The following is a 72089-nucleotide window of genomic DNA, read 5'->3' on the forward strand; positions in this document are numbered from 1 at the left end:
ACAGTGGTACTCAAAGACTGTACATTTGATGGAATTTAGTGGTCAAGAACCTAGGGTCTTGGCTTCAAGTGGTCAAAGTTTATGTATTGGCTCCTCCATTTTCTCACTGTGTGGGTGTCTTGGGGGTCATGGCAGTTCTCCCTTCATGGGATTGTTGTAAGTATTTAATGAGAGGGTTAGCACAGTGCCTGGCACATAGCCAGTGCTTAACAAATTATAGGTGTGTTATTTTGTATCCATCACGAATGGCTCTTCATTTCATTAAACCTTCTTCTTGGATGTTATTTTTAATACTTACATAATATTTCATCTCATGACTGTACCAAGAGTTACTCAATCATTTCTCTAGTATTTGAGATTTAGGATGGTCACACTTTTCTTTGTTATAAAACATGCCACCTTTATTTGGCTATAAAACCATTGTAGCCACATTTTTGCATATCCATGACTTTTTAAAGAGACATTTCTATAGTTTTAATTTCTTAGCCCAAAATTTAAAGTAAAACAATTACATGAGGCCCAGACTTACCGGTGAAGTCTTCTGAATTAGGTATTTCCTAGTCTAACAATGAAGAGTAAACATTCTTGAAGCTTTGCCCAGCTTTCCCTTGAATGTCTCAAAAGGATTTGACCTTTGTCTGTGAACTTCCTTGGTTTAGCTGAGGTTTCACACTTGATAAGTGGTTCAGGAACTCGGAGATGAAGAAAACATGTGCCCTCCAGTTCATTTTAAGTACAACTGGTGTTCCCTAGGCTCAGAAGTTCACACAGAATGGTGCATTGTGGGGACTATGATGCATCATGGGGCTTGACCTCCCAGGGTCCCATTCAGGACTGTTCATGGTCACCTTGTTCCTTGCTGGAGATGAATGCCCCATTTCTTGGTGTGGTTTCAACTGCCTGAAGCAGGCATTTCCTTGGGTTACAGTGATCTTCCTGTGCACCTCTCTCAATAAGGACAATCTCTCACATCAAGCCAAGGCTTCTTTTCTAGACATTGCTATGCCTGGTCTGCAGTGGCCTAGAAAATCCCTGCATTCCTCCCCGTTCCGTCCATTCCCATGTGGCAAGATTGCTCAGCTTCCCCATCTTATTTGAACCTATGCCCTACTATGCAGAAGCATTTTTACTCAGGAGTAAGCAGTCTTAGAAGAGTTTTAGAGTTTGCAATCCCAAGTACACTTCTATTTCTGACTCTCGCTTAAATTGCTCCCGAATCCTCTAGCTGCTAGCTCGTGAGATGTCAGAGAAAAGACTGCTTTCTCCCCGCCACTTGCATCTGTGGAATCTGGCTTTCCTAAGCAACAATGCATTTGTGAACAGAGAGTCCTTTGTACTTGGTCTGGTCCCACTGCCACAACATAGTAATTCTGTGACTTTTCTCTCCCACAGGTGAAGGAGCTAAAGATACAATTTACTCCAAGATACCTTTCTGTATTTTAAAGATGTCATTTAGGGAACAGTCCTGTGCCAATGTGAGTTTTTTGTGTGTCTTTATGTTGCTTTCTGACTGTGTCTGTCTTGTTCATAAAGAATATCTTCTAGGGATTGAGACCTGACATAATTTCAAACTTGCTTACTTATAGAAGATTCCGTCATGGAAGTCAAACTGGCTCCTTCTGTTCCTTTTATTCTCCCTTCTCCTTCTCTTCCTTCCCCTCTTCCTATCTATAGCTCCCTCCCTCCATCTCTCCTTTCTTCCTTCCTTCCTTCCTTCCTTCCTTCCTTCCTTCCTTCCTTCCTTCCTTCCTTCCTTCCTTCCTTCCTTCCTTCCATCCCTCCCTCCCTTCCTTCCTTCCCTCCTTCATTCCCCTCTGCCTTCTTTCCCTGCCTTGCTTGTTCTTTCAACAAGCTGCTCTCACTCAACATCAAAACAGTCTAGCTGAGTCTAGATGAGGCAGGATTGACTTTTGAGGACCCTTCCAGGCCAGCTGTGTCCAGGGCTGGCCAAGAACTCCCACACAGGCTGCTGGCTATGAGGACACAGGAAAGACTTCATTCTTAGTGTAAACACTCTTCAGATATTGATTGAGCACCTGGTGGAATAGATGCTCCAACAACAACTTCATCACCGGGACAAACACCAAATTCAGGCTTGCCTTGGTTTTCTCTCTGGGGAGCCTGCATAGTGAAAAAATTACAGATTTGGGAGTCAGAGGAACTGACATTTTTAAGCCCGAGCGCTGGCATTCACTAGCTAGTTCCTGGAGGAAACATTGTAAATTTTCCTAGTCTCAGTTTCTTCACATAGAAAATGACTATAATGGTTCCTCTTAAATAAGATACTGCTATATTTTAACAGCATTTTATTAGCTATAAAGTGCAGAAGGGCTTCCTCCCTCTTCAAGAGTCTGCTGGGATTCCACTGTCATGGACATTTCACTCTTATGAAATTAAATTGTCACCTACAAGCAGGATTCTGCCAGTGCTGGTGCTGTACAGATGTATGGAGTGCAAATATCCCCAGAGGAGCACACAGTCTTGTCGACAAGATGAGACAGGATTCTTGAAAGTTGTACTAATGTGACTGGTGCTGAAAAAATGGATGTCTTAGGATATGTCCTTGCCTTCTTAATGGAAAAAGAAACATGAATGCATAAATATGTATAATATGAGAATATCTTTCATACAAATAGGACATTAAATGATCGTGTCTATGGAAGCATGATGAGAAGATATGCTAGGAACGTGCTGGGCACAATTAGGGGCACGGTAGAATGTGAGATAGCCCAGGCTGTGAGTATGGGATCTGTAGCCAGAATGCCTGGTTGGAATCCAGCCTGTCATTTCTTTGCAGTGTGTCTGGAGAAAGTGACTGAACATCTCACCGTGCCTCAGTTTCTCCCTCTTCTAAAAGAGGATGATGGGGTGCCTATTTCATACAGTTATGAGGATTAAGTGATTTGATGCATATAAAATGTTGAAGATGGTGCCTGGCATATGCTAAACACGACGGAAATATAACCTATTATCATCATTATCAAGGACTTGCAGACAGTTGATGCCACTGAGCCGATGAAGCGTGGTGTAGCAGAACAACTCAGGTGCTGGAAATAGCCAGTCTCATTGACTCAACTGTGTTTCCTCAGATAATCTCGATTCTCATTTTTCCTATTCATAACTGGAAGGGAGGACAGTAAATAATAATAAATGTTATTTGGTGACTATTCTATGTGTTTATTTTGCAAGAGGCTCAGTGGGATATTGCCTACAGCTTTGCAGAGACGTTGGCCCATTTGGCTGAGAACAGGGTTATTGGAAATGGGAGACAGGGGACCAGGAAGGAGTTTTCCTCACTTGGCTCTGGGAAGGGAAGAGAGTCTGGCCCAGATGGGTAAAGACAAGTGTGTTGGCATTTGGTAGACGGGGCCGGTGGAACACAACAGTAACCAGCTCTGGTGCTGACAGCCAACAGGGACTCCGGGGTTTGACTGTCGGAGATGGAGGACCTGGACAAAAGAGACAGGAGGCCAAGGGAGCAGGTCTCAGAATGCGGAGCTCATGGAAGCAGAGAGGGAGGGCTGATCAGATTGGTCCTATCTGGCCAGAAGCCATGCCCCACACTCACTAGGCCCTGCCCCTTTTCCTTGGAATCTTTAGCTCTTAGATCAGATATAATCTTAGACGTCTTCAGGCTTGATCCCGGCCTGAGGGAGAGCAGCCTCTGTCATGTAGCCTTTGGACCTGATCATGGCAGTACCCAGGAAAAGGCTGTCTGGAGAGGCTGCAAAAACCCATGCTCACTGTTCCCAGTCCCTGTACAGACCATGTCAGAGGAGGACTGAGGGAGCCTCCTCTCTCTCTCTCTCTCTCTCTCTGTCTTTCTCTCTGTCTCTTTGTCTGTCTGTCTGACTCTCTCTCTTTCACACACACACACACACACACACACACACACACACACACACACACATACACAGATAAATACACACACAAACCCCCTGTTTTGCCTGGCAGAACTGACCTATAACTTGCATAATCCTGCAGCAGCCCACACTGCACCTCATCTCCACTTGGGTTCCACAACAGAAGGGAGCTGGAAGGAAATCAGGGACAATCTAACTCCACGTGGCAACCTGGCTGGATAACCAAACATCCAGCGGGGAGAGAGACACTGGAAATTACCCATACCTGAGCCCCATCCCACATCACCTGAGTCAGCTTCTCTGAGCATGGCCCAGGCTAGGTCATTCACAAAGCTCTTGAGTGATTCTAAAGAACCACTGCTGGGAAAAATAAAAATGATTTCAGCAAAGAGAGAAAGGTGAAACTGTTTCATTGGCACTGGCTGTGATGTTGACTGTGAGCAGATGCTGGCTGTGGGCAGAACAGGAGAGAGGGCCGTTGAGAGGCCCTTGTGACCGGAGAGTCCAACCAAACGTAAAGTGTGTGACAGGGAGGGACTTCTCCAAACTCTGCAGGTCTCTCCAGACTGGGGATCCCTGACACAAGAGGAAGTCTTATGCCGCAAGTACCAGAATTCCAGGAAACTCATGCAATGAAAACAGTCCCCTTGTGTTGGAGCTTGCAGCTAGAAGCGGTTCAAGGGATGGAGGACTCTCTGGGAGCTGGAGTGGGTACGCTGCAAAGAACCTAAAAATGCCATAATTTCCTTTCCTTCCCTCTCCAAGAATTTCCAATTGCTCTTCCAGCCTATCCTGCCTGACAGGTTAGAAAGTTTTCAGTAGAGGTTCGTTTACTTACACTGAATTATCTCATGAAGTTCAGCTTGATGAGGGCACATTAAAGACAGAGTCGGAAGAACCCATTTCCCTAAGTTTTATTCTGATGTACAACACATGTGATCATTTGCGATGGGGTCTAGGCAGACAGAGCAGGTAGCAGAGAGTCTTTTCAACCAGGGATTGGAACAAAGCAGGCTTGATTTGGTGACTCTTGAGACATTTGGCTCACTGCTGTGATGCTGTGAGAGATTAGCTGTGCAATGTTTGGGCCCCTTAAAATGATGTTTATTTAAAATAAAACTTACCTGCACATATGTAGCACTGTAGACACAGATCCTTCACACAGTATATTTAATCTCTGCAGAATTCACTGAGAGGGGAGGGGAGCCAGTGGGGCCTCTTGGCTATTACACAGGTTGGCACTTCCAGAGAGAACAACCTTGGCATCACAGACTTCAGGCATACTCAAAGCTCTTCTCCCTTCTGATTCCAGTTTCTCCATGCCCTGCAGGGCCTCTTGGGATTACTATATTCTGGAAAGCACAGAAAGTTGGACACTGTCTCTTTAAATAATAGAGGCTGAGAACCTCTCAGGCCACCATGACATATCCCAGCATTGGACCAGCCCCTGAATAAACTGGAAAGACGCCTGGTCTGGCTTCAGTTACAGGGATCAACACCAGGGAACATCTCAGGGAGCCTGGTTGGAAGCTGCAGGCTTCGTCTGTCGGCTGCGGGTCTCTGGCTGTCCTGTGGGGAGGGCCTTGCCTCAGCATCCCTTGCATTTGACTGCAAAGAAATCTGCTTGGAAGAAGGGGTTACGCTGTTTGGCTGGGTGAGTTTTATTGGCAAACTGTGCCTCTGGGTGATGCATGCCTATGCTTTACAAGAATTGCCTAATTCCCCACCCCCTGCAAGCTGCAAATGAAAAGGATTGCAGGAGAGATGGTGCATTTGTGTTGGAATTGACTGGAGATTCAGAGGTTTTTTTATATCCTTGGTTAAGAGGTGGATATACACTCTGGCTGGGGAGGTGGGGGGCCATCTGAGAGCATCTAGAAACCCTAATGCATCCAGATTGAAAGGAAGAAAGGAATCTAGATGCTTCTTCCCCCATGGAAAATAGCTGTTCACACACACCTGGCAGGTGGCCTTGGTAAGCAGGTTAGGGAGAAGCTGCCACCTGTGGCAGAGCCTTGACCAGCCAGGCTCTGGGTGTGGCAAGTCTGGTCAGCAGGCACTGAGTACCATTTCCTCTTCCACCACTGAGAGCCAGGCAGGAGACCAGAGGCAGTGAGGGACAGATGGGTTGGGTTTACCTGTCTGGCAGCGTATGGTGTGGCTGTGACCTGGGTGGTTATTGATTAAACTATTGGGTTCAAAAGAAAGGAAGAAGCGAGCTGTAGCACCCAATATGTCCACTTTTTTTTGTATGTGTATTAAACTTTATTAAAAAGTTTATTTTGAAAATCACAAAGGAAGGGAAAGAAAATCCTGAGTTAGATATGCTAACATTTGTAAAGTGCTTACTTAGAACTGTCCTGAGTATGTAGTAATCACAAAAATGTTGGTTACATAAATAAATGTCCAAACAGCATAAAACAAAGTAATAATTTCTAGAGCAAATCGAACCTATAAAATGACCCATGGAGGAAAGAAAACACTTCCAGGTCTTTAGACATTTTTTTTTCTACTTGCCTACGCACTTTCATTTATAAATATTTATCAGTCTATTGATCTACCTGTCTATCGATCAATCGATCTATCGATCTACCTATCTATCAGAGTTACAAGCTACTTTCGTGCAGAGGTGGTCAGGTCTTCCCTGAAGAGTTGATGTGAGAGTTAAATGTGATATAACAATAGTGGTGGCAATTTGGGCACTGGGCCCTTATTATGTTGCAGACACGATGTTAAGTGCTTTGTACATATTGTCTCCTTCAATCATCACCATAAACTTTTAAAGCAGGCATTACTAGTTCCTTTTGCATCTGAGAAAACTGAAGCTCCCTGAACTTCAGAAATTGTCCAAATTCACAACAAAAGTAAGCAGGGTGATTAGGTTTGTTGGAGCCCAGAGACAGAATGCCTAACCACTCACTTTCACAGACCATGCATACAAAGTCCAGGCAAAGTGCCTGGCGTGTAATGGGAACTGTAAATACAATTTACAAGTATGCTTCATTTAAATCTGCTAACAGGAGAGTTTTAAAAAGATCACCGTTGGAAGATTTTTTTCAAATTTATTTTTACTTATAGTAAGAATATACAATTAGCTAAAGTAGCAGCTCCTTTCAAATTGTAAATTAATATAGAATTATTTGAATCATTGAGAGGGATGAGCTTCTATGACACAGTACACTAGAAGTGGGGAAGTGTGTGTGTGTGTGTGCGCGCGCGTGTGTGTGAACTGCTGCATTTTCAGGCAAAGACCTTTAATATCCACATTCCTGCTCCCCGTCCCTTGCATCAAGGCTGGCCTGCGCACGGGAGTCTCAGTTGGGCGCGCCTCCGCCAAGCGGAGACTGAAGGGCTAGCCTCTCTCCCTGTAACGCTGGGCGGGTCACGTTAGGAGGCTATGAATCAGCTGGTTTCCTTGGCTGCTCCAACCCCACCTCAAATGGCCACCTCGCACCCACCCCCTAAACCCCATGGCCAGCACGCCAGCCAAGGCTGACAGCCAAGCCCGACTGCTGCAGGAACACTTTGCCTGAGCTTATTCGGTGGTAGTCTGGTTTTGCCCAGGCTAGGAGGAGCCCAACCCCAGACCACGCTATCCGGTAGTCGCCAGACTTTTCTTTCCCTAATTCGCACTCAAGCAGAGCCCGCTAGATCAATCCCTGCCAATCCTAGGAAGCCGGCATGCTTGGTAGGTGCAGACAGTAATAGCGGGGACCGGCGAGGGGCAGGTGTGCCCGGCTAAGACGCCAGGACAGGGCAGGGGCTCCAGGATCCGAGAGAAGAGGGACTCCCTTCAATGCTCAAGCGCCCGCTGTCCTGTGTTAGTGGGAGTGGAATCCAACCTCAGCCCTGCGCGGGCGCGGTCGGCGTCGGCGCGCTCCGAAGCCCATCCTTGGGCATCCGCTGAGCTACATTTGGCTGGGTCTTCCCAGGGTGGGCTGAGGAGCCAGTTTCTCGGTCAACACTAGGTTTCCATGATCTCCACGGGGCCGGGGGAGGAGGGAGGTGGGAGGTGAGAAAGCTCGGCCGCCTCTGGTTTCGAGTAAAAGTCGCCGCGATTTTGCAGAGACCGACTTTTTCCTGAGGCGCATTTAAGGCCAAGTTAACCGTCTCCTGCCCTCCCTCTCTCCTGCCCCCTCTCCTCCCTGAGTCCCGCCCTCCCGCACACGCTGACCCAGGGACACACCCTACTGCAGCGACGCAAACAGGGCGTTGTTCCCGTTAAAGGGGAACGCCGGGAGCCTCCCACTGCCCCCTTGCTTCGCGCGCGCGCAGCCCCGCAGCGCAGCTTTGGCGGCGCCAGCAGCGGAGCCAACGCACCCGAGTTTGTACTTGAGGCCACCCTGAGGATCGGGACAGCTGTTCCTTTGGGCTGTAAGTGATTTGGTGGGGAGAGTGAAGGAGATGGAGGAGAAATATGGGCATCTTCCAGTGAGGGTGTCAGAAGGCGCAGAGCAGGCGCGGGGCTTTGGCCAGCTCCCTGGAGCTTCTGTTTAGGGGCACAGGGTCCCTTGTGTGTCCTGTTCCCTTCCAATGCAGCTTGGAGTAATACAACGAGGGGAGCCTTTATGGGCAAGGGTGATGGTGCTGGTGTCTGGATAGAGGATAAGGGCGTCTCAGTTTTCGCCTTGCTGAAGAGGCGTTGACTCTGGGATACAGTGGCAAAACAGCCCCTGTGGCGGACATCCCGAGAGTGCTGGACTCTTGTGGCTCCCCAGTTCCCAGCCTCATGCCATCTGTTTAATTCAAACCCTCTGGGAGTCATCAGAAATCCTTGTTTATTTCTTCCAGCGCATTCCAGTGTCTTTGAATGTGATGCTTGTGGAGAGGAACGGAGGGGCCTGGGATTGGGTACTTTTCAAACTGGGTTATTGAAACGTTGTTTCCCTGGCCCAAGACTCTGCCTGAAATGGTCCCCAGAGTCTCAGCTAGATCTTCTACAGCCATGCATGTCCTCTAACAAGTCATCCCAGCCTTCAGTTCCCCCAAAGTCTAAAATGAGGGGCGAGGACCGCATTACTTGGGATAGATGTCCTGCCAGCTCTGACCGGCTGAAATTATTGGACTCAGCCTTTTACCCTCTGTCTCTCTCTCCGGTCCGCTGGACATCTACTCCCTTCGGTCCAGGCTCCTGGGCTCCTGTCCCACCGCGCCCAGACCGGAGCTCAGTCTTAATGGGGTCTGTGTCCTGGCTTTGAGTGCCTGGGGTGCAGACTGGACCTCTAGGCGAGCACGCGGGTCTAGCGCAGGAGCAGAATGCCCCCTGCCCCCAGGAGTCTCAGTTGGGCGCGCCTGGGGAAGCCCGCGGTGGACGGAAAGCGCAGGGTCCGGGCAACCCTCCCGAGCTATTCTTTCCTTTCCACACTCCTCTGGCTCTGCACCGCCTCTCCGGAGCCGCCAGAGTCTGCGCGAGGCTGAGCTGGGGCCAGGACGGTTCCTCTACGCTGGCAGAATTGGGTGGAAACTTGGAGACGAACGGAATGCGGAGAGCACTGGGGTCTGGGAAACCAGCCTCTTCGCTGCTGTCTCCCCCAGCGCATGTCACGGGTGTCTCCAGTTCTCAGATGGAAATCTGGGCGCCTACTCCCCTCACCGCTACCTCCACCCCGTAGGGAATTCACAATCTGAACTGCGGTCTCGGAGGACGTGACCTCTCCCCTTACCGGGCGGTCTCCGGGAGGCGCTCGGGGTGGGTGGAAGCGTGCAGTGGCCTCTGCTCATATTTTCTGGAAACCCCTCTATTCCCTGGGTGTTTTTAGACGTGCGAACCGCTTGTTTTTGTTTCCAAAAGCAGAAGATGTTCCGTTGCAGGCGGGTCTGGCTGGGCGCTGGACGCTGAGCGCTGGTCCTGCAGGAGGCTGCTGCCCCCTCTCGGCTGCAGGCGGCGCGAAGGCTCCTGACCCGCGCGGGCGGGCGGGCTGCGGACGCTGGGCCAGGCCGGGCCTTACGCTAGTGCGCGGGACCCTCCCTCTGCGCGCGCCTCCCTCGCTCGGCCCAGTGCGTTCGGCCTTACGCCCAGCGCTCTCCCCACAGGCAGAAACTCCGCTGAGCAGAAGTTGCCGCCAGAATGCTCCTCCTGTTGCTGGGTATCATCGTCCTCCACGTCGCGGTGCTGGTGCTGCTGTTCGTCTCCACGATCGTCAGCGTGAGTGCCTGGCTGGGAGGCTCCCTGCGCGGCCCGCTCTTCCCCATCTGGGTTCCCAGCCCGTGCTCCTTCTGGTTCAGGACTGTGTTATTTGCAGACAGTTGGAAGTCTCAGACGTCCCAGGGAAGTTTCTGGCAATCTGCCCCCTTCCAGTTGCTTTGAGAAAACCAGAGCAGATTCAGTGATAGGAAAGAAGCGAGCGCTGGGCTGGGTTAGGTGCGCAGGTCTCTATTTAAGCCAAGTAACTTCAGAGCAGATCTAGGGGCCCCGACCTTCATTTGGTAAGATTGTTTAACTTTTTTTTTTTTTTTAATTAATGCAGCCTCGTTGAAGAAGAGGAGTAATTATGATTTTTTTTTTAATCCAAACCATAGTCAGATGGGTGAATTAATTTATAAAACACCCTTTTAGGACTTGAAATTGGAAAGTTAAAATGGGCTTTTCTGGAAAAGACTTCACAGGTCCCATGTCGGCTTTATGGCATGAACACAACACCTTGTTAGTAAAGCTTCCACTGATAGAAACAGGCCATCAGAGTAACTTATGTTACAAAACTGTCCAGCCCATGAGATCTTAAAGTTATTTTCTTGGCGATGAAGATGAGCAGACATGCAGGCAGTTTTCCCATGGTGGCTTTCGCTTCTTAATTTAAGGCACATTGTAAGCCTGATTTTCTTTTACTTTTTCTTTTTTCTTTTTTTTCTTTTTGAGACGGAATCTCGCACTGTCGCCCAGGCTGGAGTGCAATGGCGTGATCTCGGCTCAGTGCAACCTCTGCCTTCTGGGTTCAAGCAATTCTCCTGCCTCAGCCTCCCGAGTAGCTGGGATTACAGGTGCCTGCCACCACACCTGGCTCATTTTTATTTATTTATTTATTTTTTAGTAGAGACGGGGTTTCACTATGTTGGCCAGGCTGGTCTCGAACTCCTGATCTCATGATCCGCCCGCCTCCACCTCCCAAAGTGCTGGGATTACAGACGTGAGCCACCATGCCCGGCCTGTCAGCATGATTTTGTAGTCTCTGTGAGAGATAATTATGTTGGGGATTTGTAACTTGGTTTAACATTTACAAGCATCTTCACAGTATCTCCATTGTGCCTGGTGATGATAACATCAGATTGATAGGAGCTATATACAAGGAAATAGACTCAGAGAGAGGGGCTTGGGGAATGATCCCCAGAGATGCTGGGAAGAGGGAAGGCTTGAATGCAGGTGTCTCAGGTTGAGTTCATGGCTCCTTCTACTATAGTAAACATCTCTGCACATAATCGTTTTCATGTGCATGGAGAACTTTTCCATTTACAAAGTGCTTTTAGGTCATAAAACATTGGCTGTTACCATGCAGGGGTGGGCGGGGTAGCTAGGTGCATGAGGGTGCTTTTCGCCATCCCTGGGCCTTTCTCCTTCCCCTTTTCCTTCACTCCTCACTCCCTCCCTGACTCAGGATATCTATCTGATTCTCTTTAGCAATGGATCGTGGGGAATGGACACGCAACTGATCTCTGGCAGAACTGTAGCACCTCTTCCTCAGGAAATGTCCACCACTGTTTCTCATCATCACCAAACGGTGAGGCTGGTTTTGTGCTTGTCCTCAGATGCCTGTAACACGTTTCTCAGTCCAGAGCTGGAAACGCTTACTGGAAGACACAAGCCAGAATGCTGTTGCTGGGGTGGGTTGGGATGTGACAGGGAGCCGTGAGTCCAAGGCAAATGGGAGGGGTGGTGATCTCACTGGGGAAGCTGAGATCCTGGGCATCATTATGATTCACTCTACCTAGAGACATGCCCTTAGCGCCCTCCTGATCACTTAGGATAATGCTTTTTGTGATTTAAAAAAAAATGTTGACATAGGAGCTGTAAAGGTGGTATGATAGCTAAACCTTAGGCAGACCCCTTTGGGACATTGGATCAAACATGTATCTTTGGTTTGGTGGCTGTGTCTATTTAGAAATGTCCTGCCCCTTTCTGCTGCGGTGACAGTGGGACTGCCTCACTGCACCATCAGTCATATGGACACAAGACTGACTTGAGGTCCAGGTCTTGGACCTCAGTGATGCCACCTAGCATCAAAACCTTTGAATGTTTCCTTGTTGCAAGATGGGGACTTGAAGCTGTTTGCAAAACCCTAAGCTAAGCCTTGGGGTCCTTAATCCAGAAGATTGTATTTCTCCTCTGTCCTCAGCATCTTTGCTTGTGAGATGTGGAAGCCAGGCTTCATGAGGGTCAAATTAAGGGATAGTTGGCAGCAGAAGCACCAACTAGATACCCTAAGTACCCAGAGGGAAAGGAACACCCAGCCAGGAGCCCTGCGTGTTTGTATGCAGACAGGCGGAGGTAAACAGGATGAGCTGTTTTGGTGGCTGGTTAGGCCACAGCGATTGGTGTTAAGAGCCTGTGGATGTGGATCCACATGATCTTTTGTTCCAAAAGATGTGTCCTCAGGCTGGAAGGACCTATAGATATAGCAGAGCTTTCCTAACATCCTGGGTTTAAAAGACCACGGAAATACAACTTTAAATGTTGCTGCAGCTACTCATAGATCCAGTATATATGTTCAAGATGCTACACCAGATGAGAGAAACCAGTTTAGATCCAGTTCAATAAAACAGGCAGTGAAGTGGCCTTTGGTCCTGGCTTTGCATAATCCAATTTCTTTGCTGGACTTTCCCTCTTATGGCTCTGTACCTAGTAATACCCAAGCATGTCCCAAGCTGAAGCATTATTAACCAAATTCCTTGAACCACAGTACAAATAGAAACTGCTAAAATACTCATTTGGTAATTTATATGGAGAAGATAAGCAAGGAATGGAAAACCCTGCTTTATGTTTTTACCTTCTGGGTTGGGAAGGGAGCGGAGAAAAGATCCCAGTCCTATTGAAGTGAGAACAGTGCTTAATCTTGTCTCTGAGTGTGTGAAAGACATTGAATTAAAGCCATCCCAGAAATTACATGGTGGGTTTGCATGGTGAGTTGGTAACTGGGTAAATGAAATACTCACGAGTGCCTGAGAATGTGACCATAGCACTGCTTATCCCCAAAGCCACAGCATCCGGTTTCTCCCCCTTCAGGGTCTGGCTAAACTTCCCTGAGCACTCTGGATGGGAGTCTCTGTCCTTGCTACTGACACCTGGTGGTTACAAGTAGTGACTCAGCCTGCAAAGGGCAGGCTTTGGTGCTCACAGGCGCCATCCCCAAGTGGCATCTGGCCACGCGACTTGGCACGGAATCCTGGACTCTTGGGCCCAGAAGGGGGCAGTTTTGGCAGGTGTGTTAAAACCCGGCTGAGCTTCAGCAGAAACGAGGCGGGCAGAGGAGTTGCTAAGTTGTGCTTAAACCATCTGCAGGAAAGAAAGCGATATTGACCTGTAGCCTGTTACTGACTTGCATTTGGTGTATTCTGCGGTTGGAAATAGCTGTCAGTTGGTGCTAGAAGCAGATCTCAAAGAGGCACTAGGGTGATTTTAATCAGGAAACTTCTTATCTCTCAACTTGTTCCTTCTGTGCCAAGCTCACATTCTTGGGTTCATTTACAATGCCTCCTTAGGGTGGGTTTCAAATCTGTCTCATTGCTTTCTGAGAGCACCCCGGAGTGTCTGTTCTTCACATCTCCCTTCTCAGCTCTCACAATCAGGGCATTTTGAAAACATCTGGACGCTGTCCCTGAACACGCTGGGTTTGTTTCCACTCCACTCAGGCTTAATCTAAATTTGAAATTTCCGTTTACACTTCCCCAGTGGTGGTTATCTCTGCTGCTCTCTTCCCCAACGTGGTAGCACTTGCTACGACTTCAGCCTTAAGTGTCGAATACTCGGGGGCCTCCTCGATTGAGTTTAACAATTGTGGCAGCAAACAATAAGCTGAAAAAAAATGTGTAATTTTTAAAACATTATACTGCCTTTACAAATGAACTATGCTCGTTGCAAACCATTTACCGCATCTGTATTTGCTCTTAGAAAGTATGTTTGAAAAAAAATACTTGTTAAGTAATCAAAAGTAACTCATTATTGACACTGATATGTGAAGAATATGTTGCAAGTGTGAAAAAATATGTAGTGGTATGATCTCGGCTCACTACAAACTCTGCCTCCTGGGTTCAAGCGATTTTCCTGCCTCAGCCTCCTGAGTAGCTGGGATTATAGGCACCCACCAACATGCCTGGCTAATTTTTGTATTTTTAGTAGAGAGGGGTTTCACCATGTTGGGCAGGCTGGTCTCGAACTCCTGACCTCAAGTGATCCGCCCACCTCACCTCTCAAAGTGCTGGGATTACACTTTGAGCTGGCGTGAGCCACTGTGCCATGTGACTTGGTAATTTTTTCTGAAAGGACTCCTTTTTCTGGTGCATGACCACGACACTGCACCTCTCTCTGGGGGTTGCCATTTATGTTGTTTTCTGTATGAATGAGGCCTCCTGGCATCATGCCATGAGGCAGTCTAACATCTAGGTTGTATAGTTTGAAAGAGATATACCAGATCTTGCCCCCAAACTACATCTTGATATTAGAAATAGTTTTAGATTTTTAACTGACTTTGACTCTGCCTGCCTTCTCGTTTTTCTAAATGTATTTGTATACTTTCTGGCATCCCCTCCTTATCTGCCTCGTGTAGGCAGAGGTAAGAGAGGCTTAGTGTGGGGATATTCATTATGATCTTGTATCCAGTTCCATTCCAGCCCAGGGAATACGAGGATCTGGAAAGCATGAACCTTGCCTTGATGGTCCCAAGCCTGGTCAAGGAGTCAGGAGATAACTATGGAAGGGTGAATCACTCTCCTGGAAGGCAGAGCAGGCCAGATGCCCAAAGGGAGGCAGGCAGACAGTGCCCGAGTTCAGGGAGGAAGTGGAAGGGAAATCTCTGGTAGGAGGTAGAATTTGATCCATCCTCCAAAGGATGGGCAGGATTTAAGTCAGTACAGGCAAGGGGGAAGAGAACATTCCCTGTTAGGGCAATGACATGACCTAAGGTAAGGGTAGAGCAAGGCAGGGGATGGGGTAGACCAGTTGGCTAGTGTTCTGGTTAGGATTAGGGTTGATTGGGTATAAAAGAACATCTTCAAATGATAGGGGCTTAAATAAGATCATTTATTTTTCCCTCTTTTCAAAGAAGTCTGGAAGTAGGTAGCCTGAGAGAGGTATGGAGGTTCCATGAAATTGTCAGAGATGCAGATACTTGCTAGCTCATTTCTTTACCTTCTCTTGGGTTTGGCTGTCATCTTGAGGAAACAAAAGGCTGCTAGAGCTCCAGCCGTCACATCCATGATTCAAGCAGTAGGGTGGAGAAAGGAGGTGGAGAAGAATGAATCCCCTTTTCTTTTAATGAAATGTAACATGGTCACACCCACACCTATTTCTAAGAGAAGGCGAGAAATATAGTCATTCGGCCTTGGGGGAAACATGGCTTCTCAAATCACAGAAACTTGGCAGCAAGTACTTCTCTGTAAGCCTGGTGTGGAATACTTCCCTTGAGGGTTTGACCATCCCCTCCCATACCCAATCATACTCTTTTGCAATAGCTCAGTTGCGCCCTCTACAGTTCCCTAAGTCCCGGTTATTTCAGCATTCTTCGAAGAGTCCATCTCTGCTGCATCCTGGGCTCTGTCAGCACTCCACCATTCTCATATGGACTCTTCTCAGAAACTTTAGGATCTGTCGAGGCTTCTCTCTATTTCTACCACCTCTCCAGGTACAAGTGAAGTCTTACTATTATTACTAAGACAGAGTTTCGCTCTTGTCCAGGCTGGAGTTCAGTGGCACAATCTTGGCTCACTGCAACCTCCGCCTCCCGGGTTCAAGCAATTTTCCTGTCTCATCCTCCCGAGTAGCTGGGATTACAGGCATGCGCCACCACACTTGGCTAATTTTTTGTATTTTTAGTAGAGACAGGCTTTCTCCATGTTGGTCAGGCTGGTCACGAACTCCCGACCTCAGGTGATCCACCAATCTCAGCCTCCCAAAGTGCTGGGATTACAGGCGTGAGCCACCACGCCCAGCCGTCTTATTATTATTTAATGATGTCTCTTGAATCTCTATTTTCCTCCAGTCCAGACCTCTCTTCTGAATCCCAGACCTGTTTATCCAGCTATCTCCTGGCCACTTCCCTTGGGATATCAAAGAGAGGCCCCCAAGCCACTAGGCCAGAGAGAGTCCTTATCTCCTCCGCCAAATCCACCCCTTTGTCACTTTCTAGTATTTTAGTGAATGCTGCTTCACCAGCTGGCAAGCCAAATATCTAGAGTCTGCCTTGACGTGTTTCCTTCTTTCTCTTCTCAGCATTGTCACGGGTCCCTCAGGCTACCCCATGGTTCCAATGCCTGTTGCCCACCTGTGGTCACGCTGCTTCCTCGTTTGTCTGAGGCGCCAGGGCAGCATCCTAACTAGTTAGCTGCATCCTTTTTTACTCCTCTGTGACTCATTTTTCATACGGAATCCAGGCTGATATTTAAAAAAACACAAACCTAATTATATCACTCCTCATTTGGAAACCTTTCGGAGGCCCTTCGTTGGTCTTAATCTTCAGATGAAAATCTTTAATAACGCCCATCGGAATCTACCTGAATGATCCACTCCTGCTCCTGTTAAGTCTCACCTCCCATCTCTCTTCCCCTCATCTTGGAATTTCAGCGTTTTCTCACTTCCTGAAACGTGAACTTCCCACTTCGGGAGCCTCTTCATTTCTCTTCTGATCTTTCATGCAGGACTATTTCTTGAACAACTATCGTGTACCAGAGACTACTGTAGGTACTAAGGTTACAAGAGTGAACAATAGCTTATGTTTTACTGGACAAACTAGTCAATAAACATGGAGAATTTGGGGGTCAATGGTAAGAACTGTATAAGACAGGTTAATGGGATAAAGAGGGATTGCAGTAGGTGAAGGGAGGTCTCCTTGAGGTGTGACCACTTGAGGGTAGCCAGGAGCCAGCCATATAAACATCTGGGGAAGGTTCCATATAGAAGGACCATCAAGTGCAAGATCGCTGGGCAGGGCAGGAGGTTGTTAGTTGAGGGACAGAGGGCAGGGCAGAATAGTGGGAACAGAGAGTGAGGGGTAAGTAGAATCACAGACCATCTCAGAGTGTGTGTGCCCCCAACCACACTAGGAAGGAATTGGGTGCATATGCATGCGTTTCTAATCTTTGTGATTTCCTTAGACCTGCTGTCTCCATGGGTTTCTCAGTGGTCTGTTGGATTCCAAGTTGGAGTGACAGTCCCGAAGCCTCCATAAGGCAGAGTATATCAGAAATTGTACAAGGTAGAAATGCATCGGTTATATTTTCAGTGATTATTTTGGGTGACAGGATTCTTATCACTTTGACTGTTTTCTTTTCTTTTGCTGCCTTACCTATTTTCCTCATTGAGATCTTTTATTTTCACAATCAGAAAATAACTGTGAACATTTTATGCTAGAAAACTGGTTTTGAGTAACCAGTTTTTTTAAGTAGGTTCGCTCTGCCTTGATTAAGAGAATGGAGCCCCAGGGCATGGCAGGCAGGGTCCATGGGTTAGCTTTGAATGAGGCCAGTTCCTGGAGCTTTAGTTTGCCAAACTCATACAATCTGGAAGGCTCTGGTGAGGGGGAGGGGTGTGCCAAGCCTCCTCCCCAAGACCCTATGGGCCAATTGAAAATCTACTGACCCAGAGGATTCAGGCAAAACATTTGCCCTGCTGTTGAATAAGCCAGTGCTTTTTGTTTTTAAGTCTCCAAGATCCAAATATCAAGTCCAAGTTCTCACAAGCGTTCCCCTGCTCTTTATTTAATTCGTGTGGACCTGATATGCAGCAGGATGGGTCAGAATACTGGGATTAAACCACAGGCGATGTGGGAGCCCAGGAGCTGGAAGGGCACAGTTCTGGCTTACCCTGGCTCCTGGCTGGTCTTCGTCAGCTTCAGTGATGAGGCAGGACCCAGGCAGAGTTTGTCTTCAGTAAAATCTGTCTCTCAGGCCCTGTCCCTGCTCACAAAGTCCTCTCTTGTCTCAGAAGAAAAGGTAGTTGATAAACTTTTTCATGCTGAGGTGTTAGGCACAAAAAGTGTGTCCCTTTTTGAATCACTTTCGTTTTTTAGGAGGAGGCCAGTGCTCAACACCAAAGCATGAAGGGAATTATTGAGCTGTCCTCTAATCTGTCCCCGAACATCCTTGGCCACCTCCATTGTCTAAGGGCAGTACCTGTAGCCCCTCATTTCCCAGTGACAACAGGTGGGTCTCCTCTGCCACAGTATGTGGGCTGGACCAGCACCAGGCACTGAGAAGATGACCACTTACTACTCTTCTTTTCTGTTTAAACAGCAGCAACAGCAGGAACAGCAAACTCATGACTATCAATAGGTTGTGTGTGGCATTAGATCAATGCCTTAGGTTGAAAATTAGAGAAACTAAATCTTGCCAGTCTCAGCAGCCCCCAACATGAGTCCTTGGTGGGTTCCTATCATCCCTGTCTTCAGAATGATCCCAGACTTGTTTATCAATTTGGTGACACTGCCATTTTGGCAAGGACACCAGACAATTTCCTTGTCTGTGGCCCAGCTGTTGGCCAGATTTTAGAAAACACAGGAGACCTTCTGCATTTATGGACCCCTGTTTTACATTTTTAAACCTTTATGGCTCCCTGAGTCAACCCGTAATCTCTACCCAAGGAATGGCTCTGGATTGTACAGGCTCTTATGAGATGCTGAGGCCCTGGTGGTGCAAAGGAGGTACAGAGGATGGAATGTGTTGTCAACAGGCCAAGATTTCAACCCTTAGAGTTTCTCTAATGCCAATACCCAGGAATTGGTATGAAATGTTTGTTTGAACCTGTGTCTGAACCATATGACCTGGAAACTATAGTCTTTGCTTTAAAAAAACTTCCGTTGTATCCCCAAGATTTCACCAGCACCAAGAAAACATCCCTTGCATTTCAGGAGCAGGGATTGGCCATGGTGCAGCCTGAGGTTGTGGATGTTGATCTTTGGTGCTCGAGAGAAGGCTGTCTGGGATGAAGCCTTCTGACTGTGCAGTCATCCACATACATGTGGCCCCCAACACTGGCAGGGACCTGGAGTCATCTGGCCCATCCCTCTTCCCTGTCTCATCGAGCTGCAGACTCCTCTGCAATATGCCTACCACTTGTTCATCCTACCACTGATGGGGAACTCACTACCTTCAAGAGAGCCTCTTTTAATGTTGAAGAGCTAACAGTGAGATCCATTCCTTTGTTCTTCAACTCTACTGAGCCTGTCCTATGTACTGGCCACTATTCTAGAAACGGGGTACACAGAGATGAACAAGAAAGAGCAGGTCCCTGCCATTGTGCAGCTCACAAGGAGCTGGAGGAAACAGGCAATACATAATAAATGCATCACTATGGGTAGTGGAACGTGCTCTACAGGAAACAAATAGGGTGATCCAATGGAAAGTCATCACTGGAGGAATGAGCTGCTCAGGGAAGGCCTCTTCCTTCCATAGTGATGTGGTCTGAGATTTAAAAGACAGGGAGGGACCAGTTATAGGAAGAACCATGGGAAGAAAATTCCAGGAGATAAAGGGGAGAGCCAAGGCCCTGAGGTAGCTGAAGAAAAGAGGGTGGGGAATGCGGGAGAGAGGGATGAGAGCAGGATCGCTGGGGCCTCAGGCTGTGGTACTGAGGACAGTTGGGACATCATTGAAGGGTTTTAAGCAGAAGAGTGTCATGATTTGATTTGTGTTTTGTAAGCTCCTTCTGGCTGTTGAGAATGAATTCTGGGGAGAGGCAAGAGTAGAAACTGGGGACCAGTGAGGAGTTTGTGGTCGTAGTCCAGACTGGACATGATGACGACACTGAAATGACAGTGATGACAATGACGATGATGTTAAGAATACAAACAATTCACGTAAATGCCAGGCATTCTTTGAAGAGCAATGCATTTAATCTTTACAAGAACTCTAGGAGGTAGCTGGTGGCTTAGCTAGGGAGGGGAAGTAGAGAAAAAAAAGGGTCTCATGAAAGGGTTTGCTGATGGGTTAGATGTAGGGAGTTAGGGAAGAATGATTCTAGATGACTCTAGGTTTGGGGTTTGAGCAACTGGTGTGTAACTGGATCTTGGACTGAGATGGGAAGACTGGAGGAAGAACAGAAGATTTGGGGCAAGGGGTAGAAATCAGGATTTACATTTTGATTATCAGAGAGATCAGCAAAGCACTTCAATTTAGAAGTCTTTAGCTCAGGGGAGAGGTCTGGGCTGGAAATTCAAAGTCAGGAGTCATTCCTCTATACTGAAGGGTATTCAATGTCATGGTGCCGAATATAGTTATTTGGGGAGGAGTTGAGAGCAGAAGACAGAAAAGGAGAACAGTGTTCAGAGCTAAGTCTTGAGCATGCCAGGGGTTAATGAGGGTACAGGAAGGAAAGGGGATGAGCAGCCAGTGATGAGGGAGGAATGCCAGGAGATATTGTCACTTAAGAAATTACCTCGTTAAACCCAACACTGCCCCTCTTTTGTCCAGTCACTTCTGGTTGCCTTCATTCATGCCTGATGTGCTGGACTTGGGTTTTATCAAGTTGCTTGGCTCATCCTTAAAGAGTTTAAATCCCCATAATGCCTCCTGGACAATGACCGCAGGGTGACCCCAGTCTCTCCTCTACATCATGACTCTTCAAACAGTTGACAATTGCAGTTTTTCTTTCTCTTCTCTGGTGGTGATACTTCCTTCCTTCTTTCAGTGGCTTCTCTGGTGCTGGGGATTCCACTGGAGTCCCAGCTGCAGAAGCAGGGCCTCTTCTTGCCCTTCTGAAGTTTGGTCAGTGGTTTGGCTTGGCAGGCTGATGAGCGGAGAATAAGGGGAACCCCTCTCTCTTTGCCACACCATTCTCCTTCCTCTCTCTCTAGTTTGTGTGGATTCTAAGTCTGAAGAATGGTGGTAGAATCATTTAATTCATTAGATTTCAAACATATCATTGACTTCTCTGCACCCCCAGTGTGTTGTAGTGGAAAAACTAGTAGTCTGGGCATCAGGGATTCCTTGTTTTTCTGCACCGGGTCTGCCTCTAACAAATTAAGTAACCTGGGGCAGGTACCCTGGTTTCCTAAAAGCAGAGTGGGTCTTGAGGTAGGACCTGAAATTGAGGTAGGACCTGCACATTGCATGGGTCCCGGAGCCTCTGTTCCTGTTCAGGATGTAATTGTTGCATCGAGGGATCCTAAAAGGAGGTGACCTCTGAACTGGGCCTTGGCAATGGGGTAGAATTTCAGTAGGCAGAGCGAGCAGGGATGGGTTTTGTGCTTGCAGACGGGCACTGGTTTACTGTTGCTGGTGGGGAGAGCAGTTCTGTTGTTCTAGCTCTTAATTTCCATCATGCATGGTCTTTTTTCATACTTTGGGGGAAAGAAGGAGGATAACTCTATTATTTCTATAGGGAGAATTCCTCCTAAACCTAAAGATCTTAAAACTAAACCAATTACTCCCTGTTAATTCTCCACTGATGCAGTTCATGACTGCAATTGCAACTGCCTTTCTCATCATTTTCTGTGGCCAAACTCAGTGTTTTTAAGTGAGCTGTTCTTTTAGAAAACAGAAAAAAAAAGTTTCCTGATAAATCAGTTTGAAAGACACTAAGTTTTGAAAGTTAAGCAGGCTTTGATCATTCATGGTACATTGTGAATTACCAAGGAGGGAGATTGATATCCTTGATCATGCAACCCACGCGCCTCCTTTTTCTTTTGTATCTGGTGGAGTAAGTCTTCCAAGAACAATTCTTAGAGAAACAAAGCCTACTCTGTTTCCCTGTTTCTAGAATTTTCCAACAAGGGTATAAAAAATCCTCAAACAGCTTACTATTATCCAGTAACCTCAGGTACCTCAGTGGCTGCATGTTATTCCCTTTAGAAGTCTAAGAACTCACTAGCAGAACAAGAATATGGATGTCAAAGTGCAAAACTAGACCCCGACAAACAAGCTCTGTGCTTGCCACAAAGCCTTTTTTTTTTTTTTTTTTTGAGATGGAGTTTCACTCTTGTTGACCAGGCTGGAGTGCAATGGCACGATCTCAGCTCACTGCAACATCCGCCTCCCAGGTTCAAGCGATTCTCCTGCCTCAGCCTGCCAAGTAGCAGGGACTACAGGCGCCTGCCGCCACGTCCGGCTAATTTTTTGCATTTTTAGTAGAGATGGGGTTTCACTGTGTTAGCCAGTGTGGTCTCGATCTCCTGACCTCGTGATCCGCCCGCCTCAGCCTCCCAAAGTGCTGGGATTACAGGCGTGAGCTACTGGGCCCGGCTTAATTAGGAATGCAGGTCATTGAACAACTGTATCAGCTTTAGCCGGAATACCTTGACATGAAGATTACTGAGCAGTTTGTGCCCACTAGTGGCCAGACACAGGCTTTGCTCTAACTAAAACGCCCCCAGAATTACCTGTTGAAAGAGCCACCCATGTGGCCTTCATCCCTTTGTGAGCTCCATGCTGGCACGCAGTTGTCTCCATCTGTTTTGCTTTCTGCATGAATCATGGGCAAAGTTAGCCTGACCGGCCAGCCCCATTTCAAAGCCACCAGCTGGGGGAGAAGTTGAAGCCCAGGAGGCAAGACCCACGCTGGGTTCTGGGCATGCTTGAGCTGGTGGGCGAGGCATATGAGCAAAGGCCACATAGTTTAGGATGGGGGCCTTTCAGAGACTTAGACTCAGCTATTTCTGGAATGACATTCATACTGAGAAATAAGGAAAATGGCGATCTGTGTGATGGTTGTGGGCTGGGAGGTTTGGGCGTGGGAGTCCTGGCCTTGGGGTCATGTGTTTTGAAAACAGTCTAGCGCTATGCAAATGGGAAGTATTAATAACTCTCTGCCTCTGTGATTCACCCTCTCATGGCTTTTTCTCTCTTGGCCTCTCCAAGGTCTCTTCTGACTCTTTTGCAACTGTCCTTCCTTTCACTTTCAAAAAACCTGTTCTCTTGACTCAGAACGGTTTTATGAATTGCCCAGAGTGGGACTTGATGTGGGGCAGGGTTGGTGCCATGCTGGTAATGAAAGATGCACATGAACTGTTACATTGAAAAGTGCTTCATACTTTCCGAATCCTTAACTCACTGGGTTGTAGGCCCTGGGCTAAGAATACAGCTGAGGGGGCTGATGTATTTCCTTCATTGCTCAGCTGCTCCTACAGCAGGAATCTGACCTTGAAATGAGCCTTGATTGTTGTGCAACTCCAGCTTCCCACTATATGGAGGGGAGCTGGGTCTGGGTGCTGCCATGGCCCATGTCAGAAAGCTGTCAGCAGCTCTTTTACTGGACACTCTCAGAACAGGAGGCCTGCAAAGAGCTTTTTTTTTTTTTTGAGACAGGGTCTTATTGTTTCCAGGCTGGAGTGGAGTGGCATGATCTCGGCTCACTGCAATCTCCACCTCCAAGGTTCAAGTGATTCTCCTGCCCCAGCCTCCCAAATAGCTGGGATTACGGGCACGTGCCACCACACCCAGCTGATTTTTGTATTTTTAGTAGAGACGGGGTTTCACCACGTTGGCCAGGATGGTCTCAATCTCCTGACCTCGTGATCCGCCCGCCTCGGCCTCCCAAAGTGCTGGGATTACAGGTGTGAGCCACCGCGCCTGGCCAGAGCTTTAGTTTTTAATTCAGTGCTCAGCACCAAGGCTGGATATTAGCTTAAAACTGCCAGTGGGAACTCCACGAATATTTACCAGGCCTCCACTTTGCACCAGGAACTGAGTGTGGCCTGGAGGACAGCAGGTACTCAACGTAAGCTCTACTATTTATTGCATACAAATTTCAAGTATGGGTGGGGGCTGGGGAAGGGTATCGCCACACTGGGGCTTGTGTTAATCTGTAGCCACTTGGGATGTTGGTGTCACACTAGGTTTGATCTAAATAAAACAGGTTGGTAATTGACAGCATTTTTCCTTGCATTATATTTCTCTGAACTCGAATAGTTATTTTCTGTACATCTGACTTGTTTTGCTGTAGCAGAGTGTGGCAAGTAATAGCTTGCATGTCGAATCCAATCTGCTTCTGTAAATAAGATTTTATTGGATATATGGCTATTGGAGGAATGGGCCACACCCACTCATTTACATCTTGTCTGTGGCTATGGCTGATTTTGTGCTACAAAGGCAGAGTTGAGTAGTTCTCAACTAGGTCTAAGTTGGACCGAATGACTTGCAAAGCCTAGAGTATTTGCTCTCTGATTCTTTATAGACATAGTTTGCTGTCTGTGCAGATATTTGCTCTCTGACTCTGTAGCACGTTTATGCTGGAAAGTAGATATGAATTGATGCCAAAGTTGTATCAAAACACTTTTTGGAGTTCTGGCCGATGTGCTAATAACTTGGCTTGCGTGAACATTGTAGCTCCCATTTTCATACTGCTTGGTGTGACCCAGATGGAAATGCTCCAGAACCTGGCCCCTCAATAACAGCCTGTAAATGCTTGTTTACCCTGTTTCTCACATCAACCTTTTAGGTGGGGTTATTTGCACTATCCTTTAACAGAGCTTCAATGACAACTCTTTTGTTTGATGATTATGACAACCCAGTAAAATATATGAGTGCCTCAAGTTAGTGAAGCAGAATTCAAGGTCAAAAAAATGTATGCGGCAAGTTAGACGGGTGGTCAGAAGAAATTGGCAACAGAACCCAGCCCTGCCTGGACCGTCCTAATCGGAGCACACAAATGCTGGAGAGAGTCAGGCTTTGCACTCGCTCACACGGGTCCGCATCCTTGGACAGGATCAAAGCCCTGTCACTTTCGGAGTGTGTGGTATCTGCTGTCTCTTACTGCACTGGTTATCTGTCTATTCCAGTTCTGATGAATGGTTCTGACTGGGGAGCAGCATCATCTGAGCTTAGAAATGTCCTCAGGGCCCTGTGGGCTTCCCTTTGAAAATGAGAGCTCTTGAATCTTGCTCCAGCCTTTTGGAGGTTGCTTTCTCTGGGCTGGGCTCTGTTTTTTTTTTTTTTTCTCTTGCTGTCACTGTGTAGCTTTTGATCAACGCTGTTGGAGGAAAGGAAAAGCCCCTATTCTTTTCCTGGGCATGTGGAAGCCCAGTGCTGCCCAGAATTCCAGTAGCCCTTTGAGTTTTGGAATTCTAACTCTTAATAAGTCAATAGACTGCTGCATCTTTTTTACCTATGTAATCTTTTAAATTGGTTTTCATTATTTAAGTAGTACAAGTATAATAATACATGAAAATATTCTCAACTGAAAGGCCTTCTTGACTAAACTCTTCTTCATGCAACAGTAGTTCCTGGGGGAACCCACTGACATCAATTTGACATAACTTTGGCTCTTTCTCTACGGATACTTGCATGCCTGTGGATGTCTACATGCAATTATATAGTTTTTTGGTGTTTGTTTTCATAACGATGACATGTTGTGTATGCACCTTACTCTTTTCATTGTCTTGAACATCTTTCAAAGACTCTTCATTTTCTAACTCATGATTTTTTTTAACTACTGCAAAATATTTCATTGTAAGGATATACCATAATTTATTTTCCCTCATAGAAATGCTACAGTGAATGCCCTTATTTATTTTTCTCTGAGTATATATGTTCAGTGTTTTTCCAGGATATAGTAAAGAAGCACTTGAATATATATATTGTGTCATTATGCTGGAGGTGTTACAATTTTTCAATTACTTTTAATGGCAAAAACTACAATTACTTTTTTATCAACCTAATATATTCTGTCGCAAAATGGCTGATCACAAAAGGATTACAATAATAATAATATTGTTATTCCTATGAATGGTGTATGCAGGTAGCTATCACTTATTTGTTCTGCTGATATTATCCATTTATTTTGAATTTTGCCTATTTGCTGGATGAAAATTGGTATTACCCTCCTCATAGGTTTCACTTGCATTTCGCCGGTTGCTAGTGGGGTTGAGCACCTTTTACAATGTTTATTGGTTGTTCATATTTCTCCTTTGCTAATCATACGGCTCTTAAATTTTATACTTAGCTGTTTTCTCTTTGTTCTCTCTGTAGTTCAATTTTGTTAATGATGTGAACTAGAGATTTAATTTTATGTTTTACCAAATGAATAGCCAACACTATGTATTGTCTGTTGTATTTTGCTTATTGTAGTATATGGTATAAATTAAATACACAAGCTGGGTGCAGTGGCTCACGCCTGTAATCCCAGCACTCTGGGAGGCCAAGGTGGGCAGATCATCTGAGGTCAGGAGTTCGACACCAGCCTGGCCAACATGGTGAAACCCCGTCTCTACTAAAGATATAAAAATTAGCCGGGCATGGTGGTGCACGCCTGTGCTCCTAGCTACTCAGGAGGCTGAGGTAGGAGAATCGCTTGAACCCAGGAGGCGGAGGTTGCAGTAAGCTGAGATCGTGCCATTGCACTCCAGGCTGGGTGACAAAATTGAGATTCCATTAAAAAAAAAAAAATTAGCCGGACAGTGGTGGTGGGTGCCTGTAGGCCCCGCTACTCTGGAGGCTGAGGTAGGAGAATCGCTTGAATCCAGGGGGTGGAGGCTGCAGTGAGCCAAGAAAGCGCCACTGCACCCCAGCCTGGGAGACAGAGTGAGACAACGTCTCAAAAAATAAATAAATAAAAATAAAAATAAATTAATTAATAAATTAATTAAATATACAATTAACAGTTATATACTTTATAACATATAATTATAACATATAGAACTATGATAGATAATTATATATTTTATTTATAGACTATATATTTTATACGATATTTATATATATTTTTAGACATACGAAGCTTATATTTGTATTATAAAGTTTTAGCAATTCAAAAATATGGTATTAATCATGAAAGAAAAATAAAAGAATGGGACAGAATTAAGACTTTGGAAGCATACATGTAAATTTAGTATATAATACACAACATCATATGTGTGTCTATAAATAAAATACATTTTATTAATTATAATTATGTATTATATAATTATAAGCACTTGAACATATATGATCTATAATTATATATTATATAATTATAGATCATAGTTCTATGCTATGTTCTATAATTATATATTATATAATTATAGATCATAGTTCTATGGTATGTTCTATAATTATATATTATATAATTATAGATCATAGTTCTATGATATGTTCTATAATTATATATTATAAGGTGTATAATTATTAATTGTATATTTAATTTATACCATATACTATCATAAGCAAAATATACATATATGTTTTAAATCTGGTAGGTGATATCTTGACTCACTGGTTTTATTTGTTTTTCTGACTTTCTTTTTGTTCGTTTTGGTTTTTAGTTGCTGTTGTGTTTACTTCAAAATTTTTCTTATCTGTCATTGCTCATTGAACCAGACATTTTTATTAAAAGTATTTTAATATTTTTTTCTGTCTCATTAGTCTGTGCTTTTATCCATATTAAGTCAATTAATTTTGGACTTATTTCGTTGTTTTTTTTTCTAGCTTCTTGAGTTGAAAGTTTAGTTCACTCTTTTTAAGGATTTTTCTAGCAAATGCTTAGAAGTGTATACAGTGTCCTCTGAGAACTGCTTTGGCTACAACCCACAGGTGTGCCATGTGGCTCTCAATATAATTCTTTGCTGAAGAAATTTTTACTTTTCATCTTGATTTTTTTAATCTGAGGAATTATCTGGAGCACTGTTTTTAAATTTCCAAATTTATTTTGCCTAGTTTGTTTTTAATGTCTAATTTCGGTTTGCCTTTAGTTATGTGTTGAGCCTGTAACATTTCTGCTTTGGTATTTATTGCAATATTCTTTGTTGCCTTAAAATCAGTTTGAAAAGCTGTCCCATGTGTGTTTGAAAATAACTTATGGTTTTGCTGTGTAGAAAATTTGTGTCTTTTGCTGTATAGACACAAGTTTTCTATACATCTATTAGACCAAATTTGTTAACCCTCTTATATAATCTACATTCTTTCTTATTTTTGGTCTACCTGACATCTATTTTGAGGAAGGAAGCTAAAGTCTTCTACTGTCATTGTGGTTTTAACAATTTCTTCTCATATTTTGATTATTTTTTGGTTTTTACTTTTCCAGGCCATGTTATTATATGCATAAACATTTATTTTCTTCAGTCATAGATCATGTAAACCAGAAGTAAATATCAAATAAACCAAATCTTTCCTCTATGAAACAACCGAACAACTCTCTGGCCACTTTCATCCTTTCAGCATAAATTCTATTTTTTATTATTAATTTATCTTCTTTCTTTTTTGTTAATATTTGCCTGAAGCTTCTTTTCAAAATCTTTTTTGTTTTTGACCGTTGCTTGTTTTAGGTGTATCTATTATATTAGAATATAGCTACAAGGTCTTTTTTTCTTTTTTAGACAGAGTCTCTCTCTGTGCCCAGGCTGGAGTGCAGTGGTGTGATCTTGGCTCACTACAACCTCCACCTCCTGAGTTCAGGCGATTCCCTGTCTCAGCCTCCCGAGTAGCTGGGACCTCAGGTGCCCACCACCACACCTGGCCAGTTTTTTTGTATTTTTTGTAGAGATGGGGTTTTGGCATGTTGGCCAGGCTGGTCTTGAATTCCTGGCCTCAAGTGTTCCACCTGCCTCAGCCTCCTAAAATGTCTTAATTAAAGATAAAATTCCATGTCTTATAAGTGCCTTGAACCCATTCACATGTAATGTGGTTGATGATATACTTACTATCTTAATGCATGTGTTTTATTTATTGTGCTTATGGTTGAAAACCATCTTCTTCATCTCTGGATCATCAGAGTCAACCAGAGGGCTTGGCTCCAAGCAGTAGGTATTCGACAAATGCTCATTGAATAAAAATGTCCTTGATCCTCTAATTCTGATTTGATATGAGAAACAACTTATGGCAAACAGCTCAGTTGTAATGGGGTTGGGACTAAAATTCAAGTTACTGTTGAAAGACATTTCAAGAAGTATTTAGGTTATATTATTAAATATTAGACACTTTCTGTTTATATAGATTTAACATACAAAGATTTTAAGTTTTCTGTATATGTGAGGTCTCGTAGTAGTTCCTGCTGAAAATGACAGGGGCGCGGGGATAAGGGTCAAGACAGTATCTCAGGACTGGAGAAGGAAATCTAAGATATTGTCTCCATCAGCCATACTCCTCATGAGCATGTGCATGGAAGGACATTTCCCAGCCAAAGTGAATCCCTTTATTTGTTTTAGTTTCAGATTTGATTCTCAGATTTCTTTGTAATTCCAACTGCATCTACCAAAGTGCTATATAACTTTTTTATTTTAAGCAAATAATATTATGGGAACATTATCTTTATTGCAAAGTGCTCCTCCGGAAGAACCGCTATGCTGGATAAAGACAAACATTTAATTAAGGTTATGTAAGAGTGACATCAGGATGGCTCACAACCCCATTAGCCATTATTTTCTTACTTTAATTGACAAAGAAACTGAAAAAATAAAAGAAGCATATGTTGTGCTTGAATATGAAGAGTACTAGACTAGAATCCAAGGCCTCTCAGATTTGGCTGTGTCATTTGGACTCATGAAAACACCTCTGGAATTCTCTTTCAATGCAAAGGAGCTGGACTAGTTGATCTCTCAGGTTTCTTCCAACTCTAAAATATTTCCAGTCTGTGCCTTGGAAACATCTTATGTGAAACTCTAGTAACGGTTCACCTAATTGGCACCCTTAAAATTCTGCCTTGAGCTGCTTACAACTCAAAACAAGTTTATCTTACTCAGTTTTTAATTATAAACCATCCAGATTTCAGAACCGTGAGTACTGGTTAAAGCATTGAGGTGTGCTTTTGAAGACATGACATATGGCAGTTACTGAGCTGAAAGGATTAAAGCTGCAGCTTCCCCAGTTGCTCTTCCTCCATGAGAGTGGTGCCTGCCCCCAGCATTCTGTGGCACTTGGAAGACAAGACAGAGGCCAAATGCAGCTTTTTACCCTGGGCTTCCCTCTACAGTGTGGAAATCAGGTTGCTGCTTCTTTCCTCCCTGAAATGACATGAATTTGCAGCGGATGGTGAACTGAAGAAATCATAGGAGACACTGTCTTCTTGCCTGAATTTCAGTTGGAAGCTTGGAGATTTGGGGTTCAACAGAGATAAGGAAGTGTAAGCCTTCATCCTGTCTGGTGGTTTGTGATCACACACCGCTCTGTGCTGAGGCTAATGGCCATGATCAGAGTTTACAAAAAAAAAAAAAAAATACAGGTTGCCCAGGCAAATGGATTTCCATACCTATAGAGAGCATACCTTTCTCCATCAGTATTTCTTCCATTCTTCTAAAAAATTAGTTTGGGCTCTAACAGCCATTCCCATAATATTTACCTCTCCTTGGAGAATGCAGATAATTTGAACAGCGGTTTTAAACTATTTTTCTTGGAATGCAGAAGTTCCGATAAGCTCTTCAAAGACCCCTGAGGGCAAGAAGAGGGAAGGCAGTAGGCAGGGCTCAGGCCCTCTTTAACACAGACACATATACACAAGTAACACATTTGCACCAACACTGGAAGGAAATTCAATATATTTTAAAATGACTTTAACTCCTAGTGGTGGAACTATAGACATTTTTTTACAGCCCTTCCCTAAATGTTCATATGTGTTTTATATATATGTGTGTGTCATGTATTTGTATACGTGTATGTACACATCTATATATAGAAACATACATATATATGCATATTTGTACATGTAGGTATATAAGTATGTAATGTGTACATATCGGTACATATATGTGTGTGTATGTGTATACATCGGTACCTATATATGTATGTGTATATCTATATAATTTTTCCTCCAATAGAAACTGAAATAAAGGATTACTTTTTAGATTGCGAAAGTAAATTGTCTGAGTTCTGCTAAGGAAAAAGGGCTTCTGCTTCTGCTGCCTGTGAGGACTGTGCTGTCAGCAGTCACGGCCCCTCAGGCCCTGCACCTCAAGGCAGAGCCCTCCCCCAGCCACGGCCAGCTCTCTTAACCGAGTGTCTCTTTTCCCCAGAATGGCTGCAGTCTGTCCAGGCCACGATGATCCTGTCGATCATCTTCAGCGTTCTGTCTCTGTTCCTGTTCTTCTGCCAACTCTTCACCCTCACCAAGGGGGGCAGGTTTTACATCACTGGAATCTTCCAAATCCTTGCTGGTAAGTTGTGGATGGTAAAGTCCGTGTGGAAGCGGGGCCTATCCAAGTCTGTGGAATGATTAGTTTAGTAGAAAGATGTGGCCTCAGAATGGCTGATGTTCATGAGTCTCCCCATTGGATGCTTTCCATAAAGTGAGTGTGGGTGCTTGTATGTGTGGGTGTGTACGTATATGTGTCTTAGAACTTGGGACTTGGAACTCTCTCCTTCTCCCTGGAATGAGATGCTTATGAAAGAGAACTTAGAGAATCTGGAAGGAAGGTCCTCACCCAAGCCAGGCGTATCACCAAGAATGAAACGGCAATCTGGACACATAATCAGAGGTGAATACTGAGGCTATCCATAGTGCAAAGGTCAGGCTTGAGAGCTGTTTCCTGTAGATTACATTATGCCTCCAGAAAATGGCCCCGATGTGCTAAGAACTGGCAAAGTTGTTATCAGGTATGTGTCTTCTACCAGCAGGTAGTGATGAAGTCACACTGACATTTTCACCTTCCTTGCTTCCAGTTCCTAGATTCCACTGGGCTTTGATTGACTGTGGTCATCCTCTGATATCTTCATTTTGTCGCTCCTGTGTCACATATTGTCATTTCCAAACATGGGGCCATGACAACACATGAAAACACATGAGAGGTCTCCTTAATCTCCTCCCCAAACTGTCTTCAAGTTCCCTCATTAAATACATTTTAAATATGCACAGTGTGCAGAGACCTAGAAACTTCTATTACACAGGGTGACATCTTCCAATATTTTTCTGGATTCTGCCTAGCATCTTGCTTCATTAGCTCTTATATGTCTGTCTGTTGACTTACTGTTGACGGAGCCAGCAGGGCATTGGACAGAAGTAAAAGCCAGATGTAGTGGTGGATTTCGTGGTCCAAATTCGTAGATCACAAACTTCATATGTACCAGAGCATGTCTAGGTACTGTGAGATGTTCTCAATTCTGACCCTCTGAGAGGGCAAAGGATGTAACATCTCTTCTCTGAGTTGGTTGTCAGAATGCCTGTAGTACCATTTCACCACCCTGTGCTCAGGAGCAGTCATTGGAAGGTTGAAAGCAGCCCATGTGTTTTTGATGGATATAATGTCTTAAATAGGATTGTATGGGAAGACATAGCCGGAAGTTAGAGTTGGTGACCTTGTCTAGAAGCCAGAGAGTTCCCCTTTCCTGAAAAAAGGAAGTAAATGATTAACCACTTCTCATTAAATACTTAAATACAACATTTCAATACTCACGGTTTTGAGATTTCAAAACCAGACAATGTTTTGCTACTTACCCATGTCTTATGACACCAAGTCAAGCTCCTGGATGGTTGCCGGCTCTGTTAAATGACTAATTATGCAAGGAGATATCATTTCTAGGTACGTTAAAGTGAAGAGTTATCCTTACCCAATTTTCAGTTGTAATAAAGACAACTGTAACATATTCTGGGGTTTCTTTCTTTTCTTTTTCTTTTTTTTTTTTTTTTGCTTACTTGTTTTAGTTTGATATCAAATCAAATAATGATCATATCCATTGCATCAGTAGATATGCCCTCAAGATAATATGGATTTAGAACCAGAAGTTTCATAATGTATTTATATTGAAATGTTAGTTTCATAAGCGATGATTGGGTTTTCATGCTCATGTGTGAGATGTGCCTCTCTCAAACCTTGTTATGATGTTGGCACATTACCCATCTGATGTGAAAAAAATTACATTTTATTTGTACAGGCTCATTATTCTACTGATGAATACTTTGAGCCCACCAGAGGGTAAATGAATGCCCAAGGTCACCCAGTTTATGACAGGGATGAGTGAGTGTTATGCCGAATATAGTGAGGTACTTCTCCATATATTTTAAAGACAGAATCCACCAAAAAATTTAAAGAACACAAAATCCGAGGCAGAAGCTCTGGCTTTTATATTATCTTTTGTTGGAACTGATTTACAGTGGAAGGTAAATGCAAATTTGCATCATGTATTATTCTGAAGTTCCAAACAGCTGTGATGAATACAAGCCTGTAGCATAAGACCCAGTCACACTGAAAATATGGAGCCAAGAAGAAGCAAGCTGCTGTTGAACGGGCTCCTTGGGTTAGCTAGTACCTTCATCTTCATTCATCCTGCTGAGCTGTTTCAGCTTTAAGTCCTTTAGCAATGTCTTTTTAGCAACATCATTACATCATTTTAGGCCAAAACTCAAAGTTCAGAGATAAGAACACTTAGGTCACTCGTGTAACTGCACTGTGTGTTAAAAGTATTTCAGTTCAGCCAAACACTCTTCTAGGTATTGCAATTTAAGTACATTTACTAATCCACTCTTGCTTCACTATCTTCATTCTCCTCCCAAGTCAATACAAGATGTTTAGAACTGTGCTGAAAGTGCAGAATTCCTAATGTAAAAGCACATGACTTTGTCCTCTTTATCCCCTTTAAATTTAACTGCTTACCTCTCATGAGACTGAATTTTCAGTTATCTGTTGGTCCACATTTGAATACGAAGTTATCTTGAATTTGAAATGCTGAGCTGTAATAGTGGTTGTATTTTGTAAGTCTGGAGAGTGTCCTGTCCTCCATTGTTAATCCCAGTCAATGTCATCTGAGAGTTGGTCTCCAGGGAACCTCAGATCTCTAGGATGTTGCACTGGAAATGGTTGCAGGGTCTTTCCACTAATGCTGAGAACCGAAGGAGTTAGGAACTCTACTTGGAGATTTCCTGGTTCTCTTATCGTGTAACAGTTGTAAGTCAATTTTGTCATAGGGTTTTCCGACTCACAGACTAGTAAGAAGTGATTAAAGAGCTAATTAGAGTAGGGTTGCTGGAGATGAGAAACCCAGGTTTTGAGAAAACCTGGGAAGTGACAACTTAACATCAAAGAAGTAGTTAGAAAAGCTAAAACTGACAAAGAGAAGGAAAGAAAAGAAAGAAGGGAAAGAAAGGAAGAGAGGGAGGACAGAAGGAAGAAGAAAGTAGCTCCACACTCATGGGATGTAAAATCTACGCGCGTGCATGCCTGGCAAATGCCTGTCCAATGCACTGGAGCATTTTAAGTGGAAGCCACTAGAATCTCTGTGTAGTCTCCGGAAGTGGCTGTTATGGGCTGCATTATCTCTGCACAGCTTCCTCTTGGTGGACCCAGCTGTGGTCTTTATGGATGGCACACATGAGCTTTCAGGAAAAGCACACGAAAGACGTTAGGGCTCTTGGAGCTGACTATAGGTTTGGGAGTTGTCTCTGTCTCCTTGCTCTAGATTACAGCTCTGTGTGTCATGTGGGGTCTCCATGGTTTGCCAAATCATCTCTTCCTTGCTTAGCCACCAGGCTCACAGTTAGGAACTATCTCTTCTTGATTGCATTAGGTTGGTTGCTTCTTAAATGCATATCAAAAGCCTCCTTCCTTTAGTTCAATGCTTTCAACCTGGGCAGTGCATCAGAATCACCTGAGGTCCTTTTTTTATTAAAAAAGTGACAGTGGGCTGGGCGCAGTGGCTCGTGCCTGTAATCCCAGCACTTTGGGAGGCTGAGGTGGGCAGATCGCTTGAGGTCAGGCATTCAAGACCAGCCTGGCCAACATGGTGAAACCCTGTCTCTACTAAAAATAAAAAAATAACCAGGTGTAGTGGTGCGCACCTGTATTCCCAGCTACTTGGGAAACTGAGGCAGAGGAGAATCACTTGAACCCAGGAGGTGGAGGTTGCAGTGAGCCAAGATTGTGCCACTGCACTCCAGCCTGGGTGACAGAATGAGACTGTCTCAAAAAAAAAAAAAAAAAAAAAAAAAAAAAAAAAAAAGACAGTATTCAGGCCTTATCCCTGGAGACTCATTTAATAGTTCTGGGATGGATCCACTGCCTAGGTGACTCTGATGTGCATTTAGGGTTGGGAACCACTGACATAGCCATTAAACTGTCCCTAATCCCACTGTAAGATTTTCTAGGATATTTCCCCAGAAATAGCTAAACCAACTTCTTAGAGAAGGAACATCCTGATCATGTGTCTGGACTTTGGAGTCATTCTTATTTTCAGAACCTATAGCCATCTATTCTGAGACAGTAGTTATCCGTGCCTTAGCTCTGTTGGGTTGGGTCACACTAGACTGGAAAACATCTAGAAATTAACCTAGAAACAGACCTAAAAGAAAGATTTGCACGTTTTGATTTATTTCACTGCTTATACCCAGCATCAAGCTCCATGTGGGGCACATAGAGGAGCCTGAATAAAACTATTGGTTGGATGATTAGATAATTGTGTTCCCTTGGCAGAATCAAACTCAAGTCAAATGTGTAGTTACTGGGATTAAGAACAGAAAGAGTAGAGGGGGCTCCTGAGTGAGTTTCACTTTCTCTTTTTGTTATTGCTGTTCATTTGTTTTGTTAATAAAAGATCAATATAGCCATAGAGCATTTAGAATAAAAGGATTTGGGCCAGATGTGGTGGCTAATGCCTGTAATCCCAACACTGTGGAAGACTGAGGCAAGAGGATTGCATGAAGCCAGGAGTTTGAGACCAGCCTGGGCAGCAAAGCGAGATGCCATCTCTACAAAAAATGATTTAAAAATTAGCCGGGTGCCTTGGAGCACGCCTGTGGTCCCAGCTATTCAGGAGGCTGAGGGAGGAGGATTGCTTGAATCTGGGAGGTCAAGACTACAGTAAACTATGATCAGGTCTCTGTGCTTGCTACAGCCTGGGTGACAGAGAGACCCTGCCTCTCTAAGAAAAAAAAGAAAGAATTTGATGGGGGGAATTAATAAAAGTTCAGTGCCATCCTGTTCACAGTGATTCAAAGATGGCTTATGTAGAATACCACATTTAGACATTTTTGTTAGGGGTAAATGATTATGGATGTCTCATTGGCCATACCCAGATCAGAGTCAATGCTATGGGTGGCTTTCTAGGCAGCAATGGTCACTTGATACTGAAAATGAAAAAGAAGTGGGCTTCAATCACAGAAACACAGAGAAGCTTCTTACTTTCAGAGGAACAGGCCTCACAGCCTCTTCCTGCCCTAGCTTATCACCCTGAGGATGAAGGGGGAGGGAGACAGAGGCACCCACTCATCAACCCAACATCATAGCTGCACCTTCCAGTGACCACCCCGGTGGTCTCACTGACATCCCTTTCCAACCAACTTCTCTCTGGCTTCTGCCCCAGGCTCTCAAATGAAAGTGCTTTTGCTGAGGTTACCAAAGTACACTTTGAAGTCTTTAATTTGTTGGATCACTCTGCTCCTTTCAATACAGTTAGCTACTCACTCTTTGAAGCTTTATTCCTCTGGCTTCTGAGACATCGCTGTGTTCCCACTTGCCTGAGTGAACACACCAGGCGGTCGTGCTGGCCTCTCTTCTATCCCTTGCCCCACAGCCAGCCTTCTACTGAGTCCTGTGTTTGGTCAGCATCCTCCATAGGCATTACACCTATTTCTTTTGTCTTGACTCACTAACCCCAGTGCAGCTATGCAAAGGCCTCCTCATGCACCTTCCAGCTACCTGCCTTGTCCCTGCCCCCGAATCCATTTTCTGCACTGTGGCCAGAGTGATCATTCTAAAACATGCATCTGATCATGTTTCTCCTCTGCTGAAGGTTCCTCAGAGGCTTCTCATCACAACTTCCTTAACATGTCATGTAAGGTCCTCTCTTTCCTGACCCTTAGTGAGCTATCAGCCTATTATGTGAGAGTCCATGTGGCTTCTCCAGTTCCCCAGTATGGATTCAGTGCCCGTCTATGCTCTTGGGGCAACTGGTGCATTTCCTTCCCTCTCTCGAAATTCCATCGGGCGATCTCGAAATTATATGCAAATGTCTGTCTTCTAGACACACAGTCCTTAAGGTAGGAGCCGTGTCTCACTTACCTTGGTGCATCTAGAACAGCAGCTAGAAGAGTGCCCGCATGCAGTAGGCACTCATTAAATGTTCACTGAACCAAAGGGAGTGGAAATGATAAGGATGTACTGGAAATTCCCTCAGCTGCTTCCTTTGACCTTGGCCCCTTGGGTGCTCCCTTCCAAAAGCTCTGGGCTCTAATCACTCACGTGGAGTTGCAGTCACTGTTCAAGGAGCTTAAGACTTTCTCTTCAAAAGGGCTTTAGGGAGAACTTGCAGGAAGTTGTTGCAGACCTAGCCATCCTGAGACAGGGAGAAACTCTTGTAAGTTGAATGCCCAGCATACATTTGTGTTGTCTGGACAGGGTCAGTGTCCTTCTGCTTAAAGCCGACCTATGCTCCCAGACTCAGGCCCCTCCCAGGGAGTCCCGGTCATTGCCAAAGAGCAGAACATCTGCCTGTGCCTCAGGGTCTCACTTACCCTTGCCACAGGGACCTGGTGATGCATCTCCACCTACTGGTTGCTGAGAAAGTGAGTGACAATCCACTTATTAGGAGGAGTATTTGGCTTTTGGATGACTACTGGATGACATTAACTGCCTTGGGTTGCAGACAGCAGGAACCCAGCCGAAGAATCATTCTTCTCTCTGTTTCAGTGTACATCTATTGCTTTACATGCAGACAATCTCGTAATAATATATTCCCAAAAACATCAGTCTCCTGACAACAATCATATAAAGTGTGTATCCTCTCTTTGGCTTTGTAGGTATCTGAGTCTACCGCTTATCACAGTTCAGCTTAGAGTCATTCACGGCTAAGATTCTACTAAGATGAGAGTCATACGCATTAAGCTGTGTAGCCACTGCACTTCTGTATATTGCCTCTTTCTGTCCCTCTTGTTCAAGGATGGAATCTGATATTTCCTCTTAGCCAGTGAAATCGGGGAGTAGTTGGTCCACTCAGCTCCCGAGGCATTTCTCATGCCAGATCTGGTTAGACAGCCCATTTAGGAGCCCTGCCTGCATGATAGTAAGTGTTGTCCTGCCCTAGTAGCACTCTGTTAGCACCTTGCTCTCTGCTAAGATCACGTTTCCTTTTTTATAGCCCTGCCCTCATTAGATAAATCAGACAGAGCCCAAGAGACAACTTCAGTATGTCTTTCTTTTTTTTTTTGAGACGGAGTCTCGCTCTGTCGCCCAGGCTGGAGTGCAGTGGTACGATCTCGGCTCACTGCAACCTCCACCTCCCGGGTTCACGCCATTCTCCTGCCTCATCCTCTCGAATAGCTGGTACTACAGGCGCCCGCCACCATGCCCAGCTAATTTTTGTAGTTTTAGTAGAGACGAGGTTTCACCGTGTTGGCCAGGATGGTCTCGATCTCCTGACCTCGTGGTCCACCCGCCTCGGCCTCCCAAAGTGCTGGGATTACAGGCATGAGCCACTGCGCCTGGCCAACTTCAGTATTTCTTAAAGACAAGAGTTAGCACTTTGGAGAGGCAAGCCATGGAACAGTGGGACAAGATAATTAAGGATCCTGGACCTCAAGGCAAATAAAGTGTGTCCCCAGCAGATCAAAACTGCTGTTTTCCTCAATCAACAATTAACCAGCGATGATTTCGCTCCTGACATGGCCATCTTTGCTGTTTTCTGAACTTCCTGTAGGTGGCAGGTCCTGGATGCTGTCCCATCTTGGTTCCAAGACTATTGTATGGCTCTCTTGACGGGGGCCAATCAAGCGGGAGTTTTCTCCTCTGAGTTGCAGGAGGACAGGCTTCACAGGGTGGTTCATGTGGCGTATTCCCACTTCTGTACTGTCCTCAAACAAAGTTGCAGTGTCCAGTAAAACAGCAGCCCAAATAGCAGTGAGGTTAGATGTAGGTGGCCGGGGGGGGGGGGGAGCGGGTGCATTGGGAGCTCTGGAACTGCATGAATCCCACACGGCATACTGGATTTATAATAGAGTCACTCAGAGCTTCTCAAAGACCCTGTTTTCAGGGAGGAAACAGACCAGGCTTTGTGCAGCTCCAGGCTGGGGTGCTGACATCACTGGACCCCTCCTTGTGGGGAAGCACTGACTGTCATGTGGGCTGGGGCCATCAGTTTGAGTGTGGCTGCTCCACAGGGCCCAAGGTGGAGGGTCTTTCTTCTCTTTCCCACACCGAAGGGCCGCACTGGTGGGCCAGGGAGGGTCGCTTGACCTGCCTGCGTATCCAATGCCCTTTAGCCTTCTTTGGGCTTCAGATGCAACCTTGGGGCACCCAGGGAAATGGAGCTTGCCTTTGATCATTTTCCCCCTCCACAGCGTGGCTTCCCACTCGTACTGTCTGCTGCGTCCTCATTTCTTCCTCACTTTCTTTTTTCCCCTCCACACATTTCTTTGTCTGTTTGGCAGTGTCCATAGTCATTGCTTGCTTCACCTGGTACGTGGCAACTCTGCTAGGGGGACTATAGGCCCTTGTGGTCTGCATGGAGCTTAATCCTTTTACCATGGCGTGACTCTAATAATGGTAAAATGTCACTTCACTTCCATTGGCTTCAGGTAATGCCACTACTCATTTGTAGAGTGGCGCATAGATTTCCAGGGGCTTCCATACCCAACCACCCTTGCAAAGAGACAGGTAGGTTTTTCTTGTAGCCTGAATGCCTGCTGGCCATGTAGTGTGGCCTGGGAACTGACGATAGTTAAAGAGAGAGAAATAGGGCAGAAAAGGTAAATAAAACCCTCAGAGATTAAGGCCTGGATGGCCGAGATTGGAAGTAGAGAGCAAGTCATTTTCCTTGTTCCCATATTTTTGAGCTACCTCCTTTCAATTCTGGACCTGGAAGTAGATTTCTTTCCAGAGGTAGAAATGTTCTTCCTACCCAGTGTTTGTCAGCATCTGGGGTGGCAAAGACGGGGCTGGTCTACCATGGACTCTCCCTCACCCAGCTTTCCCTCTCCTCCCCCAGGTCTGTGTGTGATGAGTGCTGCGGCCATCTACACGGTGAGGCACCCGGAATGGCATCTCAACTCAGATTACTCCTACGGCTTTGCCTACATCCTGGCCTGGGTGGCCTTCCCCCTGGCCCTTCTCAGCGGTGTCGTCTACGTGATCTTGCGGAAACGCGAATGAGGCGCCCAGACGGTCTGTCTGAGGCTCTGAGCGTACACAGGGAAGGGAGGAAGGGAAACCAGAAAACAGAAAAAAAAAAAAAGAGCTAGCCCAAAATCCCAAACTCAAACCAAATCAAACAGAAAGCAGTGGAGGTGGGGGTTGCTGTTGATTGAGATGTATATAATATCTCCGGTTTATAAAACCTATTTATAACACTTTTTACATATATGTACATAGTATTGTTTGCTTTTTATGTTGACCATCAGCCTCGTGTTGAACCTTAAAGAAGTAGCTAAGGAACTTTACATCCTAACAGTATAATCCAGCTCAGTATTTTTGTTTTGTTTTTTGTTTGTTTGTTTTGTTTTACCCAGAAATAAAATAACTCCATCTTGCCCCTTCCCTTTCATCTGAAAGAAGATACCTCCCTCCCAGTCCACCTCATTTAGAAAATCAAAGTGTGGGTAGAAACCCCAAATGTCCAAAAGCCCTTTTCTGGTGGGTGACCCAGTGCATCCAACAGAAACAGCCGCTGCCTGAACCTCTGTGTGAAGCTTTACGTGCACACGGACAAAATGCCCAAACTGGAGCCCTCGCAAAAACACGGCTTGTGGCTTTGGCATACTTGCCCTTACAGGTGGAGTATCTCGGTCACACATCTAAAGGAGACATCAGTGACAACAAATCTTTGAAATGGTGCTATGGATTTACCATTCCTTATTATCACTAATCATCTAAACGACTCACTGGAAATCCAATTAACAATTTTACAACATAAGATAGAATGGAGACCTGAATAATTATGTGTAATATAAATGGTTTATAACTGCTTTTGTACCTAGCTAGGCTGCTATTATTACTATAATGAGTAAATCATAAAGCCTTCATCACTCCCACATTTTTCTTACGGTCAGAGCATCAGAACAAGTGTCTAGACTCCTTGGGACCGTGAGTTCCCAGGGCTTGGCTGGGTCTAGACTGTTCTGTGCCTCCAAGGACTGTCTGGCGATGACTTGTATTGGCCACCAACTGTAGATGTATATATGGTGCCCTTCTGATGCTAAGACTCCAGACCTTTTGATTTTGCTTTGCGTTTTCTGATTTTATACCAACTGTGTGGACTAAGATGCATTAAAATAAACATCAGAGTAACTCACTGGTCTCTCTTGAGTTTTTGTGGGGACTTGGGTGTGGGTACAAGGTGCCTGTTGGAGCAGGATGAAGAGCTTCAGTGGAAAGCAAACTTGAGCTGGAGATTTGGGTTATAGGATGGTGCTAAGGCACCAAAATCATAGCTATTTTACAAGCTACTATGAGCACATGGTGCCTTCATGATGTCTGTGCAAACGTCTGCTAATTGGAGACAGTTGGGAATTGTAGCTGAAATGGAAGTTGTAAATGGACTGGAAAGAACTTGAATATTCATTTAATTCAGCCCTCTCTGGTGCTCTGTTGTCTGATGACCCACATGGAAAACATGGAAGCATGTCATGAGCTGCTGTGATATACTGGGAATGTTGGCATAAGCATCTCAGATCCCTAACCTTGAGGTATGATATGGTGAAAGGTCTGAATGATGGTGACTCGAGGCCACTCTTGCAGATCTTGCAGATAAAACATTGGTTGGCACCAACTAAGCTCCTAATGCCATCCTGAAGGAGAGAAAAGGCCACCATTGTCACCCAGCTCCGGGTTTCTGAGTTGTGTCTCTTGCGTCCCTATTTTTACCCATTGACCTTTTATTGTGTGTCTGCAAAATAACAAGCAAATGATGCACTTGATAGTCCTTCATATGTTTTGTGCAACTATTTTGAATTGGGTACCAAAGATAAAGAAGGAATGACGTATATCTTAACATCGAAAGGTCACATTTTAGTGAGAGGTACAAGTAAACAAGTGACTATATTATAATAGGGTTAAGAGCATAGAAATGAGAGCCTGGGTTTGAGCCTGTCCTTTGCTCCTTACCAGCCATAGGAGCCTGGAAAGGTTACTTAAACACTAAGATTCAGTTTTCTCATCTGCAAAACAGGGATGCCAATACCAAGGGTATAGGGCTGTGGGGATTTAAAGGAAGTTATATGGATCAACTGTTCAGCATAGTGACTAGTACCTAGAAAGACTCTTAAGGATTAGAGTGGTTATCACACATGTTACAACAGAGGTGTATTTGAAAGAGCATGAAGGAGAGACGTTGACTGTTATGCAGGATTCTCAGTATCAGTCTGCACATTGGACTCTCCCATACAGGAATTCCCATTAGAGATTTGGATTCCCTGTTTCCATGATGGGACCTATCCTAGACTGTGAGGTTTAAAGAACACTTCTGGTGATTACAGCATGCAACTGGGGATGACACCTCTGAGCTAGTGCAGGAGGCCTCATACTTCAACATGCTAGTGAATCACCTGGGAAATCAGATAGCATGCAGATTCTGAAAATTCAGGCCCAGGTGGGGCTTGGTATTCTGCATTTCCAATTAGTGCCTGGGTGAGGTGGATGCTGCTTGTCCACCGACCACACTTTGAGTAGCAGGGGCCTAGCATAAAGCCACCTTCAGGCACCTTGTGCTCTTCTGTCTTCGGCTGTCTGTGACAGCAGGACTTCTCTTCTCTGAGGTTTTCAGTAGTGACCTATTACTCTGCTTTTGACTCAGATAGTTTTAAGGTGGCACAGGTGGCCATGAGATGCATGTGAGATTAAGAAAACTAGGAATTTTATTTCACAAGCTGTACTTTGAAAACATACACTTTTATTTCATAAACTTTTCTAAAATTTCATTAAAAAAAATGAATAAAAACAAAGAAGAAAACCAAAAATGGCCCTTAATCTCCCTACCCAGGTAACAGTCTTGGCATTAAAAAAAAAAAAATCATATATCTAGGATTATAACATCCTATCTTGTATCTAGAGGGAAAAATACAATTTGAAAGCCTCTTTCCCACCTACTCACAGTCTCTCGCCAAAGGTAACCATAAGACAGAGTTTCTTATGATTTTTTCCAGGAAAAAAAATTGCCCACATATGTACATCCGTCTATGTATTTTTAAAATGTACACAAAAGTGATCATACTACTCACACTGTTTTGCACTTTTCACTTAATGATAAAAATTTCAGATCATTCTATACCATTCTATACCAGCATATACCTCATGCTTTTTAGTGAACACTATTTTATTCTTTCAAAATTAGTATTTAATTGTATTGTTGTACAAACCTTTATTTAATATGTTAAATAAAGCCCTCCATTGACAAACATTTTGGTTGTGTCTAGTTTTTATTATTAATCAAAATATTTCTGTGGACATCCTTGTACATGAATATTGGTGAGTTTTTAAAAGTATGTCCAAATCTTAAACTCCTGGTAAGGATGTTGCCAAAACAGAGGGCATGTATATTTTGAAGAATCTAATAGGTATTTTCAGCTTAGTCTCCTGGAAAATTACACCAAGTCAGATGACAGTCTAGCCTTACATTCTACATATAACTCATGGAGTCCCCCCAAAACAGAGAAGGGTTAGAATAAAACACCTGAGTAGAAACAGCTTATCTGCTATCAGTTCCTTTGGTCATGATTGCTATTGATCTCTTATCTATGGGACAACTTCGCTTCCTTGGGAACCTGTCTGCCTTGAGGACCTGCAATGATAGAAGGGACATTATACTGATCCTCCACAAACAAAAACAAAAAATTATAAAGAAATGTTATGAATAATTGTAAGCAACAAATTAGACACCTTAGATGAAATGGACAAATTCCTTAGACACAATTACTGAAACTGACTCAATATGAAGTAGGTAATACGAATAGGCCTAGAATGAGTGAAGAGATTGATATATTAATACTACTACTAATAAAATATTCACAAACAAAAAAACCCAGGCCCAAATGGCTTCACTACTGAGTTCTACCAAATATTTAAAGAAGAATTAATACCAATTCTTAACAAACTCCTCTAAAAATAGAAAAGTAAGGTAGGTAACACTGGTCTCTTCTTATGAAGCCAGTGTTCCCTTGGTACCAAAACCATAGATATCACAAGAAATAAAAACTACAGACCAATATTTCTTATGAATATGAATTCAAAAATTCTTCACAAAATAATAGCAAACTATTTCAGCTGTATGTAAAAGGATTATACACCACAGACAAGTGGGATTTATCTGAGGAAGGCAAATTTCGCTCAATATCTGAAAATGAATTCGTGTAAAACATAAACAGAATAAAAAGCAAAAATCACATGATCATTTCAATAGGCTCAAAAACCCATTTGACAAAATCCAATATCCTTTCACGATAAAAACACTCAACAGACGAGCAATGAAGGGGAACTCCCTCAACCTGACAAAGGACAACTATGAAAAATCCATACCTAACATCATGTGTACTGGTGAAATATTAGATGCTTCCTCTCTAAGATCAGGAACAAGACAAGGATGTGTGCTCTCAACACCTCTATTTAACATTATACAGGGAGTTCCACCCAGTACAATTAGACAAGAAAAAGAAATACAAGGCATCCGGATTTGAAAAGAACATTAAACCTATCTCTATTCATAGATGATATCACCTTGTATATAGAAAATCCTAAGGAATCCACTAAAGACCTTTTAGAACTAGTAAAGATATTCAGCAAGAATTAATATACAAAAATCAATTATATTTGGTGAGCTGATTCTAAAATTCAAATACTTGCAATTAAAAATTTAAAAATTAAATTAAGAAAACAATTCTACTTATAATAGCATCAAAAAGGATAAAATAAATAGAAATAAATGTAACTAAAGAACTGCAAAACTTATACTGTGAAGATTATAAAATATTATTGAAAGACATTTAAAAAGATCTAAATACTAGGAAAGCCATCCCAGGTTCACGGACTGGAAAGCTTCACATTGTTAAGATGGTAATGCTCCCACACTGTTTTCAGATTCAATGCAATCCCCAATAGAATCTCAGCATATTTCTTTATAGAAATTGGCAAGCCAATTCTAAAATTCAAATGGAATTGCAAGAGAACAAGAATAACCAAAACAATCTTGAAAAGAAGAACAATGGAACAATGTAGCAGGATTCAAACATCTTGATTTCAAAACTTACTACACAACAATGGTAATTAAGACAGTGTGGTATTGGCACAAAAATATATGCATAAATCAGTGGAATAGGATTGAGAGTCTAGACATAAACCCACATATCTACAGTAAGCTGATTTTTGACTAGGGTGTCAAGACCATTCAATGAGAAAAGAATAGGCTTTTCAACAAATGGTGCTGGGACAAGTGAAAATCCATAAGCAAAAGAATGATGTTGGACCCTTATCTAACACCATATAAAAAGTTAACTCAAAATGGATCAAAGACCTAAATGTAAGAGATAAAATTATAAAACTCTTAGAAGAAAACTCATGGGTAAACTTGCATGACCTTGTATTTGACAAACGATTCTTAGCTAGAGTACCAAAAGCATAGGCAACAAAAAAGTTGATAAGTTGGATTTCAACAAAATTCAAAATTGTTGTGCTTCAAAGAACACCATCAATAAAGTGAAAAGACAGCACACCCATAGGAGAAAACATTTGCAAAGCATATGGCTGGTAAGAGCCTTGTGTCCAGAATAAGTAATAAACTTTACATCTCAATGAAAAGGCAAACATTCCAATAAAAAAGCGGGCAAAGGCCTGGAAGAGGCGTTTGTCCAAGGAAGATACACAAATGGCCAATAAGCACAGGAAAAGATACTCTGTGCCATTAGTCACCAGAGAAATGCAAATCAAAACCATGAGATACCGCTTTACACTCACGTTAGCCAGAATAAAAAAAAGACTGATAATAACACATTGGATATAGAGAAATTGGAACTCTCATACACTGCTGTTGGGAATGTGAATGGTGCTACTGCTTTGGAAAACATTCTGACAGTTCCTCAAAAGATTAAACATAGAGTTACCATGTGACACAGCAATTCCTCTCCTAGATAAGTACCAAAGAGAAATGAACACATATGTCCACACAGAAATTCATACACAGATAACCAGCATTATTATATTCATGAAAGGTGAATTATCTAATATTACATAGTATTACAGAAATTCATGGATATGCAGCATTATAACAGCATTTATTCAAAATGTAACCCAAATGTCCATTAACTGTTGAATGGATAAACAAAATTTGGTATATCTATATGCTAGAACATTATTTGATGCTAGGAATGACACTAGAACATTATTTGTCCACAAAAAGCAAAGAGGTACTGATACGTGCTACAACATGGATACACCTTGAAAACTTTAAGCTGAATGAGAGAAGCCAATTGCAAAAGACCACATATTATATAATTTCATTTATACGAAATGCCCAGAACAGAGATATCCATAGAGAAAAAAAAGTAGACTAGAGGTTGTTTCGGCCTGGGGAGTTGGAAAGGGAATGTCAGGTTGTACTAGCTAAATGGTACGACATGTCCTTTTACGAAGATGAAAATGTTTTCATAGTCACTGTGGTGATGGTTGCAAATCCTTTAAGAAATGTGAATATACAGCGGCTGGCAAGATGGCCAAATAGGAACAGCTCTGGTCTGCAGCTCCCAGCAAGATCAACGCAGAGGGTGGGTGATGTCTGCATTTCCAACTGAGGTACCTGGCTCATCTCACTGGGACTGGTTAGACAGTGGGTGCAGCCCATGGACGGCAAGCAGAAGCAGGGTGGGGCATCGCCTCACCAGGAAGTGCAAGGGGCTGGATACGTCCCTCCTCTAGCCATGGGAAGCCGTAAGGGACTGTGCCATGAGGAGCAGTGCATGCTGGCTCAGATGCTACGCTTTTCCCATGGTCTTTGCAACCCGCAGACCAGGAGACTCCCTCCAGTGCCTATGCCACCAGGACCATGGGTTTCAAGCACAAAACTGTGCAGCTGTTTGGCCAGACACAGAGCTAGCTGCAGGAGTTTCTTTTCATACCCCAGTGATGCCTGGAATGCCAGCGAGATAGAACCATTCACTCCCCTGGAAAGGGGGCTGAAGCCAGGAAGCCAAGTAGTGGTCTAACTCAGTGGATCCCACCACCACGCAGCCCAGCAAGCTGAGATCCACTGGCTTGAAATTCTCACTGCCAGCACAGCAGTCTGAAGTAGACCTGGGCTGCTCGAGCTTGGTTAGGGAAGGGGCATCAGCCATTACTGAGATTTGAGTAGGCTGTCTTCCTCTTACAGTGTAAACAAAGCTGCCAGGGAAGTTTGAACTTGGCACAGCCCACTGCAGCTCAACAAAGCCACTATAGTCAGACTGCCTCTCTAAATTCCTCCTCTCTGGGCAGGGCATCTCTGAAAGAAAGGCAGCAGCCCCAGTCAGGGGCTTATAGATAAAACTCCCGTCTCCCTGGGACAGAGCACCTGGGGGAAAGGGTGGCTGAGGGCACAACTTCAGCAGACTTAAACGTTCCTGCCCGCCAGCTCTGAAGAGAGCAGCGGATCTTTCAGCACAGCACTCGAGCTCTGCTAAGGGACAGACTGCCTCCTCAAGTGGGTCTCTGATCCCCATGCCTCCTGTCTGGGAGACGCCTCCCAAATGGGTCAATGGACACCTCATACAGGAGAGCTCTGGCTGGCATCTGGTGGGTGCCCCTCTGGGATGAAGCTTCCAGAGGAAGGAATAGACATCAATCTTTGCTGTTATGCAACCTCCGCTGGTGAGACCCAGGCAAACAGGGTCTGGAGTGGACCTCCGGCGAACTCCAGCAGACCTGCAGCAGAGGAGCCTGACTGTTAGAAGGAAAACTAACAAATGAAATGAATAGTATCAGCATCAACAAAAAGAACGTCCACACCAAAACAACATCCAAAGGTCACCAACATCAAAGACAAAAGGTAGATAAATCCATGAAGATGGGGAGAAACCAGGGCAAAAATGCTGAAAATTCCAGAAGCCAGAAAAACCTCTTCTCCTCCAAAGGATCACGACCCCTTGCCAGGAAGGGAACAAAACTGGATGGAGAATGAATTTGACAAATTGACAGAAGTAGGCTTCAGAAGGTGAGTAATAACAAACTCCTCTGAGCTAACGGAGCATGTTCTAACCCAATTCAAGGAAGCTAAGAACATTGAAAAAAGGTTAAGAGAAATTGTTAACTAGAATAACCAGTTTAGAGAACATAAATGGCCTGAAGGAGCTGAAAACCATAGCATGAGAACTTTGTGAAGCATACACAAGTATCAATAGCCTAATTGATCAAGCAGAAGAAAAGATATAAGAGATTGAAGATCAACTTAATGAAATAAAGCATGAAGACAAGATTAGCGGAAAAAGAATGAAAAGCAATGAACAAAGTCTCCAAGAAATATGGGACTATATGAAAAGAACAAATCTACGTTTGACTGGTGTACCTGAAAGTGATGGGGAGAATGGAACAAGTTGGAAAACACTCTTCAGGATATGATCCAGGAGAGCTTCCCCAACCTAGCAAGACAGGCCCACATTCAAATTCAGGAAATACAGAGAACACCACTAAGATACTCCTCGAGAAGAGCAACTCCAAGACACATAATTGTCAGATTCACCAAGGTTGAAATGAAGGAAAAAATGTTAAGGGCAGCCAGAGAGAAAGGTCGGGTTGCCCACAAAGGGAAGCCCATCAGACTAACAGTGGATCTCTCTGCAGAAACCCTACAAGCCAAAAGACAGTGGGGGCCAATATTCAACATTCTTAAAGAGAAGAATTTTCGACCCAGAATTTCATATCCAGCCAAAATAAGCTTCATAAGTGAAGGAGAAATAAAATCCTTTATAGACAAGCAAATGCTGAGAGATGTGGTCACTGCCAGGCCTGCCCTACAAGAGCTCCTGAAGGAAGTACTAAACATGGAAAAGAACAACCGGTACCAGCAACTGCAAAAACATACCAAATAGTAAAGACCATCAACACTATGAAGAAACTGCATCAACTAATGGGCAAAATAACCAGCTAGCATCGTAATGACAGGATCAAATTCACACATAACGATACTAACCTTAAAAGTAGTTCTCGCAGCTGGCGGGAAGCAAGCGCCACTTCGAAAGCCGGAGGCTCAAGTGACCCCTCTTACCACTGTCATGGCAGTCCCAGGTTGCAACAAGGACAGTGTCAGAGCAGGCTGTAAAAAATGTGGCTACCCTGGTCACCTGACTTTTGAATGCCGCAATTTTCTCCGAGTAGACCCTAAAAGGGACATAGTTTTGGATGTCAGCAGTACAAGTAGTGAAGACAGCGATGAAGAGAATGAAGAACTGAATAAATTGCAGGCATTACAGGAAAAAAGAATAAATGAAGAAGAGGAAAAGAAAAAAGAAAAAAGAAAAGAAAAAGTCAAATTGAAAAAAAAAAAGGAAAAGGTCTTACTCATCCAGTTCCACTGAAGAGGACACTTCAAAACAAAAGAAACAAAAATATCAGAAGAAAGAAAAGAAAAAAGAAAAAAATAGCAAATCAAAAAAAGGGAAACATCACAAAAAGGAAAAAAAGAAGAGAAAAAAGGAAAAGCAGTCTTCTACCCCTAATAGTTCTGAATTCTCCAGAAAGTAACTGAGACTTTGGCTTAAGCCATTAAATTTAAATATTTGTTTTTAAAATGTGTTTGCCCTTCCTTGGAATTTGCTATATATTGTGCTTTGCAATAAATCACAGCCTTTTCCCTATAGACATTTTTCGTATGTGGGACCATTATCCCTCTGGCAATATATTTTTAATGTGCTATGACTGCAAAGTAATAAATCAGTCTTGTTACTTGATAAAAAAAAAAAAAAAAGTAAATGGGATAAATGCCCCAATTAGAAGACACAGACTGGCAAACTGGATAAAGAGTCAAGACCCATTGGTGCGCTGTATTCAGGAGACCCATCTCATGTGCAAAGACAGACATAGGCTTGAAATAAAGAGATGGAGGAATATTTACCAAGCAAATGGAAAGCAAAAAAAAAAAAAAAAGCAGGAGTTGCAATCCTAGCCTCTGATAAAACAAGGCCATTACATAATGGTAAAGAGATCAACGCAACAAGAGCTAACTATCCTAAGTATGTATGTGCCCAATACAGGAGCACCCAGATTCACAAAGCAAGTTCTTCAGAGACCTACAAAGAGACTTGGACTCCCACACAATAATAATGGGAGACTTCAACACCCCTCTGTCAGTATTAGACAGATAAACGAGACAGAAAATTAACAAGGATATTCAGGACTTGAACTCAGCTCTGGACCAAGCAGACTTAATAGACATCTACAGAACTCTCCACTCCAAATCAACAGAATATACGTTCTTCTTAGCACCACATGGCACTTATTCTAAAATTGACCAAGTAATTGGAAGTAAAACACTCCTCAGCAAATGCAAAAGAGCAGAAATCACAACAAATAGTCTCTCAGACCACAGTGGAATCAAATTAGAATTTAGGATTAAGAAAACTCACTCAAGAGATCAAGACCATCCTGGCTAACACAATAAAACCCCATCTCTACTAAAAAATGTACCAAAAAGATTAGCCAGGCGTGGTGGCAGGCACTGGTAGTCCCAGCTACTCAGAAGGCTGAGGCAGGAGAATGGAGTGAACCTGAGAGGCGGAGCTTGCAGTGAGCTGAGATGGTGCCACTGCACTCCAGCCTGGGCGACAGAGTGAGACTCTGTCTCAAAAAAAAAAAAAGGAAAAAAAAAAAAAAAAGAAAATCACTCAAAACCACATAACTACATGGAAACTGAACAACCTGCTCCTGAATGACTACTGGGTAAATAACAAAATGAAGGCAGAAATAAATAAGTTCTTTGAAACCAAGAACAAATACACAACATTCCAGAATCTCTGGGACACAGCTAAAGTGTTTAGAGGGAAATTTATAGCACTAACTGCCCACAAGAGAAAGCAGGAAAGATCTAAAATTGACACCCTAACATCACTATTAAAAGAACTAGAGAAGCAAGAGCAAACAAATTCAGAGGATAGCAGAAGACAAGAAATAACTAATATCAGAGTAGAATTGAAGGAGATAGAAACACGAAAAACCATTCAAAAAATCAATGAATCAAGGAGTATTGTTATTTTTTATTTTTTTATTTTTTTGTGAAACAGAGTCTCACTCTGTTACCCAGGCTGGAGTGCAGTGGCGTGATTTCGGCTCACTGCAAGCTGCACCTCCCGGGTTCATGCCATTCTCCTGCCTCAGCCTCCCGAGCAGCTGGGACTACAGGCACCCATCACCATGCCCAGCAAATTTTTGTATTTTTAGTAGAGACGAGGTTTCACCGTGTTGGCCAGGATGGTCTTGATCTCCTGACTTTGTGGTCTGACCACCTTGGCCTCCCAAAGTGCTGGGATTACAGGTGTGAGCCACTGCGCCCAGCCCAGGAGCTGGTTTTTTGAAAAGATCAATGAAATAGATAGAATGCTAGCCAGACCAATAAGGAAGAAAAGAGAGAAGAATCAAATATATGCAATAAAAAATGATAAAGGGAATATCACCACTGATTCCACAGAAATACAAACTACCATCAGAGAATACTATAAACACCTTAATGCAAATAAACTAGAAAATCTAGAAGAAAGGGGTCAATTCCTGGACACATACACTCTCCCAAGTCTAAACCAGGAAGATGTTGAATCTCTGAATAGACCAACAACAAGTTCTGAAATTGAGGTGGTAATTAACAGCCTACCAACCAAAAAAAAGCCCAGGACCAGTCAGATTCACAGCCAAATTCTACTAGAGGTACAAAGAGGAGCTGATACCATTCCTTCTGAAACTATTTGAAATGGTAGAAGAAGAGGGAATCCTCCCTAAGTTATTTTATGAGGCCAGCATCATCCTGATACCAAAACCTGGCAGAGACACAACAAAAAAGAAAATTTCAGGCCAATATCCCTGATGAACAGTGATGCGAAAATCTTCAATAAAATACTGGCAAACTGAATCCAGCAGCACATCAAAAAGCTTATCCACCATGATCAAGTTGGCTTCATCCCTGGGATGCAAGGCTGGTTCAACATATGCAAATCAATAAATGTAATCCATCACATAAACAGAACCAATGACATAAACCACATGATTATCTCAATAGATGCAGAAAAGGCCTTCGACAAAATTCAACAACCCTTCATGCTGAAAACTCTCAATAAACTAGGTATTGATGGAACGTATCTCAAAATAATAAGAGCTATTTATGACAAACTCACTGCCAATATCATACTGAATGGGCAAAAACTGGAAGCATTCCCTTTGAAAACTGGCACAAGACAGGGATGCCCTCTCTCACCACTCCTATTCAATATAATGTTGGAAGTTCTGGCCAGGGCAATCGGGCAAAAGGAAGAAATAAAGCATATTCAGCTAGGAAGAGAGGGCATCAAATTGTTACTGTTTGCAGATGACATGATTGTATATTTAGAAAACCCCATCATCTCAGCCCCAAATCTCCTTAAGCTGATAAGCAACTTCAGCACAGTCTCAGGATACAAAATCAATGTGCAAAAATCACAAGCATTCCTATACACCAATAATAGACAGAGAGCCAAATCATGAGTGAACTCCCATTCACAATTGCTACAAAGAGAATTAAATACCTAGGAATAAAACGTACAAGGGATATGAAGGACCTCTTCAAGGAGAACTACAAACTTCTGCTCAAGGAAATAAGAGGGGACACAAACAAATGGAAGAACATTCCATGCTCATGGATAGGAAGAATCAATGTCATGAAAATGGTCATAGTGCCCAAAGTAATTTATAGATTCAATGTTATTCCCATCAAGCTACCATCGACTTTCTTCACAGAATTAGAAAAAACTATTTTAAATTTCATGTGGAACCAAAAAAGAGCATGAATAGCCAAGATAATCCTAAGCAAAAAGAACAAAGCTGGAGGCATCACGCTACCTGACTTCAAACTATACTACAAGGCTACAGTAACAAACAGCATAGTATTGGTACCAAAACAGATATATAGACCAATGAAACAGAACAGAGGCCTCAGAAATAATGCCACACATCTACAACCATCTGATCTTTGACAAACCTGACAAAAACAAGCAATGGGGAAAGGATTCCCTATTTAATAAATGGTGCTGGGAAAACTGGCTAGCCATATGCAGAAAACTGAAACTGGACCCCTTCCTTACACCTTATATAAAAATTAACTCAAGCTGGATTAAAGACTTAAATGTAAGACCTAAAACCCTAAAAACCCTAGAGGAAAACCTAGGCACTACCATTCAGAGCATAGTCATGGGCAAAGACTTCATGACTAAAACACCAAAAACAATGGCAACAAAAGCCAAAATTGACAAATGGGGTCTAATTAAAATAAAGAGCTTCTGCACAGTGAAAGAAACTATCATCAGAGTGAACAGGCAACCTAGAGAATGGGAAAAAAATTTTTGCAGTCTAGCCATCTGACAAAGGGCTAATATCCAGAACCTACAAAGAACTTAAACAAATTTACAAGAAAAAAACAAACAACCCCATCAAAAAGCGGGCAAAAGATATGAACAGACACTTCTCCAAAGAAGACATTCATGTGGCCAAAAAAACATGTGAAAAAGCTCATCATCACTGGTCATTAGAGAAATCCAAATCAAAACTACAACGAGATACCATCTCACACCAGTTAGAATGGTGATCATCAAAAAGTCAGGAAACAACAGATGCTGGAGAGGATGTGGAGAAATAGGAATGCTTTTACACTGTTGGTGGGAGTGTAAATTAGTTCAGCCATTGTGGAAGACTGGCGATTCCTCAAGGATCTAGAACCAGAAATACCATTTGGCCCAGCAATCCCATTACTGGGTATATACCCAAAGGATTATAAATCATTCTACTATAAAGATACATGCACATGTATGTTTATTGCAGCACTGTTCACAATAGCAAATACTTGGAACCAACCCAAATGCCCATCAATGATAGACTGGATAAAGAAAATGTGGCACATATACACAATGGAATACTATACAGCCATAAAAAGGATGAGTTCATGCCCTTTGCAAGGACATAGATGAGGCTAGAAACCATCATTGTCAGCAAACTAACACAAGAGCAGAAAACTAAACATCACATGTTCTCACCAATAAGTGGAACTTGAACAATGAGAACACACGGACACAGGGAGGGGAACATCACACACCGGGGCCCATTGTGGGGTGGGGGACTAGGAGAGGGATAGCATTAGGAGAAATACCTAATGTAGATGACAGGTTGATGAGTGCAGCAAACCACCTTGGCACGTGTATACCTATGTAACAAACCTGCAAGTTCTGCACATGTATCCCAGAACTTAAAGAATAATAAAAAAAGAAACGTGAATATACCAAAAGCCAATGAATTGCACACTATAAATGGGTCTATTTTATGGTATGAGAACTATAGCTCAATAAAGATGTTAAAAAAGAAGGCAGGGCGTGGTGGCTCAAGCCTGTAATCCCAGCACTTTGGGAGGCCGAGGCGGGCAGATCACGAGGTCAGGAGATCAAGACCATCCTGGCTAACATGGTGAAACCCCGTCTCTAGTAAAAATACAAAAAAAATTAGCCGGGCGTGGTGGTGGGCGCCTGTAGTCCCAGCTACTCAGGAGGCTGAGGCAGGAGAATGGCGTGAATCTGGGAGGCCGAGCTTGCAGTGAGCCGAGATCGCACCACTGCACTACAGCCTGGGTGACAGAGCAAGACTCCGTCTCAAAAAAAAAAAAAAGAAAAAGAAAAAGAAAAAAGGAAAAAAAAAAAAGAAAAGAGACCGCTGTTTGCTCCAGCTGTTGCCAATTATCTGATTAAGTCTGTTCTTTCCGTTTAAAAAGTAATACACCTTTTATTCTTGTGGTTTTGGTTATTTCATTTTTTTTTTTTTAAGGGATGACATTCTTATTCCTTCTGAGCAAGATAAAGCAAAACAGGATATTGGAGACGAACATATTTCTTCACTAACACAATCCTGAGTTTTCCCAGGGGATTGTTTTGATGACATTTGTTTTCCATCCTTGGGCACTTCTGAGAAATATTTCAGTCTCAGGAGTTTACAGAAACTGAGTTTTGATTAGAAACTGCCCTCTTAGCAGCTGCTTTCTGCTCTGCTTTCGGACTTTAGGGAGTGTGTTTTTTACCGAATGGCAAATGCCTCGAGGAAAATAGCCGCCCAGAGTATCCGGCTTGCTCCTTTGCCTTTCTCTTCTTTCCAGAGTCATGTACCCTTCACGCCCTTCATGCCTTAGCAGACCACAACTCCAATTTTGTCTCCCTAACTCTTTTGGGTGCTGAAAACTCTGCTTGGTTTTTCTGCCCTTAGCATTTTCTTTCAGGACTTTTCAACCTCTTGGTCTCTTGTTTATTAATTGGCAAATTCCTTAAGGGGAAGTTGAGGAAAGAGTGTTGGGCTACCTTCAGTGGGTTTCCTTCTCTCTAACCTGCTAGTCCCTCAAGTCTTGGTGCCTTTGGAATCTCTCAGTGCTTTTAAGTAGATTTTGTTTTGTTTTTGGTATTTTACCCAGATTTTCTAGTAGTTCTCAGCCAGAATTTATCTGCTGTAAGCTATTGTACAAGAAGGCCCTTCCATTTTAAAAACAAAAATTCAGTTTTTATTTTGAAAGAGTTAGGTTAAACGTATAAATTAATTGGGGGAAAATTGATATCTTCCCAAGCAGGTGTATATTATGAATAACTCTATTCAGTTCTTTGTTTATACTTTACTAAAGTTTTTGTTTTCCTTACAAAGATGCATATATATCAGTGAGTTTCATTAATAAATATGTTAATTATATATTAACTTTGTTTCTAGGCATTTACATACCTTGTGGCTTTCATGAATTGATTTTATTCCACTATATCTTCTTGTTGATTCTTGTGGGCATGTTGGAAACCAACTGAGTTTTCTTTCTTTTTTTTTTGAGATGGAGTCTCACTCTGTCACCCAGGCTGGAGCTCTGTGGCCTGATCGCCACTCACTGCAACCTCTGCCTCCTGGGTTCAAGCAGTTCTCCTGCCTCAGCCTCCTGAGTTAGCTGGGATTGCAGGTGCCCACCAACACGCTCAGCTAATTTTTGTATTTTTAGTAGAGATAGGGTTTCACCGTGTTGGCCAGGCTGGTCTCGAACTCTTGACCTCATATGATCCACCAGCCTTAGCCTCCCAAAGTGCTGGGATTACAGGCATGAGTCACCGTGACTGGCCACCAGTTGAATTTTCTAAACCAGTTTTATACTTGGTTCCCTTGCTGAACTGTGTTTTTTCCTTTCCCTAATATTTTTCCAATTAATTATTTTAGCTTTTCACATGTTAGTAAATAACCACTGCATGAACAAAAACAGAAAAAAAGATATAATACGCCTCTTCTGCCTTTCCTAAAAGTTCTTAATTTTCTTTATTGCCTTACTGATCACCTAGAACTTCCAAAACATGCCAAATAATAGATGTGATAATGAACATCATTTTCTTTCTTTTTTCCTGAATTTAATGGCAACGCTAGTGCTAACGTTTCTCGAGTCTCAATAGGGAATTTAACCAATAATTTATATTAAATGTTAACATCTTTTCAGATTTTATCAGGAAGACTGTTTTATTTTTCTGCCTTTAAGCAATTATTATGGTGAATCCTATTAATGGTTTTTAAAATATTGAATGGTTTGTTAATGAAATACAGGCCCCTTGCTATTGGTGCATCATTCTTTTAATACATTGATTTTTTTTTTGCTAGCATTTTATTATGGCTTTTTTGGTGTTCATAAATGAGACTGATTTTTAAATTTGTATGTGTGCTATCTTTCATGGGTTTTAATTTTAGGGTTACATAGCCCTAAAAGCGCTGCGGTTATAGGCGTGAGCCACTGCACCCCGCTACATGCCTTTACTTTTAACATTCCCTCTTTGGGCATGAATTATGTATCCTTTACTATGATCTCTTTTTCAGTGTTTTGGAGGACATATATCTTTTTTTTTTATGTTATTGCATTTTTAAAATGCCGTTGAACCCGTATTTATTTAATTTTCAGACTTCTATGAAATAGAAAAGTGTCATAAACTTTTCCTGTCTTCTCACCTCTTTTCCCTTTATTCACCATTTCTCGGGTTTTAAGGGTGTCACATGACACAAGTACACATTTGTATGTGTGATTAAGGGACTTAAGTAACATAGGTCTTACTGGTTTTCTTGACAATTTCATAGAACTCAGCAGTGGAAACATCTTGGCTCTCGGATAATTATCCTATCGACTAAAGGATGACAATTTGATACTTTTCTCAAACTTTTGTCCCACGATATGTGTCCTACTTAAGCATTTGAACTCCTAATGTATTTTGATAATTTAGATTTTTTTAGGAAGTGGTACATTTTATTCAGATTTTCTATTTGGTTTTCATGAAGTTATATGCGCTTTTCTGACAGTTCTTCTAAAGCTCCTGTACCAATGTTCTTGTTTGTGATTTTGCACGTTTGTGTTTTCTCTTTTTCTTGATTAGTCTTGGTAGTGGTTTTCTCTCTTAATTTATTAAAAAGTATCGCGTTTATCAATTTCATGTATTTCTTTGCAATTCATTAGCATTTTTATTTTTCTTGCTTTTCCCTTCCTTCTTTGAATATTCAGTTTATTATTCTTTGCCAAATCTTCCTTTGATCTCTAATAATTTCTTGCTTCATTAGTATTGATACTATGATAGTTATGCATAAGGAATTTTTATGGTTATAGCCCTGTATGAATTATCCCGGTCTGAATTGAGAATATAACATGGCCCTATTTGTCCTAATCAACGTCTATTGCTCTGGATTTTACTTTGTGTGAATATTACATTGCCATCCCATTTCTTTTTGTTTACATTTCTGCCATATCCTTTTGTGCATGCCTTTACTTCTTTTTTATTTTTTATTTTTATTTTTATTTTTGAGATGGGGTCTTGCTTTGTCGCCACGCTGGAGTGCAGTGACAAGATCTCAGCTCACTGCAACCTCCCTCTCCTGGGTTTAAGCAATTCTGCCTCAGCCTCACCAGTAACTGGGACCAGAGGCATGCACCACCGCGCCCAGCTAATTTTTTGTATTTTAGTAGAGATGGGGTTTCACAGTGTTAACCAGGATGGTCTCGATCTCCTGACCTCGTGATCTGCTTGCCTCGGCCTCACAAAGCGCTGCGATTACAGGCGTGAGCCACTGCACCCCGCCGTATGCCTTTACTTTTAACATCCCCTCTTTGGGCATGAATTGTGTATCCTTTACTATGATCTCTTTTTCAGTGTTTTGGAGGACATATATCTAGGTTTTTTTTATGTTATTGCATTTTTTAATTGCCGTTAAACCCATATCTATTTAATTTTCAGACTTCTATGAAATAGAAAAGTGTCATAAACTTTTCCTGTCTTCTCACCTCTTTTCCCTTTATTCACCATTTCTCAGATTTTATTTAGATGAATTGGGTTTTTGGCTGAGCATGGTGGCTCAAGCTTGTAATCCCAGCGGTTTGGAAACTGAGGCGTGAAGATCACTTGAAGTTAGGAGCTCAAGACCAGCCTGGGCCACATTGCAAACTGCCATTTCTACAAAAATAAAAAAAGTTAGCCCAGCATAGTGGCGTGTGCCTGTAAACCCAGCAATTTGTGAGGATGAAATGGAAGGATCCCTTGAACCCAGGAGTTTGAGGTTGTAGTGAGCTAGAGTCGTGCCACTGCACTCTAGCCTGGGTGACAGAACAAGAGCCTGTCTCAAAAAAGAAAAAGAAAAAAAAATGTGAACTAGGTTCTTAAAATTCATATTACTGCATTTGGGAAGAAAAGGTAATATATTTTCCTCATTCATCACAAGGTTTGTGGCTGACACTCCTATAACAAAGACAGACTAACAAGAGAAAAGCACAAAAAATTTATTTTACCAAAGTTTTACATGACACAGGAGCCTTCAGAAATGAAGACCCAAAGACCCAGGAAAAACTGTATTTTTATGCTTAGGTTTGGTGAAGAATGGATAGATAGCATATGATTGGACAAAAAGCGGATGTGACCTAGTGGTGATAAACTTCGGGGAACTTAGTGAAGCCTGTTTGTTCAGATGCTTTCTTGGCCTCTCTATGTAACATTCCTTCCCTGCAGATATAGGGCAGGGCATCTGTCACTTAAGGGTCTTCAGGAGAGAAGGTCAGAGAGACTTCTCCACTTCTGTGGTTTTCTCAATTTTCTTCAGCTTAAAATATTCAGTATGACAAGATGCCACATTTAGGGATAGTATTTCCTGTATCCTATCACATACATATACTTGGAAATAGGTTGTATCATTAACAATCACTTGGCTGGGCACAGTGGCTCACACCTGTAATCCCAGCACTTTGGGAGGCTGAGGCAGGCGGATCACAGGGTTGGGAGATCAAGACCACGGTGAAACCCTGTCTCTACTAAAAATACAAAAAATTAGCTGGGCGTGGTGACGGGCACCTGTAGTCCCATCTATTCAGGAGGCTGAGGCAGGAGAATAGCGTGAACCCGGGAGGCAGAGCTGCAGTGAGCCGAGATTGCACCACTGCACTCCAGCCTGGGCCACAGAGCAAGACTCCATCTCAAAATAAATAAATAAATAAATACGTAAATAAAATAAACAAAAACAAAAACAATCACTTTTGTAGTTTTGTATCTGTCTCGGCAAATATTTTTACTATCACTGTTCTCATGGCTTTCAGAACTGGTCCAGTATTTTATGCCATATCATCTTCATTCTTTAATCCTTAAGTGGGCTTCATTTTTTAGTTTGTTGGAGGACATCTTCAGCTAATTAGTCAAGAAAATATGGATGTAATATTTTTGAAATCTGTGAATAACTGAAAATGTCCTTCTGTTAACTGAATACCTGAATTGATTGGAAATAAAATGCTTAGCTCACACATTTTCTCCACAAAATGCTAGAAGACATATTACTTCTTGGTGTTCAGTGTGGCATCTCAGGAGCTTAAAGCAACAATATTTTGTTCTTTTTGGTTACCTTATTTTTTCACATGTTGCTTATAGAACTTGATATATATCTTTAATAAATATTCGTGTCATGAACAAATGAATGAGAAAATGTTTTTGGCTGGGTGTGGTGGCTCACGCCTGTTATCCCAACACTTTGGGAGGTCGAGATGGGAGGGTAGTTTGAGGCCAGGCATTTGAGATCAGCCTTTGCAACATAGCAAGACCCCGTCTCTATTCTTAAGAGTAAAAAATGTTTTTTAACGCATATATCAGTGTGTTACAATACTGAATATAAAAACTTGTTGCCAATCAGTAAAAAATAATGCAAATACTGGTAGAGAAATGGATGAATGTAACCAGCCGATTTGCAAATGAAGAATTATAAAAGGTACCAAACATGAATTGAAAATTGCAAATTAAAATAAGATTCTTTGTCTATTAAACAGGAAAAGAAACATTAGTATATGATCATAAATTGATACATCCTCTCTGGGGAAATATTTGTGAATATATATCAAAATTAATGGCTCATACCTGTAATCCCAGCACTTTGGGAGGCTGAGGCGGGCAGGTCACTTGAGGTCAGGAGTTCAAGACCAGCCTGGCCAACATGGTGAAACCCCATCTCTACTAAAAATACAAAAATTAGCCAGGTGTGGTGGTGGGCACCTGTAATCCCAGTTACTCGGGAGGTTGAGGCAGGAGAATCCTGGAACTCGAAGGCAGAGGTTGCAGTGAGCCAAGATTGTGCCACTGCACACCAACCTGGACCACAGAGTAAGACTCCATCTCAAAAAAAAAAAAAAAAAAAAAAAAAAGAAGAAGAAAAATTAGGACATATGAAAATATCCTTTGACCTAGCAATTTTTCCTGTTAGATTTTACTCTAAGGGAATAGTCAAGGCCATGTGCAAAGTTTTAGCGTCTTCAAAGACGTTCATTTCAGATTTGTTTATAACACGAAAATTTGGAAACAACAATAAAATATTATTTAAATAAATGATGATGCATCCTTAAAATGAAATGCCAGCAGCTATTAGAAATGTTGTTGTAGAAGAATATTTATCAAAATGGAAATATAATCACAATACATTGCATTACGTATCACACTGTAAAATGATAAAAACTGGCTATAAAACAGTATTTCAATATAATTCGCATTTCAACTTAACTCAGAATATTTTGTCGATTATCTACAATACCACAGTAGATTTAGTGGATCCAACTTTGAGCAGGCTATATTCTCTGTGAGGAAGATCACTTCTGTAAATTGGATTATGTCAGAATCAAGGTGTTAATAGAATCATGGATCTCCCGTTCAGTGTAAAAATGAATACTCTTCTTAACTCACACTCAAAAGCTTATTTGTGGACATATCATATGCTCTTCCCTCTTCTTTTAGACATAGCTCCTTGTTGCAAATCTCCCATGAAGTCCATAGAAGGTAGTCAGCAAATGATGCTGAATTGTATCTTGATTTCTCACTTTGATGTTCAAAGTGAGAAATGCAGTCTCAGCTGGTTAGACAGCATGAGTGTTGTTAGCATATGTGTGTGTGTGTGTGTGTGTGTGTGTGAGTTGAAGAGAGAGGAGATGTGCTATGAACTCAATCTCTATTAGTACAGAGAAAAATGTCAGTTTGTCTTGCTGGCCACTCTATAGGAAGAGTCATTTCTATACACTTGGCAGTGTTCGCATCGTTGCACTCTTTTGCAAGAAGCTGTTGTGAATTGCAAAAGAATTCATGCTTGATTTATTGATTTGACATAGTTGATAATGCCTTTTAGACCATATCACTCATAGTCTAGTCTGGGCATTCCAAAATTTAAATCTACATGTTTAAAATTTCAAATGATACTGTTTGGTATCAAACAGTATCTGGTTTTCTCTCTCTCTCTCTCTCTCTCTCTCTCTCTCTCTCTCTCTCTCTCTCTCTCTCTCTCTCCCTCCCTCCCTCTCCCTCTCTCTTTAAAAAAATTTCAAATGAAGCCAAGGTAACGTAAAAGTTTTAAATGCCTAAGCTGTATTACTGCATCACAGATATAGGATATAAAATCTTCAACATGTTGATTCCTCTTGTTCGGGCCAGTAGGTTTGAGAGTTGGGGAGATATGACGATCATCTTGAGATGCTTACATGGTTAGGACCTAAATTTCTGAGAAATACAAGGTGAGTCTATATCTCAGATAGACTGCAGCTGAAAAACCTTTCCTAATTGTCTATCAGGGTGTTGAGTATAAAATCATCCCTTTTACTCTCTTGCTCTTTTGGGTTCCATTAGATATTTTTCAGGATAATTCTATTGCTCTGCCAAATTAAGAATAGCAACTGCAACAACAAGAAAATCATTTTCTGATGCATTTTCTTAAAATTTATAACACCATTCTATATTCATTCTATTCATCCTAAAGCAGATGAATCTTCTTTTATTTATTTGAACTCTAGAAGTATAGGAAATACTTTCATTACCTATGTAGATAGATGATATCAACCTTAAATGTTTAAATGCTTTTCTTGTTCCACTGCCATATAGGTAATTGAAGAATTCCACTGTTTAGTGCTTTTCTTGTTCCACTGCCATATAGGTAATTCAAGAAGACATCATTTACAATTTATGGGTTTCAAAATAGATTTCCAGCAGGGGGAGCCCCTGCTTGGGTAATAGAACCATTGGCTCCCTTGTTCCTCTTACCTATATTCAAACCCACAAACTAAAAATTCCGAATAGAATTCTTTTCCATATTTTTTTCACTCCTAGCTGTATACTTGTGCACTAAGCAAAAAATACTTTTTAAATGGCTGAAATGAATTAATGACCATTTCTACATGTAGACTCCAGGGCAGGAGGCTCCCAGGGGTCAGTCGCTGGCTTTGGGGGCTGGCTAGTTGACCATGAACCACCTGAGGGTGTTTGGAATTTCTTCCATCTGTCTCCAGGGCTTGTTGATCCCACAGTATTCGTCCTGCAGTGAAAAGACATGCTTTTAACAGACTGGGAAACTTTAAATGGGTGTCTGATTTGTCACTTTGAGTCATTTTCACCCAAAGCCTTCTTAACCATCATGCTGCGTCAGATGAAGCCACAGATGAGAAAACTGAAGCGTGAGATTAATCCTTTGCAAGGCTCAGCACTGAAGTCTCGCCCTAGACTTTATCTAGCGCCTTCAGGGACGGAGCGTTCTAGATGGTCCCTCTTTAGGGAAAGAAATGAAAGAGGTCTTGTAGTGATTTCTCCGGATTAGGGAAAAAGAATGTCTAGAGTTCATAAATTCAATCGCATCGTTGTCTTCATAATGCCAAACAGTGGTGTTTATTTGTTGTTGTTTTCATTCTTGAATTGACCAGGTAGTTAGCTTGCTCTAACTTGCCATTAAAAAAAACCATGTAGCCCGGATGTGGTGGCTCACGCCTGTAATTCCAGCACTTCGTGAGGCCGAGGAGGATGGATCACGAGGTGGGGAGTTCGAGATCAGCCTGGCCAATATGGTGAAACTCCGTCTGTACTAAAAATACAAAAAATAGCCAGGCATGGTGGCTGGCGCCTGTAGTCCCAGCTACTCAGGAGGCTGAGACAGAAGAATCACTTGAACCCGGGAGGCGGAGGTTGCAATAAGCCGAGATCACGCCACTGGACTCCAGCCTGGGTGACAGAGCAAGACTCTCTTAAAAAAAAAAAAAAAAAAAAACCATATAAGCCTCAAGAGGTGGCCAGCCCTGTGTGAGGCGGAGGTTAAGAGCATGGGGTTCAGGCATCTTGCATTCAAATCCAGCTTTTTCACTGACTGTGGGATGTTGTCTGACCTTTCCAAGGTAGTAACAGTATCTAACCCACAGAGTTGAGTGCTGAGTGACACAGTGCTGGCAAATAGTAAGCACCTAATATGTGTTAGGTATTAACGTGACTGCTGTGTTTATTAGTCCTTGTTTGTCTTTGGGAACTTAGAGTCTTTCATTTGAAGTCCTTTAATTCTCTTCCTCATTCCTACCATCTCCCCTTCTCCCCTGCAGCTTGCTGAAAACTGTAGGACACATAGTTAGGCAACTGTTAATACTTCAGATGCTATAGAAATATCATAATATCGTTTCATACGGGTTATACAATGTGGCATCACTAAAACACAATTGACTAGGTTTGGGCAGAGGAAACAGCGAAATTAATTATAAACTAATGTTTATTTATTCACACATGAATTCACTGTGCAAAATAAAGACCCTAAGAAAGACAACAAAAATGACAGGAACAGATCTTCGTTTAGGAAGTTTACAACCTTGTTGGAGAAGATAATTTAGATTCTTGGGAATGTATCAGGGTAATTAAGGGGTCATATGATTATAGACTTTGATTAGGTAACGAGCAGTGTTTGAATTTTGCCCACAGACTATTTATCCAACAAAATAAAGTTTCCAAGAAATATTTCTTGTTACAGTAAAAGATCATCTGTAAAGAATGTCTTGGACAAGACCTATACTGATTTCATAATGCCCCTGGAGTTTAACTACATTATTTCCAAAAACGCATTTTCTTTTGTTGCCCTTGGATGAAGTGCCAACATCTTCTGGATGTATTTTCTTTGTTTTCTGATCCATTAATGGATCAGGAGCTAGGATATTAAAGGAGTATGGTATAATGAGTATTTTGAATTACAGGCCCTTAGAGATCAGTAGATGCTGGAAGAGACTTTTCCCCATCTGCATAAAGACCAGGCAGACCCACCAAGGAGAATATTGTTTTTCCTCCCTCCCTCCCCTGCTGTCAATCCTCTGTCTCTGCTGAAGAACAGGATGAAGCTGTTCTCTGAAGTATCTGCCTGAAGTCCTCACCTACCAGAGTACAAAACAATTATCCACTTGTCTTTTTCCTGAATTTTCATGAACTGGACCTATATCATAAGAAAGAAGACTAAAGTCTGTGAACAAACCTAGAGACTTTTTTCACAAACCACTTTCTTTCCTGTGGGCCTAACAGATTTTGTCTCAGACCATTGTATGCTCTTCAAATCCATTGAATTCCCCTAAAAGTCATTTACAATCTCCCAAAAATCATCTACAGTTCCCATCTCCCTTTCCCCTAAGAAGTAGGGTGTATCACCATCCATATCCCACTGGGATACTGGGCAACCACGGAAATTCTTCCCATGTGCATGGTAGTAATAAACTTGTATACTTTTCCTCTTCTTAATCTGTTATTTTATGAGTTGATTTTTCAGTGAAACTTCCAAGAGCAAAGGGGAAGCTTTCCCTTCATCACTACAATATAAAACATATATTTGAATAATTATAACTCAGTGCTTTACAACATTACCCACCTAAATATATAAAGGAATGAGAATTTTGTGTTATCACTGAGGCCACCATGGCATTCCCGTCATCTTCCTACACAGCCCACGTCACCATGTAGAATGGCTCATCACCACATCACCAGGTAGATTTCACCGCGTGCCCCACATTGGAACAGATTCATACATGTACCCTAGAGACCAGAAGAGTGCTCCATATATGTGCTGCATGTATGTAACTAGCTCATTTACATTTTGCATGCCAGCGGTTTCATATGACTTCTGAGCAAAATTTCTGCTAGCACACAAGCTAACAATTGCTCATCGACACTGGATGGGGCAAAGCCCCTTTTCAAAGCTGCAGGTCTGGCTCAGGGAAAGCCCTTGTGACAGTCTTAACATTCCACATACAGTCACCTCTCTGTGATCAGAACAACCAGTCAGCCGCAGCATCCTGCATTTTGCCTGTCCAGATGTGAATTAGAAGTCTGCTTTCTCATCCCTCAAATTACAGGGGACACATATCAAATTATCTCAGTGGTTGTTGGGAAGCAGAAGGTTAGTTATGTTGACTCCAATCCCCTGCAGTAAGAATCAGAGACTCCTGCGGGAAAGGGCAGTGTTCAAAACTTTCAACTGAGAAGAGAGTAAGCATTGACTCTGCCCAGAACATGGTAGTCATCTGGATCCTGTAAATATAATCCTGGAATCATGACTGGAAAGGAATAGGGAGCCCTAGAGGAGTGTGTGGGTTTGGTTGTTTGGAAATTTGCTTGAGTTAAGTAGGTAATACAGGTCCTAGTTTTCCATTATTCCCTCATCCCTCCCCTTTTCTTTTGCCCATTTTATGTCCTGCAACATATTTCTACCATCCAGGATCAGTTAGAACTGAAGAGTACCCATACTGTTCTCCTCTTCCCAAAACCCTTGTGGGTGGAGTGTGAAGGGACAAAATATGGAGAAGGATGACAGGGTGGACACAAAATGTCATTTTAGTTGTTGAAAAAAAAAGTCCTAGAAAACAAAGTCCACAGAGATGGCCCCCATGACTAAGGCTCCAATGACTCTGATTTTTCTCCATTTCAAGGCACCAGAAATTTTTTTTTTTTTTTTTTTTTTTTTTTGAGGTGGAGTCTCGCTCTGTCGCCCGGACTGGAGTGCAGTGGCCAGATCTCAGCTCACTGCAAGCTCCGCCTCCCGGGTTTATGCCATTCTCCTGCCTCAGCCTCCTTTTTTTAATTTTGGAAAAGGGAGAGGGAAGATATTCTGTAAGTGTGTACAACAATAATAATGTTATAACTATTTGTCAAATGCAAACTAAAGAAATGAGTATAACTCTCAACATCAAGTTTCAGATTTTGATCCATGTGTTGTGGGCTAAATTGAGGATCTTAAACTAGCCTCTCTTTATTGGACTTCTCCAGAGAGTCACTCTTCCTCCTGATTCCACAAAAGAAAATATGCTGTTATAAAACTTCCTGTTTTTTTCCATCGATCTTGCTCTTTTCTCCCATACTCTTCTATGTAATCTGCCATTTGGGTGGGAGGAAGCTCCAGAGGTTTGTAGAGGAGAGAATAAAGCAGGGTTTGCAGGAGGAAAAGCTGTTGAGGAATGGGTATTTTTGCTGGAACAGGAGGTGTGGTGGCCACTCTAGGATTGCAAGGTACCCCTCATGAAGCACAAGAGACACACTTCAGACTGATGTGGGGAAACTTGAGATTACAAAAGTAAATTACTCTTCTCAGGGAGCTCTAGAGATTTCCAATGGTAAGGAAGGATGGGTACAAAGAACTAGGACCTGTTGAACACACTCAACTGTTTCCAAAGGGCCACTTACACTCTCTAAAAATGAAGTGTTAAGTCACAGAGAGCAGAAAAGAGATGACTGCCTCCCTTTTTGCTATTATATATGGAAGCTTCAGCCATTTATTGTAGGTGGGTTGCAAGCATTTAAAGGAATTAGTTGACCTTCGTGTTTTGCGTAAATACTGATCACAGAGAAACTTTTGAGTGTTCTCAAATGGTCTAGATCTGCACTGTCTCACACAGGAGCTCCTAGCAACATGTGGCTATTGTAAAATGTAGCTGGTGTGACTGAAGACCTGAATATTTAACTTTATTTTCTTATAACTAATTTATATGCAACTCAAATATGGAATATTTGAAATTAATTGCATCTGTTTCTTTGTACATTTTTGAAAGTATTTGAAAATAAATTTATTGAGTGTATCAATAGTTCACTCTGAGTAGTTGCTCAGGGTATTTGAGTTCATTGTGTGAGTAACGCACTTAGTTTATTAATTCATCTGTTAGTGGACATTAAGATTGTTTTCAGTTTGGGGCTATTCCAAATAAAACTGTTAGGAACATTTTTGTACAAGTCTTTGTAGGAGCATATATTTCCTTTTCTCTTAGGTAAATACCTAGAAATAAAATGGCTGGATCCTTTGGCAGCTATAAGTTTGACCTTTTTTCCATCATTTGATATCCTCACCAGCAGTGTATAGGAGTTCCTATTCCTCCACAAACTTGCCATCATTTGGTCAGTCTTCAATTTTAGCCCTTCTAATAGGTATACAATAGTATCTCACTGTGGTTTTAATGTGCATCCCTGGATGACTAATGATACAGAACATTTTTTTGATGTTCTAATCTGCAACCAGCATATCTTTGGTGAAATGTGTTCAAATATCTTACTCATTATTTAATTGGGTTGATTTTTTTTCTTATTATTGAGTTTTGAGATTTATTTCTATAGCCTGGATTCAGGCCCTTTGTTAGATATAAGATTTACAAATATTTTTTCCCAGTCTGTGGCTTGTCTTTCCATTTTCCTAATTGTGTTTTTAAAGAGCAGAAGTTTTTAATTATTTGCTGAAGCCCAGTTTATCAATGTTTTATAAAAAATTTACATATTTTGGTGTTTGCATCTAAGAAATCTTTGCCAAGCCCAAGTCACAGAGATTTTTTCCTATGTTTTCTTGTAGAGTTTTATAATTATTTTATATCTAGCTCTATAATACATTTCAAGTTAAGTTTTGTGTATGGTGTGAGGTATGGATTGATATGTTTTGTGTGTTTGTTTTACATGTAGGTAATCATTGTGCCAGCATCATTTGTTGAAAAGACAGTATATTCTCCACTGAATTTCCTTTGTGTCTTTGTCAAAAATCCATTGTCCATATGAGGTTGGGTCTATTTCTGGTCTCTTGATTCTCTTTTTTTAATTTGTCTATTTAGATGCCAAAAAACACAGCTTTTGTTACACGGTTTTATAATAAGTCTTGAAATCAGGTAGTGATACCCCCTCCAACTTTGTTCTTCTGTTTCAAAGCTTGTTGGGCTATTCCATGCCCTTTGCATTTTCATATGACCTTTAGAAACAGCTGGGCAATTGCTACAAATAATGCTGGAGTTTTCATTAGTATTAATTTAAAGACCAATTTGAGGCCAGGAGCAGTGGCTCACGCCTGTAATCCCAGCACTTTGGGCGGCCACGGTGGGCAGATCATGAGGTCAGGAGATCGAGACCATCCTGGCTAACACAGTGAAACTCCATCTGTACTAAAAATACAAAAAATTAGCCAGTCATGGTGGCAGGCGCCTATAGTCCCAGCTACTCCGGAGGCTGAGGCAGGAGAATGGCATGAACCTGGGAGGCGGAGCTCACAGTGAGCAGTGATTGCGCCACTGCACTCCAACCTGGGTGACAGAGCGAGACTCCATCTCAAAACAAAACAAAACAAACAAAACAAAACAAAGAACAAGACCAATTGAGGATGATTGACAGTCTAATAAAATCGAGTCCCTTGACCCATGAACAAGGATGCTTTTGGGCTGGGGCAATGGGATTTTCTAGATATAGGATCATGTTATCTGCAAACAAAGACAATTTGACTTCCTCTCTTCCTGTTTGAATACGCTTTGTTTCTTTCATTTATTTAGGTTTTCCTTTTCTTCTCCTGGTGATGTTTTAAATTTTCATTGCACATGTCTTTCTAAGTAGTTGTTGTTAGTATATTAAAATGCAACTACTTTTGTATGGTGACTTTGTATGCTGCAACCTTGCTAAACCCACTAACTAACTGTAGTAACTTTTTTAAAATTAAAATTAAAATTTTAAATTCTGGGGTACATGTGGAGGATGTGCAGGTTTCTTACATAGGTAAATGTGTGCCATGGTGGTTTGTTGCACCTATTAACCTGTCACCTAGGTATTAAGCCCAGCATGCATTAGCTATTTTTGCTAATGCTCTCCTTCCTCCCACTCCACCCCCTGACAGGCCCCATTGTATGTTGCTCTTCTCCCTGTGTCCATGTGTTCTCATTGTTCAGCTCTCACTTATAAGTAACAACATGAAGTGTTTGTTTTTCTGCTTCTGCATTAGTTTGCAGAGGATAACAGCTTCCAGCTCCACCCATGTCCCTGCAAAGGACATGATCTCGTTTCTTTTTATGGCTGCATGATATTCCATAGTGTATATGTAACACGTTTTATTTATCCAGTCTATCATTGATGGGCATTTGGGTTGATTCCATGTCTTTGTTATTGTGAATAGTGCTTCAATGAACATACACGTGCATGTATCTTTGTAATGGAATGACTTATATTCCTTCAGGTATATACCCAATAATGGAATTGCAGGGTCAAATGATATTTCTAATTCTAGATCTTTGAGGAATCCCCACATCATCTTCCACAATGGTTAAACTAGTTTACATTCCCACATTCCCACCAATAGTGTAAAAGCATTCCTATTTCTCTACAACCTTGCCAGCATCTGTTGTTTCTTGACTTTTTAATAATCACCATTCTGACTGGTGTGAGACGGTATCTCATTGTAGTTTTGATTTGCATTTCTCTAATGACCAGTGACATTGAGTTTTTTTCCTATGTTTGTTGGCCACATAAATATCTTCTTTTGAGAAGTGTCTATTCATGTCTTTTGCCCACTTTTTATTTTTTTTTCTTGTAAGTTTGTTTAAGTTCATTGTAGATTCTGGATATTAAAACTTTGTCAAATAGATAGATTGCAAAAATTTTCTCCCAGTCTGTAGGTTGCCTGTTCACTCTGATAATAGTTTCTTTTGCTGTGCAGAAGCTCTTTAGTTTAATTAGATCCCATTTGGGAATTTTAGCTTTGTTGCAATTGCTTTTGGTGATTTCATGATGAAATCTTTGCCCATGCCTGTGTCCTGATTGGTATTGCCTAGATTTTTTGCTAGGGTTTTTATAGTTTTGGGTTTTACATTTATATCTTTAGTCCATCTTGAGTTAATGTTTGTATTAGGCGTAAGGAAGGGGTCCAGTCTCAATTTTCTGCATAGGGCTAGCCAGTTCTCCCAGCACCATTTATTAAGTAGGGGATCCTTTCACCATTGCTTGTTTTTGTCAAGTTTGTCAAAGATCAGATGGTTATAGATGTGTGATCTTATTTCTGTGTTCTCTATTCTGTTTCATTGGTAGCGTGATGCCTCCAGCTTTGTTCTTTTTGCTTAGGGTTGTCTTGGGTATGTGAGCTCTTTTTTGGTTCCATATGAATTTTAAAATAGTTCCTTCTAATTCCATGAATAATGTCAATGGTAGTTTAATGGGAATAGCATTTAATCTATAAATTACTTTGGGCATTATGGCCACTTTCATGATATTGATTCTTCCTATCCATAAATATGGAATGTTTTTCCATTTGTTTGTGTCCTCTCTAATTTCCTTGAGCAATAGTTTGTAGTTCTCCTTGAAGAGGTCCTTCTCTTCCCTTGCTAGCTGTATTCCTAGGTATTTTATTCTCTTTGTGACAATTGTGAATGGGAATTCATTCATGATTTGGGTCTCTGCTTGTCTGTTGTTGGTGCATAGGAATGCTTGTGACTATTGCACACTGATTTTGTATCCTGAGACTTTGCTCAAGTTGCTTACCAGCTTAAGATGCTTTTGGGCTGGGGCAATGGGATTTTCTAGATATAGGATCATGTTATCTGCAAACAAAGACAATTTGACTTCCTCTCTTCCTGTTTGAATACGCTTTGTTTCTTTCTCTTGCCTGACTACCCTGGCCAGAAATTCCAATACTATGTTGAATAGGAGTGATGAGGGAGGGCATCCTTGTGTTGGTTTTCAAGGGGAATGCTTCCAGCTTTTGTGCATTTAGTATTATATTGGCTGTGGGTTGGTCATAAACATCTCTTATTATTTGGAGGTATGTTCCATCAATACTTAGTTTATTGAGAGTTTTAAACATGAAGGATGTTGAATTTTATCGAAGGCCTTTTCTGCATCTATTGAGATAATCGTGTGGCTTTGTCATTGGTTTCGTTTACATGATAAATTATGTTTATTGATTTGCATATGCTGAATCAGCCTTGCACCAGAGGTATGAAGCTGACTTGATCATGGTGAATAAGATTTTTGATGTGCTTCTCTATTTGGTTTGCCAGTATTTTATTGAGAATTTTTGCATTGATGTTCATCAGGGATATTGGCCTGAAGCTTTCTATATTTGTTGTATATCTGCCAGGCTTTCATATCAGGATGATGCTGGCCTCATAAAATGAATTGGGGGGAGTCCCTCCTTTTCAATTGTTTGGAATAGTTTCATGAGAAAGGATGTTATCTCCTCTTCGTACCTCTGATAGAATTCAGCTGTAAGTCCATCTTGTCCTGAGCTTTTCTTGGTTGGTAGGCTATTTATTACTGCCTCAGTTTCAGAACTTTTTATTGGCGTATTAAGGGATTTGACTTCTTCCTGGTTCAGTCTTGGGAGGGTGTATGCGACCAGGACTTTATTCATTTGTTCTAGATTTTTTAGTTCATTTGCATAGAGGTGTTTATAGTATTCTCTGCTGGTTGTTTTTCTGTGGGGTCAGTGGTGATCTCCCCACAATCATTTTTTTTTATTGTGTCTATTTAATTCTTCTCTCTATTCCTCTTTATTAGTC

General features: G+C 42.4%; 1 protein-coding gene and 2 pseudogenes across 3 annotated transcripts; all 3 read left to right on the forward strand.

Annotated features, from left to right (window-relative positions):
- Positions 1-5313: 5313 nt before the first annotated feature.
- On the forward strand, positions 5314-41108 carry PMP22 (peripheral myelin protein 22). Of its 2 annotated transcripts, none has more exons than XM_010370570.2 (5): positions 5314-5517; positions 9897-10008; positions 11476-11575; positions 30914-31054; positions 39807-41108. In XM_010370570.2, the coding sequence occupies exons 2-5, from the start codon at positions 9931-9933 to the stop codon at positions 39968-39970; spliced, it is 483 nt and encodes a 160-aa protein (XP_010368872.1). In that variant the 5' UTR covers positions 5314-5517; positions 9897-9930; the 3' UTR covers positions 39971-41108. The 2 variants fall into 2 exon arrangements, with proteins under 2 accessions (XP_010368872.1, XP_010368871.1); XM_010370569.2 differs by lacking the exon at positions 5314-5517 and adding an exon at positions 8082-8237.
- Positions 32643-32740, forward strand: LOC115895061 (annotated as a pseudogene).
- A 7865-nt stretch (positions 41109-48973) lies between the features above and the next one.
- Positions 48974-49562, forward strand: LOC104661287 (annotated as a pseudogene). Its single transcript, XR_747829.2, has one exon. The product of XR_747829.2 is annotated as a protein SREK1IP1 pseudogene (transcript).
- The last annotated feature ends 22527 nt before the right edge of the window (positions 49563-72089 follow it).

Source organism: Rhinopithecus roxellana, chromosome 19 (genome assembly GCF_007565055.1).
Source record: "Rhinopithecus roxellana isolate Shanxi Qingling chromosome 19, ASM756505v1, whole genome shotgun sequence".
NCBI classification, from domain to species: Eukaryota; Metazoa; Chordata; class Mammalia; order Primates; family Cercopithecidae; genus Rhinopithecus; species Rhinopithecus roxellana.

Excerpts from the sequence above, each read along its gene's own strand:
- PMP22 (XM_010370570.2), top strand. The coding sequence starts at position 9,931 with ATGCTCCTCCTGTTGCTGGGTATCATCGTCCTCCACGTCGCGGTGCTG. Across the intron at positions 11,576-30,913 it reads TTTCTCATCATCACCAAACG|AATGGCTGCAGTCTGTCCAG; the intron begins GTGAGGCTGGTT and ends TCTTTTCCCCAG. Across the intron at positions 31,055-39,806 it reads AATCTTCCAAATCCTTGCTG|GTCTGTGTGTGATGAGTGCT; the intron begins GTAAGTTGTGGA and ends CTCCTCCCCCAG.